Here is a 72,089-nt window from a genome sequence, read left to right as displayed (position 1 = left end):
TTCAGCCATCTCTCTTCAATGCTCCTCTGGCTGTGAGATGTCCATGAGTGAGTGCCAATGAGCCAGTCACTAGAACTCCACAGTGAAGTGTCAGCACATCGTCTGTGGTGTTTTGGGTGAGGTACCTGCCCATACAAACACTTACATAATGGAGAAATCACTTTCTGGTTGCCTACAGGCTGCCAGAGAGTGCATTAGAGCTCTTGTTCATACCTTAATGTTCTCATTGTGAATGCCAGAGTTGGAGATAGCCTGGAATCGCACGGCCTTGTAGCTGATTTCTGCAGTCAGCTGCTGGATGATTTTCTGCACCTCCTCCACTGCTTTGGAAACCAGGTAATGCCGCCTTTCCACCTGTCAGTTCCAGGAAAGACACTTCATGTTGCAGGTAATTGCAGTCTTTGTCTCCAGTGGGAAGCAGACAAATCAGCTTAAAGCATCCTGAAATTTGTGCTTGTGCTGCACTGAGAATAAAAATTGTTTCCCTGTGTATTGGAACCAATTTACCGTGAGACAGAGCTGTGAACTCCAAAGGGTCAATATTCAAGACTATTGAGCATTAATTGATATTTCCATGCCAACACCATTGGATGGAAGGAAAGGAGTTCATTACACAGATAAATTTGTTATCAACTACAGCTACAGTCTCAATCCTTTATCCATTTGATGCAGAATACCAGTTACTCCCCTGCATATGGTAACCATTCTCAAAGTGAGGATATGTTCCATTCCAAGAGCTGACAGGACATCAAGAGTTACAGATCTGTCCATTAGTCAGGTGGCAGACGTATGTGGCATCATTTAGATGCCTACCTTATGCACTGAAAGTATCCACACTGTCTTTATGGCTGAAGTACAGATGAGACTCTACTCCTAGATAGTGTGAAAGCATCTTTCCAAAGCTGGTCCCATTGGGAACTAGGTGTTTGTGTGGCTTAAAGGGCAATTCTTCAAGAAGTAGCAGCATAATGAATTATTGAAAATTATTTCAGTGAAATGTCTGAGTCTTGGGAGAACTGAGGTGAGGGGTGGGCAACTCTGAAAAATATAAGATAAACCTGAACCTTCACTTATGACTAAAATCGAAGGGAGCATAAGGGGACTATCACAATCTGAACAAGGAGATTCAACAGGAGGAACATGAAGGAACCATGTTAGTAAAGGGCATTTAATATTTCCCAAATATCCTTACACATGTACCAAAGTGAGGGAATTCAGCTACTGTTAATGAAGTTCATGAACATATTTGTAATTACTTATGCAACAAGAATTACTTATGCAGAGTGAAATATCAAGACTGTTTACTGCTCTTTTTTGGATCCTCTGCTTCATCTCATTTGGTTGCAGCTTTTGCTTTCTTCTTGATTCTTCTTTTTCCTCACCATATTCTACCAAACCTTATTGTTTGCAGGCAAGAAAAGAAAAATCAGAAACGGGGTTCATCACCTGACTGAAGTGAATGATAAAGCATAATTGCCAGTCAAACATAATTACTACAGTTATTTGTTATTATCAAAGACCAAAAGGAAGCAAAAGCATAAGTTAAAAATTCTGTACTGTGAGAGTGGTGAGGCCCTGGCATAGGCTGCCCAGAGAAGCTGTGGATGCCCCATCCCTGGAAGTGTTCAAGGCCAGGCTGGACAGGGCTTTGAGCCCTGGTCCAGTGGAAGGTGTCACAGTCCACAGCAGGGAAATTGCACTGTATGATCTTTAAAGGTGCCCTCCACCCCAAACCAACCTATGGCTTTCCAAAATTCCTGTGTCCTGTTCACTCAGCATTTTCTTCAGCACCTGAACAACTCTCTTTTCTCTTCTAAAAATATCACTGACAAGTACTTCTTTAAAAGTCCTTTTGGACACTTTTATGTCAAACGTTGAACTATCAGCCCAAAACACTCAAGTGTGTTGAAATGTGTCCCCAGGGCCTGGAAGAGGACAAAGAAATTCACTTCTTCACAAAAAGGGACCATTTAATGGACTAAAGCAGACTAGTGCTTGCCTCACATCCATTAACCATGAACAGCAATTGACTAATACTGAACTTGAAGATGAGCAGAGTTTGAATACCTTCCTCCCCCAGACAACAAATTAACAGTATTTTTACTAAGCTGAATAGCTTTTGGAAGCGGGAAATACATCAGACAACAGCACCATATTCCCTTGACTGGGCTCTCATCCACCCTTGACATCCTGCTTCTTTGCTATCTTAACACCATGTTGTCCTTTATATAATATCCTTTAATTTCCCTAGTAATTCACCCTCCCCCTCACTCCTCCTCATTCCAATTCATCCTTTTCTCTAAGAGCAGTTTTAGCTACTTACATGTACTTAAAAAAAAAAAAAACTGAAAGATTTTAGCCCATATTCATTTTCACCTCCTCATCTCAGCTTTCATTTATGGCACTTCTCCATCTGTATCTATACTGTATCTATTTTCTCCACCTTATTTTTGTTCATCCAGAACAACTCCTTAGAACAGTCCAATAAGCTTGACAAGATACCTAATGGTTTTTCCAGCAAGTGAATGGTGAGTGCCAGAGAAAGCTGTCTATTTCTAAGAGCTTTTAGACAAAAAATAGACTTTTTTTAAACTGAAGAGTATAAAAAGTATACAGTGGGTTAGCTAAAAAAGAGACCCAGAGTGCCCTCTGTATGCATTGCTCATGCTCTGTTCTCTCTAAGGGGCACCTGCTGGAAACATTTTTTGCCACCTCCAGTATCCAGGGACAATCCATCCATTCAACCCAGCCTGGCCTCATTTAATTCTGCCTTCATTACCTACTGGCTAGGCTACAGAAGTTGTCATGAATTCTTTATAAGAGTATACAATCAAAAAACCAGTTGAGGGAGTACCACTAAACTCCACTTTCAATGTGTACTCCCCATCACTGGAGCAGGGATAAAAGAACAATGGGCATATGACTGACAGAGGCTGCTCACTATAATTAGCTAACCATAATTAGCTCCCTAATCATCCTGTTGGAAAATATAACCTTCCTACAGAAGGGAGGGCAGAAAATCAGAAAACAGAACGTGAGTCTGAAGAGCCAAGGCATTTATCTCAGATACTTCAGGTACCAGCACAGACACACTGGGAGAAAACACATTGTTAGGGCTTTGCTGGACAGTCACTTCTGTGACCTACTGGTATTCTCCTTACCAGGTCTTAACTCAAGGAATTGTGCTAAAATGCACAAAACCTGAATAACAAGGTCAATTAAGGTTTTATTAAGGGGGAAGGAAGCAGGATTGGGATTTATTAGGAACTGTTAAGAACATTTGGGTTTTCTCCTATTTACCCAGCCACATCCACTCCATACACATTCGAATTGTTCCTTTGATGAGTGGCTTAAGGATGAAATCTCTGGTATTATAGAGATTCATTGCACCAGGTGGTTGACCTGTTTCCAAAAACAGGCAGCATTTGACAAGCTGAACTGCCTGAAGTTGGACAAGAGACTCAGGAGCAGGCAGAAACTAAGAATCCATCAGAGCTGGAGGGCTGCTAGAAAACAGACTTCCAGTATAACCTAAAATATTGGCAACTATGAGCCTCACTTAACTACAGTCTGCTTCTGTTCCTTGTACTTATGGCTGTCATATGAGCATTTTCCTGTGCATGGCTTCCCTCTGTTCCCTCCTTTGTAGCTCTTCTTTTTAAATCTTCAGAGAAGCATTCACTGTTATAGCTCACTGAACAGATTCTCATGGAATGATTTTCCTGTGCACAACACCCTATGCCTGAAGAAGGTATATTTCTGGGAGAACTTTCATACTTGCCACCAAAACATTTCCATAGAGAAAACAAACCTTTCTTACCAGCCCCTTCATTGTACCAGAATATGTGACCCTTTACAGAAAATAAAGCCTTACACTTTCTGATTGTGAAATTATTTGTCATTTTGGTATCTTGCATTTTGTTGGGGAAAGCAGACTATAAAACAGGATCTAGCTAAGTACTGCCATGAAACATGTCAGCTTTAAAAAATGTTATGGCTCACTTAGAGCTCTTATTAAACAGTATTGTTTCATGGAAGATTTTATTCTCTTTTATTTCGTTTCATAATGGGGGAAAAATTGAGTGCTGGAATATCTTATAAAATAGAAAATGAGATTCCAGTCTGCATGTGCTAATGAGACATGTTATTTTAATCATGGTATATAGAGAAGTATCCTAAGCTGAGGTGACAGACTGATGACTGAATTCTAACAATATTGGTCTGTCTCTGCAGTTCCTACATGAATCTTTCTTAGAGGCAACGCCTGGTGTTGGTCTTGTTTCAGTCAAGTCAAGACCATCAGACAGGGAGAGAGACAAGGACATGTCCTTAGATTTAAATGCTGGCAATTACAGCTAGTCTCACATCTGGAATTCCAGATCAGGAACAAAAATTCAGGATACCTAGAAGAAGAGGACAAGCACCTTGAAAAATTAGGCTACCAGCAGATAAGATTTCTGCAACAGAAACCTAGAAATCTCATTAGAAATACAGTTCTCATGAAACTTCACCCAGTCTTGTCTCAGAAATGAAGACAGCAGGCGAGCAACTAACTGTCAAATTTGGCACCCTTCAGAATCAACACCTAGTGTGGGAGACAGAAAATCTGGTCAGATAAAGTCTTACCTTGCTCTGGATGTAGATTTCTACATCTTCATCTGTGAATGGTTTCATGGCAAGATGGTCTTCGCTGCTCTTTAAAGTGTGAATTCACTCTTCATTTGTTCACCTGCCTCTGGAAGTAGAGGAACACTCAGAGAGAGCTGCTCAGAGCCTTCTTGCCCTGTGAAGCTCAAGTCACCTAATATCTCTGTGCTGTGGATGAGTAAAAGAGAGAAGCAAGGAAGCATGCCTATTTTTAATAATTTTCTTTTTCTGGTCTGAGCTACAATGGTGACATCCAGCTCATTCAGAAAACTATCTCCAAATATTCTCTAAGTTCAATTGTTATTATTCATCCTATTACTTTTAAATGGTGGATCTTGCATGCAGGCATACACAAAAATACCCCAGCAACTGCTCTGTCTCAGGGCAGATCTGGAAGAGCTTTTCAGATTCCAGTGCAGCGTCAGTACATTCATGCACAGCATTATTACTCTGCCTGCCACTAGTACATCCCTGCCTCACTAGACCTTCACTACACCCTTTCTTAAATGCTCTCAGTTATTCCTTGTTGACTAATCCACTCTCTTTCCATCTGAAAATGCATGGGTATTTTTACACTCAGATAATTCACTGGGGTTGCAGCCTGCAACCCCTGCTCCCCTCTCCTCCCCTCTCCTTATATCTCCTCTCTCTCTCTGCCTGTGTTGACAGTAAATATTGTGCAGCCTGTCCCCTCCTGTGGCTTGCTTCGTTTTCTTTATAGTAAACAGACAGAAAGCTGCCTCTTGTTTTCTGCCAGCAGCTCAGCTAACAACCCCATATGGATGATTCAGAGGCAAAAACAATTGATCAGGCCTCATTGATCCCATGAAGCTTGCTGGCTTTTAGAAAGAAGGGTACATCAGCCCATGGAAGAGAGTGACAGAGTATAGAGACGAGATTCCATGCTGCTAAGCATTCCTCATTAAGGAAGGCACACTCCACTTTTGGGTAAGATCACTATTTCCCCCTGGAAAATGAACTTTGACATCCCTTGATCAATTTACTGCCTCTGCAGCAGCTGGCAAAAGGCAGCACCTGGGTGGGAACTGGGTGCTACCTCAGGAGAGGCACTGTTGTGGCTAGTTATCCTTCATTATGTCCTTCATTAAGTCAAATATGAAGTACATTAATTTAAGTAATTAATTGGAGCACAAATATCTGCAGGACATCTGTTTCTCCAGCACGTACAAAGGAAACCCTTCTATGCCAGACAGCTGCCACTGTCTTTTTGCAGAGGGACTCGAGGACTCCTTCACAAAGACATGTAGGCATTTACCTCCCAAACCAGCTTCCACTAGAGTTGGGCACTGAAAAAGATTTTCTTGGCTCCCCAATGTTTAGTGACTCATACCACATTCTTGCTCACTTCAACACTTATTGGCTATCTTTCCTCTGAGGGGCCAGCAGTTTATGTGAGCTCTGCTAGGGAAACCAGATAAAAGGTAGGGTCTAAAAGAAGGTAAGTGAAAATAACAGGCTGGAACAGAACTTGCAGGAGCAGGTTGGATGGGATTATATCCAAGTAGATTGTACAAGAGAGGAGAATTAGCCTTTTAAATGGTCAGATTCAATTAAGCATGCCCTTAAATCATTAAGTCCCTTGTGCCCCCTCAGATAGTCAGCTGCACATAGAGCAGCAGACAACTTCCTAAACACTCTTGACACCACCACACATTAATACTCAGAACCTCAGATGAGTATTGTGAAGGAAGGAGAGATTCAAGGGTCTTTCTTTCTTGCACCTGTAAGGTCTCTCTTCATGACAGCTGTCCAGAGACATGGTGCTGGCAGAGAGATGAAGTGGTTTTGGTCATTTTATATAATAACATACTTTATGTTCATAATCATCATTATTATAATGCATCCATTATTTCCATCCTATAAGTAGCACATATTATGCTACTATTTGGCTGACAGTAAATACTACAACTGATAAAGGCCTTTACACCACCAGCAAAATACAGATTAGAGTGGTATGGGAGGCAGCAGCCAGTCTTGACCTCACAAGAACTTGTGTTTGTCACATGAGGACCAGATAGCACAGAATACAGCAGAAAAGTAGAGGCAGATGGCCATGTGTGAAGAGGGAATGTTACTGTGGGCAAAGCCTGCATCAGAAGGAAAGAGTAAAGAGTAAAGACAGAGCAGAAATCAGAACATCTGCATAGATAAAAGAGGATGTAGATACAAAGTGGGAAGAATCCAAGCTTCTTCAGTGAGGTCTACTGAGCTGATGTAGTGGTACTGCAGAGAAACCTCCATCAGATGTGTCCTTCTCAGGACCTTCTACCATGACAGTGCTTGTATAAAGTAAGACTAAGATGGAGAAAATCTGAGATGGATCCAAGCCCCAAAGGCTGATAAAGACAGTCTCCTGAGAAAATATTTCCTTTGGGCCTAAAACAACTTAATTCCCCAGGCACACCAGCAAGAGGGAGTGAAGAATGGCTATTTCTTATTCCTCAGTCTTTAAGGAGCACAGAAGGAAAAAAGGAGAGCATCAAGAAGATGAAGCCAGGCTCTTCTCTGTGGTTTCAAGCATCAGCACAAGAGACAATGGGTAGAAACTGATGCACAGGAAGTTCCACCGGAATATGAGAAAGAACTTCTTGAATGTGGGGCTGATTGAGCACTGGAGCAGGTTGCCCAGAGAGATTGTGGATTCTCCCTCACTGGAAATATTCCAGAACTGTCTGTATGCAACCTTATGCCATGTGCTCTGGGATGACCCTGCTTGAGCAGGGAGGTTGGACCAGATGACCCATTCTTTTGTGAAAAGCTCACAACAGCTTCATGGAGATAAAAAGCACTCTGCTGAAGCCAGGCAACCATGTGAAGACAAAACCACAAAAGGTCTCTTCAGTTCTAGTTAGCTCACAATCCATCAGATATCATGGACATGAACACTGTTGAGAGCTTTTGAACTTGATTAATTTGGCAAATTAAACTCCCAAGTATACTTGTTTCTAAGGAGATTCCCATCCACACTGAGAATGGCTATCTTTTTGACACCTCCAAATCCCTTTCTTTTCTAGTGATTGTTAGAAGTGTCTTAAGCCCCCGCTAGGGTCTGGGCATATTTTTGAGAGACAGTTTCTCTAGACAGATCTTGCTGAAGCACTGCGACCTTCCTTCCCTCTTTGGTGGTGTCTCTGAAGTTTTCAGCATCACATATCTAATTAGCCAACCACAGATACCCAAATTCTGCTTGATGACCATCCATTGATTTATACAGCTTCTCTCAAATATTTTCAAGCCGCACTTCAGTACTTTGGTTTTCTCAAGTCACAGTTCCCTGCCTGCTGATCTGTGTAAGATTACATGGAATGACTCTGCTATCACCCCATTTGTATTCTTTCAGTTCCCATTCCATAGTACCTTGTAGTGGAGTTCAGATGGTGGCTAATTTCCTTTCTACCTGCATCTTCATTTACTTAGCAGTACTCTTTTAAGAGGACTTAGAAATTTCCTAGTATCTGCAAAAACACTGAATCTGTGGTATATAATTTTTCATTCATGCTGTTGGCAATGTGCAGGACTGAATATGATTTTGGATCTGTGAAACCCTTGTGAAAGTATTCTGTGAATATATGCCTTGAATGGTATTAGATTGGCTCTTGTACGTTCTGAAGATGCCAATTACTGATGTTTTCCATGCTTGCTTGGCTTTCCTTTCTTCACTCTTCAGTTTCACAGATATGACAAAGACATTTCAAACCTACAATCAAAAGTAATATGAACTGTGAACTGCACAACAATAAAGAAATCACCAACATCTTGTAAATAAGAGCATCAGTATTAACTGCACAGGGTTGTCCAATGTTGTGCCTTTTTCTGTTGGGCAACTATTTAGAAAAACTATTCATACGGAACAGTGAGCATGTATTAAAAAGCCTCTGCTAAATCACACAAATGAGTCAGACCAATGTACCACTTGTGACTCACAGATGATCTGCAGTGGCAACAAGTAAGCCCTGTTGAAGATGCTGCCTTCTAGATGAAATACAGCCCTGAATTTCTAGTTGCTAATGATGACCCATCACTTCTTGCTCTAATTACCGGAGGCATTAAGTCTGTGGCATTAGCTGAAGCATGTACTTGGGTCAAGACAGACTACTAGACCAAATGATCCCAACAGATTTAATAATCTCTGACAGTTCTCTTGCCTTCTTAAACTGTTGTCCCATTTCTCCCCATTAGTGGATTAAGTGACTGTGCAAAATGAGTAATTGTAGCTTGAATCCCCTATACCATTTATGCTGTGACAGTTGTTAGAACTGTTCAGCCTCCATTCAGAGGATAGCAGCATAACATAATCAGGCTTTTTGGGGGCAAAAGTTCTGGGAATTTATTTGGGTTTTTTTCCACTTTGTCTTTTAACAAGTTGATATGAGCAAAGGGGATACTTCAATGACAAAAGCCTGGGATGGACTAGAGGGAAAAGAAAGTCCTGCTAATTCACTGTGACAGCACCAGAATCACATATGGGTGCCAAATTGAAATGCTTCTCCTCTCATTCCCTCCCATTACCAATCAATACTTGGCAGGCTCAAAAATGCTCCAAATGCTTATGCTGCTTGTTCTCACTGCCACACATTCTCACATTAGCCTTGGGTCTGCTCTTCATATCATGGCAAGTTAAGGTTTATATCCTTTCCAAACTAAGTACAGGATTGGATCAGGTCCAGTCATTTATAAAACCTGGTACCTTTTTTCCATTCGTGGTCATACCAGACACGTCAGAAAAAGGCAGACAGCTTTTGCTAGAAATGAGTTCTCTTCATCTGGGAAGAGATTTTAAACCCTAAATTGTTTACAACCTGAATGTTTTCAGGCTGCAGTCTAGTATTTCCAAAGAAAGTGATCACTCCAGGATCACCAGCTGAGGGTGTGGGGAATTCTGAAAAATGCTGAGATTATAATGCTGCTACTCACCACCAACCAGCCTCAACTAGGAAATTCATCAGAATCCAGTCCATTTTGCAGCTGCTGTTAAGCATCAAGCCACTGGGCAACAAATATAAATCACACAGCAGTGCTTCTAGTATTGCCAGCATCACTGGGACAAAGTATGGTGATGTGCCCAGGGTCTGGAAATTTCCAAGTTTAAAATGGTCAGCTCAGAAGATGGCAGGACAGACAGCAAGCTGGGAGTCCTGGGTGCATCAGCTCTGAGGCTTCCAGGAGAGTTTACTGAGATGTGGGACAGGCAAACTGGCATTTTGAGTTCTGAATCCATGTACTGTCCTCTGAAAGTTCACTGAAATAGTGTAATTTCAGTGCATCATAATCTAAACATAAAATATTCCACTAGACCATTTCTAAGGATATTTTTCCTCTGTGTTTTGTCCATCACTAAACTACAACTACTGTTCTACTGTTTCAATCAGGATGTTCCACCATCTTGAAAACCTACCTGCAGCCAACATCCACAAAAATGAGAAACTTCCAGCACTTTTATTTATATGCCTACATAAATAGCCTGCACGCCAAAAAGGAAATACTTGATACCACTGATTTAAACACATGGTTAGAAAAACAGCATCTGGAAAAAACATGTTTGGCAGAGCACAGTGCAACTGGGAAAACTTTTAGCACTGGAAGTCTTTTCAGGTGAGAAAAAGCTGCCTCACTTTTGATGTCAGCATAGGGTTGCTGGTTATTTTCAGGTGTCAAAAAAAGGATTTTAAATTTAGGGGCACAGTAACTTGGGACAGAGAGACCAAGTCCAAGATTTAAAAGAGCCAAACCAAGAAGCATGCTTGCAATGATGCTCTTTCAACAAGAGGGGCTGAATGAGACTGGATCACTGCATTTCCAGGAGCTGGTGATTTTTTTCATGACTGCTCTCAGAGCACAATGTTCACTTGCATTATTTTTACACTTTGCTGTTGTGTCCAAATTGACCTGATTCAGAACTTATTGCTTGAGTCCACAGCAGTTTGAAGTAAATTGAGTAAATTACCAGTGCTAAGTGAGAACAGTCACTCCAACACAAACTCACTTGGGAGAGAGAAGACTCAGACTGGCATCCCTGTTTATGTGCTTCATCCAGTCACTGACTAATAAAAAATGTCCAAGAGTTCACTGGAGCCAGAGCTAGAAACTAGGTCTCATATATCACAGACCAACAACAGCTCCACACCCATAAGATCTACTGCCTTCTCTTGATCAAAATACAATTACTGCAGAACAAACAGGTCAGCTTGAGCAAGGAAACTGAGGAGGGTCTCCAGGCCCAAAAAAGCCTGGTCCCCGGGAGCTATTTTAGAGTGCTGGAAGAAATACTTGTGTAGGAGGAGAGTGAGATTAAATAAAAAGCTAAACCAAACAAATAAAACAACAAAAAAACCCCCAACAACAATGAAGCAAACCCCTCCCATCCTCTCCCACCCAAAACAAACAAAAACCCACAAAAAGCCCCCAGCAGAGTGAAGACAGCTGACAATCACATTCTGTCTGAAGACAGCTGACAACCACATGAAAAGCAGATGTGTTTTTGTATGATCTTGGTTAGCAGTATTGCCAATCTCCTATAAAAGCTGTCTGATCAAACTCCTCAGTTGCCACCCTATACACAAGGTCAAAGATACCAAACTTCCCAGGTGATCCTTAGGATATGTCAACTTGGACATTGCGTTGTGTCCTGGGGCTAATGTGGCACTGTGGAGAGGACAGAAGGGAGAAGCTGAAGAAGCAGTCAGGATTAAAGGAAGAGTTTGCCAATATTCCTGTAGAAGTGTCTCAAGAAAAGCACAGGGGAAGGCCCAGACAACTACATGCTTTGTGTGGGAAGAAAGCAGAGGAGGAGTCACGGGGACTCTGCAATGCATGGGCCCAGAGGGTAACAATTGCCATGTGGGAACAATTACTGTACAATGAGAGCACCGGCAGAAGTGAGAAATAATTTGCCTTTTATTGGAAGTATGATGTATGTACCACAAAGCAGACCAAGATAATCAGCAACTAGTGAGAACAAGCCTTGTCAGAATCTCTACAGAGGCTTCAGTCAAGTATTTTCAGAGAATTTCTAGACAGATCAGATAATGACCTCCATAGCTACACACTCCAGCTTCAGTCACTGGAAGATGAGCTAACAGCCTCCAGTCCAAGCTATGTCTGGCTAATACATATGCTATTCTTCTAGACTATAACTTTGAAAATTTGTCATCTGAATAGCAGGTAGCAGGAGAAAGCAAGCAAGCAAGCAATTTAATTCTCAAGCAAACACTTCCTCCTTTATCTCAAGACCAATAAAACTATACAGCAACAAGCTAATTCCCATCAGCTGCCCAGCCCTTTCCCCTTTATTGGCTGTTTGTGCAGTCAAAGCCAAACTGCCAAAGGGAGAGAGTCAATCGTTTGTGCTGTATCTGCTCCAGGCAGTGACAGGCCACGGGACTGATATTCAGGGCTAGAACTAGTTAAATGCAGATTAAGGGCACTGAAAACGGGAGTGGGGGAGGAGAAACAATAGTGGAATAAAACCAGAGCAAGTTGCTTGGCCAGGCTAGTGCAGAAAGGAGCAAGCCATCTCTGCTCCTTGGGTTTTCATGGAGGGAAGGAAACAAGCAGATGTGCTTCAAATGGAAAATGGGGTGAATAATGCTACCAGTCATCTGGTGGGAGAGGGACAGTTTGGGGCAGGAGGGAAGAACAGCATTCACAGGAGCAGAGAGCTATTCAGTTTCTGCTACCAGGGACTCCATGCTCTTTAACAAAGCAAAGGCTGGCAGAGAAAACAATCAAATGGCAGTTTAGAACAGAGCACTGATCCCTATTCCCCGACAGTCACTTTTTCCACGTTCTGACAATATTTTCTTTGCTACTGGACAGGGGACAGGAAATGCAGTCAAGCTATTTATCACCTCATTGCCAGGTAATGAAGACAAATGTTCAAATTTTGCCATTCCCAGACGAGATGTTTTGGCAGGAGCACTGAGGACAGGGACCATGGCCTTGTGCATCTGCATCCACTTTAAGAAGGGGTGTTTAAGAGACAACTAGAGCTCATGGGAACCCCCCCCAGTACATGTTAGTAACACCACCACAGACATTTGGCTATGCTAAACCCCCCAAAGTATTTCCAGTCTTTCAACATCAATCAGCACAACCGAAGCCAGTAGTAAATTGATTCTCACATTCCACTGGTGCCAGTTTTTGTTAGAAATGATTTGTGATAGATATGGTGGAATATATTGATTAGTACTGACAGTCCCAGTTTCCCAGGCGCTTTGTAGCACTGCCTTTCCAAAATGACCTGCTTTCCACCTTGTCAATTTTCTTCTGCAGAGTCCATTAGAAATATCTATTCTATTCTGAGAGCTTCATGTCCCTCCAGAAAACAAAACAAAAGGGTCAGGCAAGTAAAAAAATCAGTACAATAAAATAGGTTTGTGTGTTGCAAAAGAACTTGTTTTTATTGAGACATTTTGTGTCAGGGAAAGAAAAGGCACAAAATAAGTTACAAAGACATTGGACGAACTGTATGAGTCAGAGGCAGTATCAGAGCTGTTACAAATCACCTAAAAGTTGGTTTACTAACATAGGTTAGCCTCTACAAAATTCTTAAAAGAAAATATGTATTTTTAATTATTGAAATAATTCAGAAATTAAAAGAGAAACTAAAGACAACCAACATTAACTTTTTGACTAAATTCACCTGGGCTTACCCATCATCACCCTCTCTTAGTAGACAAAGATCACTGGAAAATATTTAGTATTACAGAATTATATTAAAAACTCATTAACACATTGTAAATTAAGAACCTGGTATTGACTTTTCGTACCTCCAGTGAAGTACAATACATACAGGTAAGGCAGTATGCATAGGAAATACATTAAGAAAACAGAATAGATAAGTGCAATTATTCTGAATATTTCAACATTTGTTATGGCCCCTCACTATGGCAAAGAACATCTTAAAAAGATGGATCCAACAGCTGTTCACAGAACATATGAATATATCACCATAAAAGGTCTACTGTGGAAAAGCTTATGCTGTCTTCAGTTGCGACTTCTCAGATGAAGTATTCTACAAACAGACTTTCCAGCAGTACAGCTCTGAGTTAACAACAGCACATTAATACAGTTAGAGAAGAGAAAGTACTTCTGAAATGTATCAGTCCTCATTTTAACATGGGAATGCTCGTAACACTCAGTATTCCATTAATCCAAATGAAATATTTAACAGTACACACATCAACTATATACAACTTCATTTTTGAACTGAATCTGCTCCCCCTGCCCCCATTACCAATTTCCTGTTACTCAGCTCTCAACTGGCAAGGACTTTTGATTGTTAGTTCAAATTAAACAGGAATGAGAAAACAATGCAAAAGTATACAGCATACAGAGAATACAAAAAGATTTGTTTTCATGATGATGAAAGATGGAGCAGCAAAAAAAGTAATTTACCCCTCTGGTCAAGAAGAGGTCTAAGTTCTGTCTTCTGAAATCAGCAAGGATGTAAATGCACACAGACAGAGCTTGGCTATAAATGTCTGTTCATGTCCTTAGGAGTTACTTGACCCAAGACAACAGCAACACAGAAAGGCAAGACAGTACCAGCCACCTGTCAGCCTAGGCCAAGGACTTGATGTGCAAGAAAACCCTGTGGAGTGGTGTATGAGCACGGCTGTCAGGGCTTGGGCAGGGTGTCCTGTGAGGGAAGATGCCAGGGACTGCCTGTGCTAGTCCCAGACAGCTCAGCAGCAGCCAGCACAGGAATTACAGAATGGCTGAGGATGGAAGGCACCTCTGGAGGTGGCACCTCTGGCGGTGCCCTCCATCCTCAGAGGAAGGCAGGCACCTCCTCTGGAGGTCACCTAGCCCAACCTCCCTGCTCAAGCAGAGCCAAGTACTAAAGCAGACTGCCTAGGACCATGTCCCAGTGACTCCTGAGTATCTGCACACATGGAGACTCCACAACCTCTCCAGGCAACCTGTGCCAGTGCTCCATCTCCCTGACATTAAAAAGGTGCTTCCCTATGTTCAGATGGATCCTCCTGTGTTTCAGGTAGTGGCCACTGCCTCTCAGGCCCAGTGAGCACTGACCCACTGCACTCCTACACTGCCAGAAGAGCTGCTGGCACTTGGATAAAAGCATGTTTAAAACAGGGCTGTAAATGCCAAGAAAAAGAGATTACAGTGCTACAACAGCACAAGACAAACAGAGAGACAGCTGAGCAGGAGAAACACCAAAGGAAAATCAGCCTGAGCAGAGGCTGAGAGTAGACTCAAAAGGAGCTACAACTCTAAATGGACTGTGGCTGGTGTTGGAACCCACAAGAGAGCAGCAGAACAAGAAACACAGAGCGGTGAATAAACAGAAGCACAACAGACTGATCCCAGTCTCCTGCGCTGCCTGTTGCCTTGCTAAAGGGACTGAGCATGACAAGCAGCCAAGGAACTGGAGGATGGCATGGGTAGATAGAAGGAAGACCAGTGTCTGGAGAAAAGCAGCAGTATTTTGCTTAAGTGTTTCCATTATTTTTAATTCCAATACCAAAGCAGTAGCAAAAAAACCTCTAATTGGCAATAAATCAAATTGATTAAAGCCCCCCAACTCAAAACTTACTGTTCCTGAAAAGTCATGCCTTCAGCTGACATTAGTATAAAATTAAGGGCTTTCTGTCCCTTTAAAGGCAAACAACACATACAGAAAAGCCATATTCTAACTGTGTAATTATGAAGCTCCTCCGAGGTTTTAAGTCTTTTAACTAAATTTAAAAAGCCTTTGACAAAACCTTTAAAAGGGAAGGATGACTTGAGGACTCAGTCATGGATTCCCACACAAATAAAAAAAAGGAAAAATTTTGTTGTTTCCCCAAAATCAATTAAATACATAAGTGACAACAAAAAGCTCAACATAAAAGAGGTAGCCTAAAAAATCAAAATACTATTAGATTCAGGAAGCAAAGGTAGTGCAATAAAAGTATCCATATGAAAAACATACTTCCCATTTCCACATTCCTCAAATTTTAACAAGAATAAAATAAAATTTGGGGTGGATTTTGAGGAGCAAAAGGGATCAAATACTAGAAACCAGTATTTTAAAGGCATATTTGAAATCAAAACATACACAATTCTCACCACAAATTCCCTAGCAGTTTCTGCTCTGTAACAGTTTTCATCAGTATCTGCAAAACTGATTTTTCCTACAGACTAACATCAGAAATGCACATTTCCCAATCAGGCTTCCATAATTTAAAAGCATTTTGTTTGGAAACAGATGTACCAGATACCTCTCCCAGGAGATTTTTCAGTAAACACAACTTTCAATACTGGCAAAGGTTTTCTTACCACCAGAATTTTGCCTGGCTTCTGACAAAGTAGGTACAAAATGAGCACCTCAGATGTGTTGGTGGGAAGCAGAAGCATGCATGATAAAGACAGATTTCCTCTAGAAACCTTCAGTGAATGAGGGCAGGCAAGTATTTAAACACATTCCATCCTACAATCTTACTGTATACACCCCATGGTCCCCCTTTATTCTGTACACATAGCAGAGAATGGCTTGAAAGAGATAATCTTTCTTCTGGGCCTAATCAGCCCTTGCTGCAGAAAGTTTTATCCACCTGCTTTTTTGCTGTCAAACATGCAGCCATGACAAGGCTGACTTGCAGTGAATATTAGTTGTAGTAGGGATTTAATATCCATACATTATTATTTAGCAATGCCTCAAACAGAGTGTGCATTTTATAAAAACCTGCTAGATCCCATGAAGCTCCAGGCAAACTATTTACTAGCAATGCTAATTTGTAAGATAGATGAATGAACTAACAAATTCCAGTGTGCAGTTTTTAACCAGGTTTTATCAGTCTTAGAGAGTAAACTTTGACACTTGCAACTCAGAATCAAAAGAGGTTCTGTAGATTTCTCTGTAATGGCTACATGGTATAAACTCTGAATGTTCTACAAAAAGAACACTTTAATCCTTCATTTAATTTCTTTGGTTTCTCAGAAACAAAAGCTACTTAAGTGAACTAAGCAATGAAAGACAAACAAACAAAGGTAACTCTCTGTCCCTATAGTTTCAGGGATGCTTGTAAATACCAGTTCTGCAGACCAGCTCTGCATGGATGAAGTCTAAATAAAGGCAGCTAGAACTAGTTTTGGACTATTGCTCTCTAGCAAAAACTGTCTTTGGCACACATATAATCCAATTCTATGATGCTACTTTACACATAGTCCCATATAAAATTGACGGAGGAAATTAAAGACTACTTTCACAAAACAGGCACTTCAAATTAGAACAAAAAAATCTGTTCCCTATTAGGCAATACAGGAGCATTATTCAGAATGACAGAAACAGAGAATAGTACCAAAATTGGGATGAGAAAGTTCAGTAAATTCAGACTACCAGGGTAAAAGTTTTACCCAGCTCTACTAGCCTTAAATAACAGTAGCACCTGGATAATCTGAAGGCTACAACAGACTAGACAAAATTAACATACATTAAAATAAACAGCATGGAAAAATTATGTATAAATTTGTTCACCCTCCAATTCCACATTTAGATCTGACATAGAGGTTTTCTTATGTAGATGTCTTTCTACCACGTATCTTGCAGTAAGATACAAAAAATGAGACTCAAAATACAGCTATACCCTAAGTCTCCTGTTTGGTAAACAGCTGAATATAGACATTTCTGATACAAGCATTGTGTCAGGCCAGACTAACTTCCACCATCAAATGACAGCACTGCTCTTGGGCTTTTCTGACATCTTTACTGCAAGGCTCACAGTCTGCAGTCACAGATTCAGCTGTGTCAAAGAGCTGGACCAGAGAAGTGCTCATGGGGTGGGAAAAGGGATAAATAGCACACAACCTTCAGCTAAACCAAAATACTGCTCACCCAGTCTGCATTCAGTGATTATTATCTGCATTCAGAAGACTCAAGAACAAGAATTTTAGTTCTAATATTCCCTTTAACACACTCCAGGAAGATTTCCTCACTTTCCCCTTTTCCTGAGTACAAGAAAAACATTCTCTTGCAAACTGTTTTTACATGCTTAGGTGAAATACGCTGTAAAATGTATGGCTCAACTGCATTCCCCATGGCTCTGTAAATCATACCCTACTAACTTCAGAACATCCACACAGTTTGGAAAAGCTGGCATGGATTGCACACTTTGAGCTAATGAACACATGGCTCCCATCCTCAAAGCCTTGACTGTAACTGTGGTGGAAACAAGCTGCAACCTGCGCCATGTTAGTCGGGTGTTTCTGGAGGGGCTCCTTGCTCAGCATCCTGACCTGAACAGTGTCACCTCTGGCTCTCCTTGAACCCACAGCTTCCAAGTTTCTGGTATGTCAGGGGTCTCTGAACTTTCCCAATTCCTAATTAGAGAACACTATCTTTGTTTTCAGGAAAAATTTAAAATTGTATTGTATTAAAGGGTATTTCTACCCCACAGCTATTTTGTGTTTTCACTTACCCTTGCCTAAAGTGTTTCAGTTGATTCCTCCACTTTTTTTTCACTTCTTCCAGCTCATTCTCCTCCATGCTGCCTCACATGATCTGTCACTCTCCTTCACTCTTAGATCTATTCACTCATCACTTGTGAGCTCCCCAGGAAGGTGAGGTGTGTTTGGGATTCTGCTGAGACCTGACTAATCAGCACCATGGGAAAACCTCTCCTCTCTAGCATTATCCCAACTAAGTGAGCTACCTGAAAAAAAAAAAAAAAAAGAAAAGGAAAAAAAAATCACAGCCAAAGGAATCCAGAGAAGAAATTCCACCTTGGGAAAAGTGGTATCTTAGTGCCTGCACAACATGAAAATGGCTAACAGTACTGGTTACTCTAGCAAAAAACATGGCAGAAGATTATCATACTGCACTAAACTATAGCAAGAACCTTGGTCTCAGACTCCTAGCACTACAACATGTAGTAAACTGACGTACCCAGTGTTCTACTTTCCAGTAGCTCCTTATAGCAAACTCACTACCCAGACACTGAGATACAACTATCTCAATATTGTAAAGCATTACATATCATGGGTAAGAAGAAAAGTGATCCTATAGGTTTCTGTACCAGAAGGCCAGCTCATACTAAAAATGAACAGCCTCAGAAAAGAAACTTAATGCACCTAATGGATTTGAACTTCAGAACACAAAGCTGGAATACAAAGTTTGATGATACATTGCTGAGCTCCTCCTGCAGGGATTCTTTCGTCTAAACTTTCTGAATTAACTGATATGGGAAAGTAACAATGGAAGATTTATAATTCCTTTTTAAATATTCCCTTTAAAATGCCAAAGGTGAAAACAAGGGACAGATTTTAAAGTTAAAAAAGAGCAGCAATTCCTATGCAAAAAAAAATTGCTAATTTTGTCTTCACTCTTGTTTTTGCAATTTTACATATGTATACCAATAATATAAAAGTGCATGAGTGGAGAGGTACATTTAATTTTTAGTTGAAGACTCACAAAATCTAGCTCAGGTCCTGCAAAGAGTAATCTTCTCCACCTGAACCATTACAGCATCTTACTGTTAATGAAAATTCTGTTGAGGGTCTTGTGGCATTACACAGGGTTGCCAGGAGCAGATAATGGCACCTCCTGACTTATTCCACCCAACATCCAGAGAGGGACAGAGGCAACAAACACCTAAAAACAAACTTCTAAAAACACCTTGGCAACGTGTTATTACTGCCAGGCTTACTGCTGTTTGCCATCAGCAATAAAAAGTCATTTTCCCAGCTGTCCAGAAATTAAAGTGCGAGTAAAAAATTTAAAACTATTTGAATAGCTCCAACTTTTCCAACTATTTCTAAGTACCTTATTTGGTGAAATTTCCTTATATACAAAAGGGCCAAATAAGGCAGAAAGACTACCCACCTGGGTTAAAAAGTGCCACATCTACAACAACTACAGTCTGGGGGGGAAAAAAAAGTGAAGACCATGAGCGAGAATTTTTCCAGTGAAGAATAATACAGGCAAAAATCACAACAATACTAACAGACTGTTCATAGGGACTGAACTTCCCAATTTTGCTCACAGTCAACACCTGGATGAAGTTCACACCCAACTGGAATGCTGCATGTGTCAAACTGCAGACTCTGGGCTGCTCTCTGCACCAACCAGGGCAGTTGCACTTTGCTCAGCATTCCAGTTCCCAATGAGCAAAGTTCAAGCAGCTAGCTGCAAACTTCAGATGCTGGTTACTTTCACTTCCTTGCAGAGTAAAGGAACTTCCCTCTTTAACCAGGAAATATTCAGCAGACAGCTTTCTGATATTTTTAGACCCACCTTTTTTAATTCTAAGATGTGCAAAAATGACTCGTGAGCCTGAAAATATATTTACTGCCATTGTGTGCCACTTTGCTAGGAACTCAAAGTAGGAAGACTAACATTTTATGGAAACCAATCTTAACAAAGAGAAAGCCACAGGTTAGAGGATGAAGATGACAACGTCATAAAGAAAACTGAATCTCTGTAAGGCCCCATTTTTGTAGTTGGAACATTCCACATGTTTCACACTTTGGGATTCCATATCTCTCTAATGAAGCACTTACAGAAAGTTCAGTGAAACAGGAAAGTGAAGTTGTTTCCTTAACAAGGTCAAGTAACCAAGTGCTTGAGCAAGCATTGGTTAGAAAACATCAAGTAACCAAAAAGGTCCAAAGAGATTTGCTGTCTTTTTACATTAAAACCTTAGCTACACACGAGATTTTAAAATAAACACTAGCAGCTTCCTGATAACAGCACCCAAAATATAAAAGCACTCCACAGTTCCTCTTACCATTTCAGAGTTAAACCTGTTCCAGAAATAAAGACCCAGACAAGTCCACAGAAGTGAGCTATACATTCTATCACACCACACACATGGTATGTGATAAATGCCTCACCTTTGTTGCACCCAGGAAATGATATCCATCACAGAATTATTTCACTCCACAGAGAAGTTGCTGAGCTTCAATAGTTGTGGCAAAGCGAGGGCAAGGTAAAAGTAGGCAAAGCTATAAACAGCCATGCTGAGATGTGGGGAACATGTGGCAAACATATGCACAAGACCAAGAAAAAGCTTTGTGTATGAAAAGAAGGAAAAAAGTCAGTAACTTTCCTTATGTTGGCAGGCTTTGTGGCTGCTCTTTTGCGTAGTCCTTCCTCCCAACCCTCCATTATCACTCAGTTAAAGCCCAGCTCATGACTAAGCACCTGCACCTGTAACTCTGCACAGGTGTGCACACAGAAACCTTTTGTTCACAGCTGCCTCTTCTCTACTGAATATGCAAAAGCCATTTTAACATACAATTTCAGCAATTTGTTCCCATTGGAGTAGCACACAGCACATTCTCTGACCCACTTTCACTTCCATCTTATGGAAAATACAGTGGTTGTTTCCAAGTTTACCAATTTGTACTGAAATAAAATCCACCACCTTGAAAATAAAATACTAAACACGTGTACTGATGATCTGTCCAAATCTGTCTAAGCCTAGGGTATACCCTGGGCTTCTGAAATACATCATCTCACTCCTGCTGTCTCACCTGGCTTCAAATGCAGTCCGTGCACTGTATTCTGAACCATGAGAATTGGAATGGCTGCCTCGTATGGAGAGCATCAGTGATGTCATCAGTCTGAACAGTACTCAAATCCCTCTCCAAGCAAGGAAAAACACAGGCACTTGCCCAATGACATTGCCTGGCAAGCAATATTTGTCATACAGTACAAGTACTTGTCATACAGCTGGACTGACTGGGCAAGAAGAGGCATAAAATAGGCCAGTGTTTCTTCTTTTCATTACTTGATCATGTGAGTCTCTTCATCAGCATCATAGAATTCCTCATCTTCACTTCCACTCCCTGTAGAGCTGTCTTTGTCTCCAGACTAGAAGCAAAAAGGAAGTTGTTAGTTAGACTAAAGCCACTAGATCAGTCTCAACATAAAGAGCTTTTTCTATACTAGCATTCCACTTCTGTGGAATGGTAGTATAGAAAAAGTAAGAAAACACAGGTCGAACCACTGTATTAAAACTTTATAAAAGACATTATGTGAATTCAGATTCAAATCCTTGGTTCTTCAAAGTATCTTTAAAAGACATGGGGTTGTAGTGGATGAACTTTCTCTGCTCCACCAGTACACTAGAGAATATATGCAGGAGAAACTGGCTAGAGTGGTTCTGAAGGGGTAATCTACTAAGCTTTCTTAAATTTAGTCTAAAGGGCCTACTCTGTGGAGAGCTACTGGCAACATAGTAACTCACCACAGCTCAGAACACATATTACATATTACTTATTTAGGTAAAGCTTCTCCATCCCCAATTCATACTTTTCCTTGGCTAGCATGGACATTTTACTGTGCAAGTTGCATTAAAAAGATTCCCCTGCAATACTAAATGAAAGTGTTATGGAAAAGGGAAAATCATTACCATGCTGTATGTTCAGAAGGTAAAATTCCTATTATAGGCATACCTACTCCAGTCAGAGTCCTTTTCACAACATAATTTATACCACATACCCAAAATAAAGACAGCTATTATAGCTAATTGATTTTTATTTGGCCAGTATAGCATTTTTCCATGGAACTGACACAAACGATTCCAGTTAAAAAGGTTCTCCTGCTAGTATAAGCTCCGTCTCATTTGATTATTTAGGATTTTTTCCCCAATATGCTTGCATCCATCCTAAGATCTCTGCCTGCCTGTCATATGCTAAGAAGGGTGAGAGAGAGGGTGAAAAATAGAGAAATGGAAATAGTGCTCCTGACTGACAGTACCATGCAAGCAAAATCTGTAGCTTTAGATCTCTCTTCAGAGGAGCTTTGCTATAGCAGTGTGCGTTAACTGCAAAGGAATTTCAAACAGTTTGAGCACTACGACCTGTCAGAGGATGTAAAGGGAATCGTGTTAGGCTTTTTTTTTTCTAGACTTCGAAAACTATTTGAGGAAAGTGAGGCTATTACTGGATGCTGTCCAACTTGAATATCACATTCATGTATGTTAACAAGAACAAAACCTCCGTTCTGGGCAATCAGAACACATGTTATCTTGAAAATGGTACAAAAGGACAATGGATTCCACAGGGGGAATTCAGGGTATGCCAAATAAATTCTAAATCTTTCTCACAACAGCTTCATAAGACCTCTCATGGCCTTGTCAAATAGGGTTAATGTTTAACAGCTTCCCATTTTATCAGCACTTTCTTTGTGAGCTTTAAAATAAATGCCTAATGCATTCCAGATATAACTTCACTGAAGTTACAGGATTAGTTAAGGCCCGAACCAATGACATTTTCATTCAGATTCAGTAATTTTAATCCATCCTGGGCAAAATGTTCCTGAAAACCATTCAGAACAACGCCCCCTTTTCGTGGGTCCTGTTCAGGTTGGGATTTTTAAGACGCCTACAGAAGGACAAGCAAAGAAGATTTAAACTTGAGAGGACTGACTGACATAAGCTAACCAATTTGTGGGAATACTAACAGACAATACTTGTCACCTCAAAGGGTAACCAACTAAGGACTGCAGTTGGTTAAAGAAGAAATGAAAAATGGGACTTCCCACCTGTAAGCTGGAACACCTGCACTGCTTACAAAAATTGCTTTCGTTGGTAAACCATCTGCACAATTGAGATGTAATAATCATGTAATTACCAAAATAACAGCTGATGTCAACGTATATGATGGATTTGTGTAGTCAGCAAGAACGTGGTGCCATAACACATTATCCAGTATGGTTGAAAATGTTTATAAAATAAGCATGTAAAGTAGCTAAACTATAAAATTAATGGTTACAGGGCTGCCTTTTTCAGCCTTTCTTCAAGGGTGCTTTTGTCACTAAACTGTGCTGTCCTATCAAGAACTATTACCAAGATAAACCTGGTGAACAAGGCAACGCATTGAAGCTTCTGATAGGAAGCAAATGTCCCTATTCTAGAAGTATGTGACTTCTGTGAAAATAAAATTAGTAAAATGTGAAAATGAGTACCTATGAATGTCAGAGTGCTTGACCAACAACTATTCAAATGGAAGTAAAGGTGGTAAAATGATCCTGTCTCATCTCAGCCTAATGGGGCAACTAACATTGTTTGTTACGAGTTTCCCTTAAAGTCTTCTGACCACTTATTCTATTTCTCCCTCCATACTTCAAGTTATAGGACCAGGATTTAAGTAAGTACCTCCATACTTCAAGTTTTAGGACCAGGATTTAAACTTTAAAACTTTACCCAGATTGAAACATCCACTCCCAGCTCTCTAGCCCCTTCTCTCTAATCCCATGTCATTCACAGAGAATTAACCATGTCAAAAAACCTCCACGTGAGTGGAAGATACAGAGAGGTATCCAGGAAGACACCCAGAGAGGTGTCCAGGAGTTTAATGAAATAAAGTGATGTGAAAATCACAATTCAAGGAAACCTCATTGAAAAACATCCTGCTGCCACATTTATTTATGCTTATACCTGGAAGTTTTGTAGTTCCAGTGTTTTCAATGAATCTCATTTCCCAAAGTCAATAGTGGGAGAGATCTCAGAGGTTAGTCTGGCTTTAACCCATTCAGAGCCTGTCTAGTACAGACGTGCTAACTGGCACTGCAGAATAGCTGGGGCAGGTCAGAAGTAGTGTGCTGCCTTTGAGAGCAGCCCTTCACAAGCAGACTTCTGGTTTTGTTAACATCTAAGGCTTCTCAAGCTTCAGTGTCCAGCTTTGGCTGAAACACACTGTAGCAATCAGTCTTTGAGATTAGAGATGCACAGACATCACTTTATCCCAAAGGGAAATGTTGTAAGCTTGTGGCCTTGAAGGGATGAATTAATCCAGCTATATTTCAGCCTGCATTTCCAGAAAACATTTCAGATGTGATGGTAGGACTGCTACACTATCTTCTCCTTGGGGCCTAATCTCCACAGGCCAAGAATCACTACCCTAATCTATTTAGAGTGGCAGATTCAAGCTGACAGCTGAAATAAACACAACAGAAAAGTGCTAGGAAAAGAATTAGTATACCTGTGAGCCATCTAGGGCTTGCAGTGACATGGCTTCATCACCCAGCCTCCAATAGGAGCACACCTGCAGGTCTGAAATAGTTTCTAGCAAAGGGCTGTTTAAGGTCTCTGGCAACAACAAGCTTAAGAGCCCAGACAACAGACCAGTTGCTCCAAACACAATGTAAGGCAGAGACCACTGTACAGATTTCTGGAAAAAATAACAGAGTTAGGTTGAGATTGATTCCTTGTAGTTGCATATTAAAGGACCTAGCCTTTACAACCATTTCCCCTGGCAGTGTTTGTGTATCTATTTAGCACAAAAGTCATCAATCCTTCTGTCGTGGGTTTTTTTGTTTGTTTGTTTGGGTTTTTTACCAGTATTGCCAACTGTATCTTGTCAATACTATTAGAACCCCACAGATTTTGTAATGAACTTCAATAAAAGAAACACCTGCTGAATTTGAACTCAATTCTTGCCTCTAATGTATGTACTTTGTAACAAATGTAACATTGCTCTATAGAAGGGAATAGATACCCCAGAAACACAGACGTGCTGCTTGGAGATCTCTTGAGGTCATCTAGGCCAACCACCTACTCTAAGCACAATTACAGCCTCAATTAGATAAGGTCAATCACTGCTTCACATAATCAAATAGCAACCCCCCCCCCCCCCCCACCCGCAGTAGATTGTTCCAGGCTGCATTATGCCTCTCAAAAACATTATTTTCTAAATTACTTATATAACCCCCCAAGCCAAAATTTGTGATAAACATATGATAACAATGTGGGATAGCCTTACAAAAGCTTTCCCTGCTCTCCTCCCTTTCCTCATCCATATTGCCTTCCATGATGAAATAAATGGCTGACTATCAAATCAAGCTGGCTGAGAAGGAATTGTTCTTAATAAATCCATGTTCACTGATCCCAATTACCTTCCTTGCCTTCACATGCTTATAAACAGATTCTGGGAGGTCCTGTCTCAGTCCTCCCACAGACTGAGTTAGAGGTGCTCAGCCTGTCACACCTGGGTTCCACTTTCTGATATTGAAGACACACACAGGATGAGCCTTTTTCCTCCCACAGCTACCAGTGATCCTTCACTATAATACTGGTTTACCACAGATGATGAAAACACTTGCTCCACTATCACAACCATTCTTATGGAATCTTACCCCATGGAATGGAAAGCTTTCAGCTGTAAGTGTTCTTGAACCTACTACTCCTCCTACTGTTTGCTGGCCTTCTGCTTCCTCAGCTGTGCTGACAGGCAGAGTATTGGAGAGAAGCTTTGTCTCTCAAGACTGAAGCACAAGTACTTCAGCTTATTCCATGTCACCCACCAACGGGATGCCCCTCCCATTCATCCACAGGCATATTTTTCTTTAGCTGACAGAACCCCTATTTATGCTCCTGGCTAGTTTTAGCTTCAACTGAGCTTTGGCATTCCTGGCATCACCTGTAACAGCCCAAGCAATGTTTATACTTCTCTTCTGATGCCTGTCCCTGTTTTCACAGTAAAGAAGGCTCATTTTAAAACAGGGAAAGAGTTTAGCTGTTTGTTTCAAAAACTCACATCGTAGAGAGCAATTCTAAATTGATGCAAATAACAGGCTGTGATCAAATAAAAGACCAACATTTCATCTCTTATCTCAGCAGTTAACTTCTCCTATTTTTACTATTATGAGATCTCCAGGCAAAAGACACTGAAAATTCTTACAAATACTGGAAGAAATGGTGAAACACAAAAATTACTGATTGTTTTCTCAAATCAGGGTTCATTTGTTATGCAACCAGAGCTACTTTCATTTTCATGGAACCCCTTCACACATTATGATCCAAGATTTGTGTTTCATACAGTATCAAATGTCTGGCAGACACAACATAATGAATGCTCCAACTGCTACATAAAAGCTGCCTATTAAATCCACCTGGTAGACGGGCAGCACTCTTGGCTTTGCCTGTTGCTCCCCAGAGGTGCTCACGCTCTCACCTGCCCAGTGCTTCGTTCTGCAGATTAAAAGACTCTCTGTACTCACCTGCCCTTTTAACCTTCTGCCTTACATGTAAAATGGCAAATGGCAGAGAGGAATATTACCTGAGATGAAATCTGTCACATTAAAGGAATTGTCACAGGGCCTCAGCAAACAGCTGGGAAAAACTGGCACACTTTTTCCTGCATACACATAACACACTAAGCACAGGAAAGTAACGGTATCATTCCCATGTTTTGTTCTTTAGAATCTTTCTTTGCCTTGCCAGTGCATCAGATCTCCACATCACCTTCATTTACTGAAAGGCAAACTGCTTTGCTGATATTATAACCCATGGATATTTAATGAAGTGTACTGACATTAAAACAAACTTTTTCTTAAAAATATGAGTTATTGAGCCCATATGCTTAATTTGGATGCAGTAGTTCTTTTAACCACATGGGTGTTTTGTTATTGCTTGTGCAGGGTTTAAAATTTGGTATTACCATCTTGGTGATTTGAAATAATTATATTTTAAGGTCCACTAGATAGGTCCCAAAATTCCTACAGAGCTAAAATATCTTCTAAATTAAATAATGCTGAGGTTCTGTCTAATCACACAGAAGATTCTGCAATGCTTTTGGCCTACCATGATATTTTAAGATAGGCAATTTATGTATCTTAATTTATAAATGAAATTTATCCCCCACATTCCCATCTCTGGTGCACCAGAACCACAAAACAAGAATATATGTAAGAGAAGTTCAGACAAACCAATGAAGGGACAAAAGGTGCAATGATTCCACCAACACGGGAAAACATGGAGCAGGCACCCATTCCAACATTCCTATGAAAAAAACCAAAAAGAATTAATCTTTTGAAAAGTGTTACTGAGCAAGGAAAAAGACTCATCAGTCATGACCCTGAGCACATTAACTGGCAAAGAAAAGTCAAATGTAACTGAAAGCATCCCAAGACCGGAATGAAACGTGACTTTTGTGATTAAAATGAAGCAAAAATCCCCTTTAGATTCAGAATTTTTACATACACACATAGGCAAAACAAGTGTGATTTCAGTTCATACATCTTGCCCATGTCTGAAACTCTGGCTGAATTAATTTATTCAAATCCTACTTATCATCAGATTTACCCACTCATGAAAAACACCACAGTATGGTTTCACTGGTGGCTGACCACCACATGCATCTCTATGGCAGAAGCTCCTGTCTTCCCTGTCAGCAGAAGCAGGGGGTGCTTCTGACCCTACTGCTGCTCAGACACAGCCCATGAAGCATCAAGTTACTTCAACAAAGTTTACTGACCAGCCATCTTCAGTGTTCCTGGTTAAGTGTGTATGATGATAGAGTTGTCTGGTTTTATAAAGCACTCATTAAAAGAAATATCTGCAGTGCTATAGTTATCCTCATTAGTAGAAGGAGTTGTAAGCAGGCCAAGCAGCTAAGGGTCTATTTTACTGTTACATAAAAATACAGTCAGTCTGAACAGAACACTGCAAACTTGATGGAAGAGGGAGTGAGAAGATGATAAGGGAAGAAATTTCAGATGTAAAACTACATCTAACCCTTATATGTAACTGAAAAAATCAAATTAAAAAGTATTGTTAATAGAAAAAAAAAGAGAAATAAAAGATGATCATGTAAGAGAACCAGAAAAACGAAGACTTAAAATTAACTTGTGTTACCTTATGACTGTGGGATAAAGTTCTGATGTGTAGATGTAGACAATATTAAAAGCAGCACTGATTGTCAGTTTTCCCAGCAAAGACAGAGAGCGACTGTTCACCACTGCAAACACTCCAGTATCTGAGAGAGAAAATGTGACCCTTGTAAGGTTTTTGAGCACTCCAATACACCTCAAAGCATTTCAATCACACAATAGTATGGTGTGAAAAGGAATCTAGTGAAGAATCTAAAAGCTGAAGCTACAACTAAGTATTTTCAGTCTACCACTAATTAAATACTAAATGAGTTCTATCAGAAAGTTCAAGAGGAGTATAACAGATATCTCTTCCAAAAGTGAGTAATTTTTTTTTAAACAAGAGTCCTATTCATTGTCATTTCTATAGTATGACAATATTCTTCTAACATTATTACTTTGAAAGGAAGATGCTGTGAAGAATCACACTTAAATTTCCTATCCAGCTTAGTTTATCAGAACAGCCAGTGCTTATCTGCTTTTAATAGGCAAATCAGAGCTCATGCCCAGTGAAGACAGGTGCTTGCTTCTGGCCAGTGAGCCCTTTCACTTCCCCAAGCACTTCACCTTTGCCTGACTTGGGCAGTTCAGTACACAGATGATTTCCTGGGGGGGGTCTCATGGTTCTGTCCTCTCTTTTCACATCTTATGCTTGGAATGACATGAAAAAAATACTTGGTGACTGGTACCAGCCAAACCAGAATATTTCCAAGTGTCCATGCTCAAGGACCTGGAATAATTCTGAAAACTTGAGTTGCATCCCTTTAAAAAAGCTTTACCTATTAGACCTACTGCCATCTAGGGCAAATTCTGTATTCTGTCATAGATGTTTAATTTCTTGAATCACTCTTCAAGCATTTGAAACATTCTCTTACTTTATGAAAGGTAATATACATCCACAGATCTTACAAGCAAGGTGAATTTATCTATCTGGTTTTAAAAAGAAAAATTGCTACATAATCTGAAAATTAACATTAGTGCATCTTCACACAAAAGATGTTTAATTTCACATTTTTTAAAGACTCCCCAATTCAGAAGTTTATCAGAACGCTCTCCTGAGCTGTAAATTGTGTAGCCACATTACTATTACCGCAACCACACTACTTTTGAATATTACAGAGCAGTGTGGGAAAGATGGGAACTTGCTCCAGCACTCAGTTCTTCACATCTTCTAATACTGATCTTCCACTTGGAGAGTTATATCCAAGTTTTATGGGTACTACTTACACTAACCTGTCATCTAGCTACAGGAGATACCACAAGAATATAATTCATTGGGATTGTGTCAGAAACACTGGAAAGGAGTAACCAATGTGAACAGAAGTAAAGGGCAGAATCCAAAGGCAAAAATTCAAATCCAAACCTTACTAACAAGTTTTCTCTAAGGTCTTAGGGAGGTTAATGCTTATTGTTCTTCTTCTAATGAGTTGGCTCATTAGAAAAATGAGCTTCTCCAGCTTCAAAAATTGAGACTCACATATGGTATGAGCCTAATCTTCCAGCAGCCATCAAATTGTTATGCTGTAGGATGCTGCTTTTACCAGATCTTATCACATACTCCAGAAACAAAAAACTACTTACCTCTCTTCTTAGGCAGAAACATGACAATAAGACAGGCCAATCCTCCCAGGAACAGAAATGCACTCAACGTTCGCTTCCGACCAAACCTGATACACAAAGGTAACAAAGGTTTGTATTCTGCATTAGGTTTGTGGGTTACAGAGTAATGAATCCTCTGAATTCACACTGACTCTTTCTTTGCAGTTGGGAATTCTGAATTCCATCTTCCACCAACACCTCCTCTCACACCGTTTTTAAACAAGCTTCTGCTGCACACTTAACAAAACGAGCGCCAACTTTATACAGCGACTGACAATTTCTAGGATTTGGGGTTGCTTCCCGCTGTGTGTGACATTTGTAAACCTCCTCAGGAGACACAGAGCAGAGACTGGGAGGAAATTCTACAAAAACTGAGAGACATTGGACAATGGCTCTCAATGTATCGTGGTTCAGGAAAAGGCAGAATATCTGCTCTGCTCTCACAGTAGCTCAGAGAGGTACTGCTATTGCAGGAAACCACAGGACAGCCCGGGCTGAGTGGAGTAGGGATAGCTCTGTCCCAGTAGTGAGGATGGGATCACGGGGCAGCGGTGGGAAGGACGCTATCTAGTGTTAGCCTGCAGGCAGCGCAGCTTCCTCCGAGCTACATCAACCCCACCCAAGCCAGAAGGATGGCTCACCGTGAGGCGAGCGACTGAAAACAAGCTATAAACTGCTATTTGAAGTAGACATAATGGCACTTTCACATCGAAGTGGGAAGCCCCACACAACAGATACAAGCTAGGAGGTGTGATACACAAAAAACCTATCTTTGAGAAAAGTTATAAGGAAATCCTGAATGAGTTAATAAATTCCATACTTACCATTTTTGGTTAATCAAGTAAATACAGATTGGGTACGCTGGGATTTCTATCAAGCCTGACAGGGCTAAATTGGCATAAATATTTCCACCTAAGTCACCCACATTAAGGGTAAGACCGTAGTAAACCAAGCTGCACACAAACCTGCAAAAGACAGGAGAAAAAAAAAAGTGAAATCAGAGCTGACACTTTGCCTGCCAAATCAAAGCACTGGTCTGACACAATACACTATAAACTATATCTAGTGTTTCAGCAGATAGGTCTAAAATGTTCCTCTGTGAGTGTATGACACCTACTAGGGAAATAAACCATTTTGTCCCAGCAAAGACCCAATTCCTGACTTACAACTGAGTAAAACTTAAGTCTATACTTACAAACAACATGCATAAACCAGTATAAAGTTAAAATACAATCATGACTCTATTATTTGACTTCAAAAATGTCCTTGTCCCTTTTGTTTTTATCAGGTTACACTTTCATCCACACTTTTTCCAATTGTGTGTAAACCAAATTTCTCAAGCAGTTCAAACAACACTTCAACCTTCTTTTAATTTCTACACCCTGGTCCCATTTTATTCATTCATTCTCCAACTCTGTTTAACTTTTCTTTTGTAACCCTATTGTGATGTTAACCCCTATAAAAGGGAGTTGTCTTTACAGAGAGGAAAGAAACTGGTCACTAATTCATTCAGCAGCAAATCAGCAATTCTCATTTAAGGAACAGAATAATCAACTATTTATTCAGCAGTAAGTACTTTGAAAAGCAACATGAAAACACTCAGTGCTGTATGCTGACAAAGACATTTGATTTATTCTTAATTGATATATCTTTCCCAAATATATGCATTATAAAAGGAACTATATGAGCAGTCATGCCCAAGAACCTGCATACAATGTCACACATAAGGTTTTTTTAAAGAAGCAGCAAAAGACCTCAGAGCTACCAAGATATCTGAAAAAAACCAGGCACTTTTGGAGTTAAATTTCTACTAGTAACTGGAGGGAGCATCATGGGCTCCTGCTCCTCACTGCAGCAACAGCAAGCACTTTCTCTTAAGATCTGTTGCCTACAATGTCTACTCATTAGACAAGGTAGGCCCCCACCTGTTAATGGGCTCCTTACACACAAAACAAGAAATAATCCATGAGAAGAGATACTGACAGCTGTGGGCCTAAGAGGAGGATACCGTGACTAATCTCAGCAGCCTTGTGGGTCAGAACAGAAGGGGCAGTTCTCAACTATTTTGAGACTCAAAACACAAGATAGAAATGCAGAGATAAAACACCTCAGAACTGGACTGTAAAAACTGCTTTGTGCTAGCAATGTACTAAGGAAATACTCTAATAGATACTTAAATAATATAAAGGATTCTTTTTAGGTACAGTGTCCCTAACAATCTGTAGGATGAGGCAATTCTCAGCACCACATTCTCAAAGACTTAAAGAGGTCGCAGCAGCACAGCTGGGCCTACAAAGCATTTCCAGTACCAGGTGAACATCATGATCAAGGTGCGTCCCAGGAGAATCCTGTATCGGAACAGGTCCAGAAAACTGCCAGCCTCTCTGGAGCTCCTCTCTGCTGGGAGTTTTAATGAAAAAGTGCATTTCTGCTTGCGGTTCCTCTTTGCAATGAGGTAGAGGGCATCTTCCGCCTCGTTCAGACGGCCCTGGGAATAGAGCCAGCGGGGGGACTCGGGAATGAATCTGAAACACACACACACACACACAGACACCTTTAGGGGTTTTCTTCTCCATGAGGCTGGACTTGTCTAAAGGAATAAGACTGAAATGCACTTCAGTATAATAAAGAGTTTTCGAACAACCCTTCAGGTATAAAATTCATGTACTGAAACAGAAACAAAACATGTTGAAAGGAAACGTAAGGCGTACATAATTTAGATACCAAAAAATTACACTGAGCGCATACATATATACACACATAGAACGACATTACAAGTATGATTTTATACATATATATATATACACACACATATACAGGCAAGTATGATTAGGATCCTGTCTGTGGAGAATACATAATAAAGGAGGCACACATTACTACAAGTAACACAGGATATTTTTTTAAGAGCCACTAGTTCCATTTCTCATTTTCCACAAGACCAACTTCCACTTCCCAGTTTTCAGCTTTTTACCAAATTCTCTCCTATAGATAAGAAGGCAGAAATTGTGCAAATGTCATGCTCCTTGTGTGCACTCTTCACCTGACAGGTCTGTAACTCCAACAATATCTACTACACACATCTTTTATTATATTCAGGCTTCCAGACCTAATTTAAACTTCAGCCTTTGGCCGGAAGCTTTTTAAGATTTTTGTCTCAGACCAAAAATTTTATTTTTCCTCTAAGTTTAAAAGAATGTGATTCTGTGTTTTCACAAAAAAAAAAAAAGAGCTTAGAAAGGAACATACTTTCTTCCCCAGGATAAAAATCTGATAGTATTTTCTACATTGAGTAATTTTTAAGCAACGTGGCAGGGAGGCAGTGTGAAATTTGGAATTTAAAAAAATCCTTTTCTTACAGGAAAGACAGGTTTCTGAGCACAGCTCTGAAGTCATGAGCATAACTCACTTCAAAAAGTTGTACATACCAATCTGAAAGTTATTTTTTTTTTCCCAAGGGTGCCTATCACCACAAGGTTTTAAATATCCGAAGTGTCATCTCTGCCTTTCACCTCATGAACAGCCTCAAGGACCCTTCCCTGAGTTCTGATGCTTCCTTTGAAAGGGTTTGTGGATTTTTTGAGGAGCAAAAGTTTTATTCAAAGAGTTACTGGAGTGAAATAGACATTGGAAAGGAAAAGACCTCTAGTTTAAACAGCAGCTAAAGTAATTTCCCTCTTTTAGTTACTGAGATTTAGATGTCAGAAAGCAAGTAAGAAAAGAAGACCACACTGCATCACAGAGCTTTCAGTGCTGAAATTCACAAAGCTCCTACTATCACCAAAAAGATCACATTTGAAAAATTAAAGGGAGATGCTCATTTTTTCTTTTGCACGTCACTTTTAAGACTGGACAGGCAAGCAATTTTGATGCTGTTCCCTCTGTGTAAACACAGGAGAAGCATCATGTTATCACATAAATACGAGATCATTCCTGTATCTTTTATCATGCATTCAAAGTGCCTCGTAGCACACCAGTTTAGGTCATCTACAGCACACCAGCTAAAGAACAGGATGTGTTTCTCTTCCACCCTAGAGACTGTTCCCATCTACAGGAATACTGCACACACAGTACAGTGCAGACTTACAGGCTCAGATATTGCAGCACTACTATTTGAAGAAACCACATACCATATGGGGAGGAGGGGATGTGTACAAGTTGAGAGAAATACCTTATTTACATCATTTCATGCCATCCTAGAAAGGCAACTTGAACTTAATAGTTTGGGTACTCAATTTAATTTTTTTTTGACATCTTTCTTTATGAAACTTGGTTTGGACAACTTACAGAGAGAAGAGAAAGACGACTGCTCCTTCCAGATTAACCACAACAGCCAGAGTCCTCCAGGAACGAATGAAATACCCTAATAAAGCATATTGGGCAATTCCAACAGCAAAGAACAAGCCACCAATAGAACCTAACACACAATTAAAAACAAAAAACATCAGCACTTCTGTAAAAAACACTAGTAAATCTCAACAAATGGGATCAGACAAGAACTAACTCTTTACTAGCAAAAATTCACTCAGCAATTCAGGCAGAACAACAACTCTTTGAACAAAGAACACCCTGTCCTTCATTCATGCAGAGCAGAAGTATTACATCTAATTGCAAAGATCAATAAAAGCCCCTTCTACATCCTCCACACCCAACAAAGCCCTGTGAAAAATGAAGTCTTCTAATTCCAAATATAAGTATGTATGCAGCATAAGTATGCACCTTTCTATGTGTAAAAGTAAATACTAGAAAACATTGAAAAACTGGTAGTTTTAGGAATATGTAGTATTCATTTATAGCTTCCATGATTTTTAAGACATCCTATTTTAAAACAGGCTCAGCATATAGCACTTCTTGGGCTTTGTAAGTCAGGCCCTGGAGCTCTAGTGGTGCCTTAGGTTTTAGCTTTCATATTTTTCAGATTCTGTACTGCTTTAGTGTGTAGTTCTGAACTTCATATTAAGGGATGGTAAGCTCTCTTCACAGAATAGCTAGACAAAACAATTCCTTTTCTAGCTTGGGACCAAGGACCACTGATCCAAATTTCAGGCCCAAGAGCATAAACAACAGTGAACTGAAGAGAGAAAAACAAGAAAGATGGGACTTATAACCTAAAGCTACAGTTGGACAATTAACTCCAATATGCAAATGGATCAGAACTTATAAAAGTGAGAGACCCTGTGACTGGTCACACATTTTTGTGACCATTTTGGTTCATCTTGAGTGTAGCCCTGGCTGGGTTCTTTTACGGGCCCAAGGTGCATCCATTGAGGCCTTTTAATAAATACCTACTTTATTCTTTAACTCCATCTAGCCTCTCTGCTAGGTCAGCCTTCACAAGGCACCGGTAGCAGTAGAGGTTACACACATTTCTGAAGGACAGGTCCAACACCAGCAATCAAGACAGTTAAGGGGGTCTGTATCTTCTAAATTCTAAGGACAATTACTACATGGTACTTTTTTTAATAACATATAAGCAATAGTTTTCTCATCCTCCTATGATATAAAAACACTTCTGATTTCTTTTTAAGAACTGCCAGGAAGGAAAGAATTTATATTTAGTGTATGAACACTTGGCTGTGTTTAACAGAGTCCAACATTGTGATTAGTAGAGCTCAGTTGTGACAAACCTTGGATGAGTACTTAGCTAGTAACATTCATGAGAGAGGTTTCAGCTGGATCTTTGTCAACTTGAGTGATGCAGAGATCTGAATGGCCCCAAGTCATCTGCCCTACTTGTCCAAGGTTCATATTAAACAAGCAGAGTTCAAAGGCTGTGATCAGAGATATGCTCAAGCGGAGCTAAATTTGCAACTGCTTTGTGTGCCTCAAGTGGTGTGTGAGATTGAAATCTATGAATTCTGACAATAAAGGCAGTTTACCTGCTAATGCCCAGTAGGCTGTACCCACACACTCATTCAGTAGAACAAAGGCTACGAGGGACATCCCACCATTCATCATCCCTACCAAGAATCGGGAAACGGCAAAGAATTCATATGAGGGCGAGAATCCGTTTGCGATGGCAAACAAGATGTCAAGCGCAAAACCTGGAAAACAAAGCAAAAGGTTTAATTTTAGAAGGGTACCTAAAGAAACAGAAGCAGTTACTGGTATCTTTACTTGATGCCCAGTGGCATCTGTCGTAAGGCATCGTAGTAAACACTACCACCGCAGGTTTGGAAAGAAATTTAAATACCTAGAGTCAGTATCAAAAAGGAGGGGACACAGAAGGAGTGGTTTTCTGCTACATAGTTTTCAGTTTGAATCTTTAAATTCAGTTCATAGCAGGCTTTTTTTTATACAGTCAGAACCATTGTCTGACTCCTGTTAAAGATGGCTTTATATTTGTCCCTGATACAGAAGCCATAGGTTAAATATATGACCAAATATCCCTCCTCATTTTTAGAGAGCAGTGTCTAGAAACCAGAGAAGAGAAATATTGCCAAGGGACAATACATGGTGGGTTTGCATGCAGAGCAGACCCACCTTTTTGTGCTTTGAACGAGTGCTGTTTCTTCAAAGAAAAACAAAAAGCATAAAACATTTCTTTAAACTCTACATGCTCATGCATTGACACACAAATTTATACATACACAAAACATGCAGTTTCAAATGTTGTTTCATCCACGGACAGTTAGAAAGTTTATGAGCTTCAAAACAGTATGAGGATCACAAATACATAAAAATTAAATCATGCAGTCAGGGGATAAAACATGCAACAAATTCCTAACAGGTTATACAGGTAAGAATGCTGTTACAAAACTACTAAACATAACTAATTGCAACTTGCAGAGATCCCATGAGCACAATGTTGCACAAGTGAAAGCCTTTTACAGTGTGACTCACAAACCCAGAACACTTCACAGAAATCCAAATGGTGACTGAACAGTGAAATATTGATTTGTCGTCTCAACTTCTATGGCACAAGTATATTGGAATGCCAAAACAAACAAAATCACAGCACATGATTTACAGCTGCATATCAAGCTCTCAGCAGAAAGTGGGCTGTTGCCACTGATCTTCAGGGACACGACACCTTCGTGCCATTCATTCTGTCGAGGGGTTACCTGTGAGATAGACTTTCTTCCTCCCGAAGCGATCGGACAGCTGCCCAAAGGAGATGGCTCCAACAAACACACCACTGAAGTAGAAAGAACTGGCAGCACTGACTTTGTACGATGCATTGCCAATTAAAAACCACTGGATGGAGGGGGAAGAAAAACCAGAAACAACAAACCAGGAAAAAGGCAAATTAATCAGAATCCGAACAGTTCACCAACAGCTAATACCTGGAGGGGATGTTACAAATTTTAAAGAAGATCAAACTCTTCATAAATCTCCTAAGCATAATATTCAGTAAATCACCAGTCCCCACTGCTGTCTCCCAAACTCCTTGCAGGATACTAACAATTGCAGTTCTCCCAAATCAAATGCAGTCTTTGGTTCTGAAATCAAGAACAGATTCCTCACAATACTCTAACTTCTGCAGCTTTCTCCCGCTTTCCTTCTTTTGCCTTCTTTTACACAAAACTGTTTACTTAAACCGATTCAGCTCTACCTATTGACATGTGTCACTGCAGTGTGTAGAACACACACTGTGGAAAAAATAGAAGTGGTTTATGTACTCCTGCACATGCTCCTCTTTATGAACTGTCTTGTCCCTGAGCAATACTTTGGTAGCATTAGACAGGCTAGTCAGGTTTTCTGCACACACTCATCTTTTTTACAGTGTACTTCATCACTTCCAGTTCTCTTCAATTCCAATACAAATACATCTTGAAATGTTTGATTCTTACAGACTTAATGTCTCAAGTTGAACCTGACAAAATTCTTTGGCCCACAGAAGTGCAGATTGAAAATATATCATGCTCTCAATGTTCAAAAGTTATTTTCTTTTGTATTCTAAACACTCCACATCTTCTGTTCTTTTCTTTTACTATTCCTCTTGCACCTTGAGATAATGTTTCCTTTTAGTGACAACCAACTCTTCTTCCTGTGCTGGTAAGCTGGTGATTATGTCATTATCCCTGCAATAACTCTCTAATCTTCTCCTCATAATCTCCTCTTCCTCTACCAAAATCTCATTAAATATCCTCTCTAGCAAAGCTTATATTATTTCAAAGCTCAGTTATAAACTACCTCATCATGAGAACAGAGCCATGCAATTAAACCTCACAAAGATTAGGATGATAACAAAACATCATTCATAAGCTCCAAGAAAATAACTTGCTTACTTTCTGTATCTGCTTCATTTTGAATTGTTACTTTAACAGGAAGGTAGCTACTGATAATAGTAGGAAATGCATCCATAAAGTGCCAAGACTGACAAAATTCAACTGAAACCAACCATATGACCATAAATCAGCTTTTGAAGTTTCTGCAGACTTCAAAAACAATTGCCAGAAAAATGCATATGTAAAACAATTGCATATGAGATTAATTTTATCCTGGAATAACATGGTCAGTTTGTTTTATAACAGCTACAAGAATCATGCCCTAACTTTTGGTATAAAAATTTAAAAAGCTGCCAACATGAAAATTGTTGACATGAGATGCTTTCTGAATCATTCAGGGATTAAGGGATAATTTGGTTGTAAAGCAAAATTTCTTCTCAAGATTTATCTCAATGTCTAAGCCCTTTAGAGAGCTCAAGGCTTTTCTACATAAAAACATGCTACATATATGCTTATTCAGAAATCAAGCTTTTTACATCAGAATCTTTTTCAGTGTAAATTTGTAATGGTCATGCTATCAACGGTGCCACAAGGTTAAGCATTGACATGCCCTCTTTCAATGTAGGAAAAAACTTCTTTACAATCAATCATGAAATTAGATTAATAATGAATTAGTGGTGAAATATTCTCCAGCTATGTATGTTCTCTCTCAAAATGCTTGCACTTAGCACATAACCTCCAAATACACCAAATATTCAGCTAACAAATTCATAAAAATTGTACTTTAATAGGGGAAACAGAAGAGGTATGAAGATTTTATTCAAATGGGCCTCTACTGAAATATATGCTAAAGAATTAGAAAGCAGACTCTACACACGTTGCCTTGAGGTTGGGGTTTTTTGGGTTTTTTTTGGTGGGGGAGATTTTTAGGGTTTTTTCTTGCTCAAGCAGGCTTTGTTCTTTACCTGCATTTCTTATTTATGCAACCAAAATGTATAAAAGATCAGTATAAAATCTATGTCATATGCTAGCCTCTACAAGCATGTCTGACTTGTCAAGTTTAAGAGAGCAAAGGATTCTTTGGCAAGTTAAAAAAAAAAAAAAAAAAACAAAAAAGAAAAACCCCAGAGAAAATTTAAAAACCTTACTGAGTTTTAAATAATGCTTAAGAAATCCACCATCCATTAAAATTTTAATTTAAATGGTATCATAAGTACTCATATCCTCTTTACTGAGAGAATAAGTAGCAATGCCTTTTGTACACAAAGACTTGGTACTATTCCAAAGCTGGCCATTTTTATTAATATGCTCCTAACCAATAAACTGCTTTACAGGAGTAATCTGGATAGCATTAATACCTCAGGATAATAGCCACAAACAATCAAGTGGTACTACACTTGACTCCACAGTTCAGCTCTACATTCAGGCCTTGTAACCAATGCACTCAGGGCTCTTGTAAAGAGAAATTTGACATTAACAGATACTGACAGACCCAGGAAGGGCAGGTGTTGCACACAGCAATGCAGAGTCTGGAATCATTCCTGTAGGGACTGTGGCTAGACCATGAAAGAAATCACCTAAAAAACAGAGGTTGTGCCAACAAAGCCAAAGCTTGTCTTGGAATATAATGTGATGGAGCTGCTTTGTCCACCTGACTCCCCACTGCCCATGTTCTTGCATGTCGAGCTGCAAAACCTGCAGGAGCCACTTTCTCTTCAGTTCCTCCAGTGCTTTCTAACTGCATGATGGATGCACTACATGCACTGGACTCAGAAAGGGGATGGCCAGAAAGCAGCTCAGAGTCCATAAAGGATTTTGAGCAAATTAGTAAAATGAATGTCATGATTCCAGCTCAAATGTGGAACCAGGCTGCAGGATGCAATATGTAACCTCCAAACAGAAAAGGTGGGAGGTTTTGGAGCAGAACACTGATCAAGATCTGCACAGCAATATAAAGCTAGTTTTTGTTGCCAGTAAAGACATGAGCACATTACCTGGGCTCTAACTGGAGCTAGCATATTTAATTTGCTAATCAAAACATGCATTAGTATGCAAGAAAAAAGCAGTACAAAGAGACCCCCAAAACCATCTCAGTAAGATTTACTATTCACACACAAGGCTGCAAAACACATCTCAGACTCACCTCAGAGACTATGGATGTGAAGCTGCTGTCGAAGTGTACGTGCTTACGCACCTCGCTGCTATTGGCAGTCAGAAGCCATTCCCCAAAAGCTCCCTGCTCGCTCACTGAGTGGTTGCCATGGCTCTCATTAGCTGAGAGCCCTTGGAGATCCCACTGGTAGGGAGGAGTTGCACCCACCAATGCGATGAGGATGGCTTCAGTGGCCACATAGAGCTGGCATGAAAGACAAAAAACATCAGAGATGCTCAGCTTGAATCCAAGTAATGTCTCCTCCACAGCTGTGTGAAAAATGCCAATCACTTGGTTTAAAATTTTAAAATTTTAATAGTAATAAAGTGGTTATAAAAATAGTAATACAATTAGAGTAATAATAATTTGGGTAATTTGATTTAGGACAATATGAGACAATAGCAACAAAGAGTTACGGACGTCCGGGTACCTTTTTCTGAACAGCACAAGCCCGAAAAAGGGCACCTGCTAACAGAGGATTAATCCTTAAAAACAATAGCCTGTTGCATATTCATACACCTCATACATGATGCATAAATTCCATTCAAACACAGGATTCTGTCTGGTCATCAGCAACTTCTTCCTCATAATCCTAACGGCCTCATCCTGCCCGAGTGAGGCAGGAAGATGTTAATTTCTCCTGACAATGGAGCAATAAATTCTTTTTCTCTGAAAGATTTAGGTGTCCTGTGACTGCTATCTCAGTGCGAGTCCTTTCTTTAGAAAAAAAGTATCCTACATAGCACAGTTTCTATTTTAACATTTTGTTATAACCTAAAATTATATTTAACACACTACTTAAGAGAATACAGCATTACTTTCTAACACGACACATATAATATTCATTTTAATATTTGTGAAAAGCCAATAATAAAATATGCATTTTTCACAGCCAGATCGAATCAGTATTAAAAACATTCCTACTTTTGTATTTGTCTTCTACCACTATGAGATGTCATGTATAGCCCTTATCTACCAAACAGCACACACTGAAGAACCACAGCTCTAACAAAGTGGTTCTTGCACTTTTTATGTGTGGGATATTTGAGAGAAGTTTCCCTCCTGACACCTTTTTCCTCAGTCAGACAGCCCCAAACTCCCACTCACAGCAGGTTCAGATCATGGATGAAGGAAAAGCTATTTGATGTAGCGTCTCCTCAAGCCAGGTCTCATAAGCTCTTGGAGATTTATATCACACCAAGATAGCTCAGCCACCTCAGGTGGCATAAAATCAGCAGGATGGCTTCTGTGGAGGTGCTGGAAACAGAAAAGTTTTAATAAAAGGCAAAATAACAAAGCTCTTTAGCTCTTTACAAAGAAAAACCAAGCCAGGGCAAGAGGTTCTTGCTCCTGGTAAAACACCTCACAAAAGCGATTAGTTCCTTTGTTCTTTTCTTTTTCTAGTAAATTGCTTAGGTGGGACTTTCTGGCTTCTGTCCAATTGGCTGTCCTTGAGTTTGAGGTGAAGTCCCCAAGGACCTATGGGGTGTCTTTTTACCCAACTGAGGACACAAACTTCCGGGCTTTTTTCCTTTTTTAGGAGACAAAGGATAGTTTTCTCACTCTGTCAACAGGGGGCACATTCCTACAGCTATTAGATGTGCCAAGGAGGAGAAAACCCCTATTCTTGAATGCAATATATTACTCTTCTATCCTCTCCTTCCACCTGTGTTGTTCACTACTCTAATTTGGTATTTGGGCTAGATCTCCTCCTCATGTTTTAATATCTAATCCTTCCCAGTTCTGACAAAATGAATTCCTTGCTGGCTTTCTGACTTCTGTGGACCTGTTTTACTTTTAGAAGAGACAGGAACAACACACATGCTTTTTTAATATACCTAAATAATAACAGATATATACAAGGTCTAAATAGTGATCAAGTCACTTTTATTTAGGAAAGAATAAAGAGAACTGCTGGAAACCCACACATTTCAAGTCTGATCCAGAGCTGGGCTGCTGCTGCTTGCTGAGAAGAATATTCATAGGTCACATTATAACTACAGCTCAAAACCCCATGGTTTGAGACCTGTTTGAACATAGAAATGGCACAAATTTCCAAGAGAAGATGGGATCATAAAGTCTTCAGGGAGACAAAAGGCATTGTTAGTAACAGCCCCACACTCTCCAAATAAAACTGCTTCATCTCAAGCCCTCATTGAGGAACTATACTCGGCACAGTGGTTCCTGATAAAACAAATAAACAAACCCCTTCCTCCAAAAAACCCTCATTCATGCCTCTCCATCCTTCAAACCCTGCTTAGGTGCCTCCTGAACAGTCCTTGCTCTGCTCCCAGCATCTCCTCCCCACGTTCCTGGGGAGAACATACCCACAGGAAGTGCGTTCTCTCAGAAGGCTGCTTCACAAATAATTCACTAAACTGGGAGAACCATGGGTACAAAAAAAGCAGCCTGAGGACCTCGGAATCCTGATGCAAGCAACATCAGATAATATTGCTCTGAGCAGCTGAGCAGCTGGAGTTACACCCAAATCTAAATGAGAATTATTACTAAACTAAAACAGAGCCCCGAGTTAGTTTCTGAAAGCAATTTTTACCATTAGCTCCTCTTTGTATTCTACTTGATAAACTGCTACTTTAGTGGCAGGAGGTAGATAAATATTTTTTTAAATAATTCTCTTTCAATTTTCCATTTTCAGAAGAAATTTGGAAAAAAAACCAGTTAACTGTTATTATTTAAGAACAACTTCTAGATCGACAACAATGAAAAGCAAAAGAACTCATCTGGGAAAGAAGGCAATGACTAAGATCACTTGGGAAAAGAGGTTTTAAAAAGCTGAGTGAACATGTTGCTAGGGATGTGTGGATACAGTACTCTCAAGAACAGCTTGAAATTACTGAGAAATGAGAATTACAGGTCATGATGTGTGGTGCATCCCCCTACACTGACTCACTCAGACAATTATGTGCCAGGGCTAAGTGATAACATCCTTGCTTTTGTCCTGAAATAATAAGCATATTTTTGAAGTAGGTCAAGAAGCTAAATCCTCAAGGCATTTGGTTTCAAGAAGGAAAACACAGCATTTTTCATTTTTGCATGAGGTGAAACCAGCTACAGAAAACTGAATAGAAAAATAAGTGATTGCAGGCACATGCAGAAACACTACAGGGCTTTTTCAATATAAAACCACCAACAATCAGCCTTTGACATCATGGTGGGTGCAGCAACTAAGGATATCACAAAGATAGAAACACTTTCAATTGATTTGTGCACTCAGCAAACCACATGAAGACAGAGATGTGTTTTGATATTATCAAATAGTATTGTTCTATACTCAAGTTCACTGAATCACTGCTGACACAAAACTCTCTTTCCTATTGGGCACCTGCCTTGTATTCTGGATAAGAGGTACAGTAAACCTTATTAATGTCATAGTGGAAACAAAACAAAGCCCACAAAACACCCCCCAAAACTCATTGACAATTCTTAAGGTCAGAAGCATTTTCTAGAAGTGATTTTAAAAAATTGACGAAGGAAACTCTAGACTTAATTACAAAATAAAGCTTTCATTTAAGTAAGAGTTGTGTTAATGAATCTGAAGATTTCTCCCTTAAGTACTCTAAATGCTCGCATTTAGTATTAGTAACATACTTGTGCGGACTGGTGAACAACACAAAACAGTAACAAATCAAATAGAAATGTTATATAACAATTGTGTAAAATATAAATGACTACATTATATGCATTGTGGCAAACAAAGCCCTTGATTTTCATTTGTTCTATAACCCAAATCAAGTCAAATATATGTCATTTAAGTGTATAGTTCCTGTTCATAAAATGTTTTAATTGGCTCTATATGGATATTAACAGTTCCCTACCAAATTCCCTGCACTGATCTGTATTAATCAGGATGAATACCAAGTACAGGGGGAAAGGCACCAGCTCCCAATCATTAATGATGAGATGCTTAGAGTTCCATTAGTTGAAGTTTCTCCTATTTGTCAATATTCTATTTAGGTTAAAATTTTATAGTCTGCCTAAATTAGAAGACTGTGGTGTAAAGGAATTTATTAAAAGGCAATGCCCTAATAACCTGTAAACTTTCATGTTCCCTGCTAAGTAGAAGGGATTTTAGTTAGCCAGTTAAAGCTATTTCACTAACAGATTTTGAAATTAACTTAATATTAATAGAAGTGACCAGCTTACCAGATGTTTGCTTTCATTATAAATTACATCCAAGAAAGATGCAGAACATCGAATAAGACTAGCAAGGAAGGGGGAGAATGAATTTAAAGTTTCATTTGTGTATAGTGAAATGAGCACAAAAATAATTTAAGAAACTCTTTCAGACCTCATAATTTACCCATTATGAAGCACAAATGAAAAAACAAAAGTGAGACTTCGATTCTAGGAAGGGGAGCTTTCTAGTCTTTAGTCAGTTTTTTAGTCAGCTCATCAGCAATTCTCAACTAGCCTGGTCATTCTAGACAAGTATCAGTGGAAGCATTCATTGCTGAACAAAATAATGAGCAAGACAGTAACTTTCGACCTTTCCAATACAGAAACATTAAAACTGCACCCTGAGGAAGGACAGAAATTAAGGAAGAACAATGAACGACCTTGCTCTGGCAGAAGCTTTTGATAAAGAGATTGTTCTAGTTCAGGATTAGAGTAATTTCTTCTAAACCCATGGCAAGCAGCTGAAAAGCTGGAGGGCAACCTAATTTTTGAAAATCTGATGATCTCATCTGCTCCAAATCATCTCCAAAGGGTGATTTGGCTTTAAATCCACATTATTTTTTCTCCTCAATAACTCCTATGTAGAAAAGCCCTACAACGTCTTCTTGCCGCAAAATTATTCTTTGCTGCTGACAACACATTGCTCCATGAAAGTCTCCTTCCCTTCCTGGTGGCATGGTAAGAGGGAGAACACTGTAAGACAGGAAAAGCTGTGGTAGTTAAAGCGAAGAATCACCATGTGCAGAAGAACATGACATCTCAAGTCCTTACCAAGGCCAGACCCACTTTGACAGGAAGTATTTCCCATGCAGAATGTAACCATTGTTGGTTGTTATAACCTGTGACTTACCAATGACAGAGTGGACACATATTTTGAAAGAACTTAGGGTTTTTGCAGACAAATGGAGAAAACCTACACAGTTTAGAGTTTTTAAGCCTGAAACTGCTGGCCTCCAGAATCCACAGCAAGAAGTCCAAAGTCTGTCCAAAACCTTAAAGGACTTCACCCTAGAAATTCTTTAACATCCACAATGGAGACAAACACTGCACAGCAGACCATAACTCTTAGAGCCTCACCTCCTACTGGTTTGTGGAAAATGTCCCTCTAGCTTCCCCCTCCTGTTCCAAATATCCAAACACACCCCTCAGCTCTGTTTCGTTCTTAGTGTTATTTTGGTGGGCAGTGGCAGCAGCAGGGGTTTGCTGCTCCTGCTCAGCCTGGGTGCCCATGAGCCAGGCGACTGCTGCCATACACAGACAAGAGCTGCTTTACTTTCCACAGGCAAACACTGGTGTCTGAAGAGCAAATACCTTCACTGTACAAGCTTTCTGCAACATATCCTGTGTACACACCTTTGTCTGACAGGGCCACGGGAACACAGCACCCTCACTCACATCACAGGTTGACACATCTCTGAACATGAATAATGAAGTTATTTTTCTGCCTTTAGAAACACAAGGCAAAAAGAAAGCTCACGGACTGGTAAGTTAAAGAACCAAGGCAATACACATGAACCAAAATTACAACAAGAACTATCAATACTACCTCTGCTTCAATAGGAATATTCAAGGAAGGCAAACTGCATTAATGTGCAATCAAGTGCCACAACTCCTCAGTCAAGTACCAGCTACATAGTTTCACCAATATCACATCAAAAGTGCCACTCCACTCTTCTTATGAGGAAAAGGACTTAGAAAAGAATAAAGCAAAGAAATGCTGTAAGTTCCTATTCCAGTTTACGAATACAATGCAAAGCCCAGGAGTGGACCATCCCAATGGTATTATAGGGTAACATGAAAAAAAGTCAGCAACTGCTGGCAAAAAAAAAGCAGGAACTGTGGGCTGACAAGTATCAGGCAGGGTTTAGTGCTGCTTCCACAAGCACGATTATTGTTTTGTCTGCATTTCATGTTTGCCCCTCTCTCTCTGTGTTGGCTATATATTTATCTGAGTCACAGGCAGTATTTTAAGAGATCAAAGTCCTCATCTTTGCATGACAATTTGGGACACTGCCAAGGAATATTGGATGAGCATCCTGGTCTCAGAGAGGCAGTTCTGCTAGGACTATAACAAAAGCATACTCTTGGCTAAAGCATTTAACTTGCTAACTTAGTGATTACTTCCAAAGTTTTTCTTTAAGTATCCAGACTAAAAGACAATGCTGACATTTGTATAAGCTACTTTCATTTATTTATTCATTTTAAGGACCTGTCTGAGGGCAAGCAATTAGATCTACTTGTGTTTTATGGGCTTTTTTAAACTGAAAAATGTCTTCTGTTTACTACTATTTCAGAGCATGAAATAGTAGTATGATGCTCCAGAACTGAAAAAATATGTTTTTCCAGTTTCATTGTGGAACTTGCCAAACCATTGATTTTCAGCTTACAGCCTACAGGCCTCAGAATTCCCTGAATTACTTCTTAAAAGTGCTCAGAAAAATAATTAGGAATTACAAAACTGCTTCAGCACTCTTAAATTTACTGTAAAAAGGCATAACCTCTTCAGGAAGAAGTCTGTCAAGGGTTTATAAATGGAAAGATATTAAAGGGCCCTGGTCTTTATACATTTTTAAGACACCAGTAACTAAACATCACACCACAAAGTTTTGTAAGCTATACACACAACTCGCTCCATCTTTCCTTATATGAGGATCTCAAAACCTTCATCGAGCCTTCCAAGGCAAATTCTTAACACCCTTTCACCCTGAGCCCACCATGATTGGGAAAATGACCAGGTAAACACTACGTTTAACCAGGTTAAACTGCAAACTTAGTCAGAGATCATACTGTAAACAGACAAGACCTAGAAAACAGATGTTATTGCTCCAGAGGGACTCCAGTCCCACTGGGCTAATACTTGAAAAAAGCAAACAGGTTTTGCTTAATGTAAACAATACACAAGAAGCACTGTGTTAAAGAAGTAGTTATATTAACTACTCCAGTTAAAATAAGAAAGACACTTGAGAACACAAAACTTTATCAAAAATAAAGAGCAACTATCTCATGCAAGTGGCAAACAACTATTCTGAGTTCAATTACACACCTACTAATTCTCTCACCCAAGAGGAAAGGAATTTAGAGCCACTAAAATGGAGACGTGTCAGTGAGGAGTGCCTTGATATTGCTAGTGGAAAAACACAGGTAATTTATTGCCTACAAAACATATCAAGTTAGAGACTGTGTGTACACAGGGGCAGAAAAGAAGGAAGAGGAGATAATGTGTCATAATACAAATATTTTTAACTCATAGTGTTTGCTACCCAGTAGAATTATGCCTGTTAACTCCCAGGCTGCTCTTCCAAGGGTGCTTAGAGGACAGACTGGCTAGATGGATTGTAGTTTGCCACACTGAAAGGCAAACAGCAGAAGATGGGATTGCTTCAGCAAGTCCAAATATGATCCCATAGCACCAAATATTCTACATAATAACAACTTCACTATTAATAATTTGAAAACATCTCCCCATATGTACCCACAGCCCATACAAAGATGACAATCACTATTGACACTGTGCCTGCAGGCACCTTCCATCCCCATTGTTAAAAAGACTTTGCAAAAATCAAGGCATTCAGCCATGGCTCCAGTAAAGAGCCCCAGAGCAAGTTCCTTCTGACAACTTCACTCTACACACCATGCAGCCACCTTTCTTCCTTTTTAAAAAAAGAAAGCTGGATTCTGGTTTGCTGTTAGGGTTGCTTTTTTGTTGGTTTTTTTTTTTTTTAAACAGGCAAAATACTCTACTACATTCCCTCTGTAGGTAAGCCTTCAGAATGTCTGCTCTGTGCCTCTCCCAAAACTCATGCTTCTTGCTACGCCCATCAGCAGTAGTTCTGTTAAGTCTTCACAACAGCACACTGAACAGGCATCTTCTTGGACTGAACTGCACAGAAGCTGAAGTCAGCCTTGTATGTTAAACTGCAGAAGCTCAGCAGAGGTGTTTATACAGATAGACATGCACAGAATGTCTGGTTTAGTGTCAGAGTGAATGTTGTAATCATTACAAGAGCAAGAACATCCAGCAACTGGCACTTAAAAACACCTACATATGAGCTCAATTGCATGTGCTTTGCAGTTCAGATACAGCTAAAGAAGGGAAGGTCTTGAAGTTACAGCTCACATTTCTTCTCTCCTCAAGCTTGCTCTGACCATACTCTTGCAGATAAATGTAAAGCAGATAAATGTGTGTGAATGATGCACTAGTTTGATTAAGACACAACATAACTTTAAGGGAAGATGAAGGCGTAGGTAGCTGATGACATATTCCTAACTTCCCTCCACTAGGGATTCTTTTTTAAAAAAACAAACAGAAGCAAGTTAGCTTTTTAAAATTAATCAGTAAGGAGGCAACTGTTAGCATCCAGACTTCTGCACTCTATCTGAGAGTTAAGGACCCCACTGCTAATAAGGCATGTCACAGCCCAGAATTATTATTTCATGTTTTCTGCAGAAAATACTACAATGTCTGCATCAGCTGCATTCATATTTTTAAGGTTATAAATATAATAACATTAAAGGCAGGTGATCGTCTCTCTTAAGGAAATTAGTTATGGATCTGAAAGAAGGACAGAGACCAAGGATTGTTGGTTAGCACCACTGAAATCAAATGTCACGTGTGAACCAAGAACTACCTTTTTTCCTGAAAGACTGGCCCCACCCAATTGAAGTAAATGGTAGGATCTGTCTTCACTTAGCAGTTCCATCAACTTTCAGATGGAAATATTCTTAGCTAAATGAGTAGCAGCACATCTTTATGCATCAATAGCTTACATACTCACACCCACCTCATTTACTTGTCCTCCAAAACAGGAGTATGCTATACCAGAACAAGGATTTATATTCAGTGATGCAAGTACTCTAAAAGCCTTCATCACATTTACATGGAAAGCAACACCATCCTTCAGCATAAGCACGTTTTGAGTAGGATACAATGCACAAAGAGATGTGAGAATACAAAGCTTTCCTCAAAAAACATTTGGGTCCCTACATCTTATGTTTGTATTCATGCCACATTTGAAATCTTTCCTCCACGGAAGTGGCTGCACATGTCTGACACACATTCTGCAACTGCTTAATTGAGAATCAGACAGACTTAAAACTCAGACTTCTCCCACATACAGAAAACAAAACAAACATTGAGGAAATCAAACTCAAAAAAGATTACACGGAAATTCTGAAAATTCTTTTTATATCTGCCACCTTGCTCACTTACCTTACAGACACTTGTACTTGAATTGTGTCTAAGTTACAGTGCAAGGAACTTTGGGGAAACACTGTACCTGTCATGATGCCCCTGGAACAACTGCAGCATGCTATAGAGAGCTGTAATGCAATTTGTGAAATACCCCTCTCCTTTCTTAATTTTAAATTTTTCATTACATTTCCAATTTGTTTTGCTCTTCCTATTCAGATAAAGTCCAAATAGCATACATCATCAAGGACTGGGAATAAGCTCTTCAGTGTACAATCAATTCTGGCTGGTTCAAAGAAAAGTTTAAAAGATTCAAGCAAATGTAAGTATTAAAAGAAGATTCACTGACCAAGTATTTCATTACTGTCATTGCAACTACAGAGTGATGTCTCATGCCATTAAAAGAGGCAGAGTATGTACAGGGCATAAATAAGAAATGTCAAGAAACAGTTAAGCAAGGCTACATAGGGGATCACATCTGCATCCTGTCTGAAGACAGACACTATTTCTTCTGAATTATTTCTAGAGATTTGGAATGTACTTAAGCCACATGCCCCAGAATGCGCTTTCCCTCAAAACATTTGTGCAGATGGGATGATTAAAGACCATCTTTCTGCACTGGGATATTGTAATGACATAAGTCATACATGATATTGTTGTCAACAGTAAAGGGACGTTAGCAACACCACTCATTACAGCTGCACTGCATCACAAACAGTTTAAGGCACAGGTATCATTCAAGCAACTTGATGTAACTATCTTAACTCTTTTTACATCCTCCCCTCAGTTAGTAAGGAGTTCCCAAGATGGATGGGAACAACCACCCTTGGTAATTATCCATATTACTGTGCAAAGACTTTTCCAGCTGTGCAAACAAGAACTCCCTTCTGAATTTTAACATGTTTTTTAAAGCCCTTTAGTAGAGACACAGTAAGAGCACATCTCCATTCTGTTTGGGCTTGGGCAATCCTGTCGCGCCGATTCACTGGCACAGGCCAGACTCGTTCAAGCAGATATGTTGAACCACAAGAGACAAAGAAACTTTTTATTTTCAAATATGTTTCTGTGCTCTCAAGCATCTGATCATGGTGTGGGATTTTGTCTCACATTGCTACACACACTAAATACCGAAAGACTGTTCTTTAATAATACTTCAGTATAATTTCTTCAAAACATTGCGACAACCTTTCCAGTAATCAACAGGTATCAAGTATTTACTTTAAGCTCAAAATAAAGTCCTAAGTATTTTAAGAGTTATCAGATCCCTTTGTTTCTTCCTCACTTTCTTAAAGACATACTACCAATGCAAGACTAATCCAGCCTTAATTTCACATCATTAGTCAGTCTTCACATTCTTCAGTTAAGCCTGGTGTTTCTGTAATTCCATGTCATTTGAAAAACATTTCTCTGTTGTCAGCTGTTGTCAGTCCATTATAAAGTCAGCAACTATTGCTACAGAATACGCCAAAAAATCTTCCAAATTCCTATTAACTTGGTAGTGAATAAGCCAGACATACCTTGATATAATAACAGCTCAGCAGGTTAATGAGTAACAGCAGCAGGTAGCAGAGGATAATAGAAATCAGGGAAGATGAAAGAAGGAGCACACAAGACTCACACTTAATCTAGTTTTACACTGATAACATAGAAAAATATTTTTCTAATTAGAAGCAACCTGGAGATTTTTGCCAGAATGTCAGTAAGCTCATTCCACATAACAAGTACCAGTTCACTCAAGCTCACCTGAAATTCACTCATGTGTAAGTCTCACCCCTGCAGACAAAAGTGTTTGGTAGAGCCTGACTCAAAGAAGTTCTGTGAACTAAACTATGTCTGTAATTAGAATTCAGAGACCAGATACACTGGTATATCACTAAGGCTACTTGGTGGTAGTAGCTTACTGTAGAAATTTATATCAAAAAACCCACTAAAATGAAGGAAAATACTTATACAGTATGAAACTCGAAGAGATTAATAACATGCAGAGATGAAAAAGCATAAAAGCCTACAAGAAAAGCAAGTGCACCTGCTGGGAATCTCACTGGGAAGGGAAAGCAGTCTAAGCTCTGGATATTGGCTACAAAGATGAAGGGACTTGACACAGCGGACAAATATTTTCACACATTGGGTGTTCTTACCTTTAAGAATGTAGAAATATTTTTTATACCAACAGGCCAACAAAAAAAATGTAGGCCAGCTGAGGGAGCACATGGAAAGGGACAGGGAAACTAGCAACAAAATGGAATAATCATGGCACAGCCAGTGATATAGACTACCAGGAATTCTCATTCTGCTGCCATATGCTGCATCTAATCCACTACAGGAGTCCATGATTAGCTAGATCAACATTCTACATCACACACACAAGATACATTACTTACCTTTGGGTCCATCTTCCAAAGGCTGATGATAAACCAGACAAAAGATTAGCACCAGTCGTGGAACCTGCCTTCAGTCTTGCTCCCGTACTTCCCAGTGACTTCCCAAGTTACATTATGTAACTTGGCACCAATAAAGGAACACAAAGAGCAATCAACCACCCAAACAGGAACCAGATGAATAAGTCCAAATCTACTCATGAACTGAAAGACACCATGCTTCACATCTAAACTCCTTACAGACTCCTGTGCCTGCATGATCTGAAGTAAAGAAAGCCTACGAATCAGAGGATGATACTCATTGGTATAGTTCAAGAATAAAATATAACATGAGGAGAAAAAAAGCAGACCTGCAAACCTGCTATCCTCCTTTATTTATTCTGAATTAGTTCCAGAATTTGCAAAGATTCTTCTATTTACTTTTCCTGTGAGAAATGCAAGTTAATCCACTAAAACCAAAACAAAATAACACAAACATTACCGAACAGATGACCCATACTAAAAATTCTGGAAACACAGAGCACTTGTCATGATTTGCAGTTCATTCCAGAACATGATCAGCACTGGAAAAAGAAGTAACTATTGCTTCCTTAATGCTTAATCTTCAGTGAACATATACATTTTCTAGCCTGCTGGCCAGCAGAATAAGCAATGTCTAATTTTAATGAATTAATCAGCTAAATCAGTATAAATGAAAGAAAGAAGAAAAAAAAAAAGAATACAGTACAATGAAATAGAAACCTACAAAGCTTTTGCTGTTTATCACCAAAACTTTTCAACCAAGTATAGAGCTCCCATCCAACAGGACTGGGCATCTTAGTCTTCTTCGGTCATCTCATAAAGCTTCTTAGTATTTTGGTCAGTCTAGGGGAAGTAGGGGGTGCCATGAAAAGACCTCTTCAGTCTCACAGCTCATGACTGAAGTTCTTGATTAGTACAAAACGGGTCAGCAGAGGAGGGAGGACATTTACGTTCCCCTCTTTCTTCCTGCAACTATTAAATTGCAACAGAGGAAGTAACCCAGCACCTCCCAGCCTAGCTGAATTCATGACAACGAAGTTTTTGATGCTAACATGGGGTAAACCAGACTTCTGTCAGATTCAAACCATACTTCAGTCCTATGCTTGACTGTGACAGTTCACATGATATTCTTGTCTTCCTTTCCTGTCCTCACAGGAAAATGCACGAGATGAAATGAAATTGAAAGGTGACAAACATGGTGGCAGAGCACATCACTTGTGCATGCAGGCTCTGAAACTCTCTCTCCAGAGAGCCTGTCTCTTCTAGAGCACTAGAAGAGTGTTCTCTTCTAGCACTCTACTGTTATTTTGGACTCCACTTTTATCATAAAACTTAAGAGAGTTCCAGCTTTGTATCTCACAAACCTGACCACCCAAAATGCAGGGCCTCATCCAGTACCTAATGGAGTGACACTGCCCCTGTACTCTAAGAGCTAAGTCGAGGCAAATCAAAACACCATAAGCAATCACAACCTGTCAGCTGGTTACACAAGAGCTTCTGCACACAGAGGTATCAGTGGCCACCTGTCACTTTATCAGTGACAATCAAGCCACATGCAACCTAGAAATTCCCAGCCTAGCCCATTAACTCCAGGTTGCGCAGGATTCCCAGCAGAGCCTCTTAGAGAACTCCACGTCTTCCAGTCTAGGTCACGGAAACCTCAGTTCAACCTCAGCCAGCCCTTCCCCTGACCAGCTCCTAAAGTGCTCCAGAGTGGCACAAGGCGTAACCGCCCAGGAAATGCGGCGCAGAGAGCATCAGCTGCCTTCCCCAAATTCACTCCGCACAACTGAGCGCTGCCTTTGGGCAGAGGTCACCTGCGTCCCAGGAGCGCAGCACGCTGCTGCAGGACAGACCCAGAGGGGAGGACGTGTTAGTGCCACAGCAGCCCTCAGCAGAAGCCCTCCCACACCAGCCTTCGCACCGGGCAGCACTCCCCGCAGGGACATCCAGCCAACACTCTGGGAACAGCTGTCCACCGCAGCCAGAGCATCCCCCTCCCGGCACTGCTTCCCCCTCGGGACAGGAGCGGGCGGGAAGGGCGGCCTCTCACCTGGAGGAGCACGGCCAGCAGGACGCACAGGTACACCTGGTAAGGGCCCATCTGCCCCACCAGCGGGAACGCCTCCTCCACCTCCATCCCGCTCCTCGCCCGCCGCGCAGCTCCTTCGAGCGGCCGCCGAGCAGCGCATTCCCGGGGCGGGGCGGGGCGCGGAGCGGCGGCCGGGCCCTCGCGGAGCTGGAGCAGAAGGAGAGGGAGGAGGAGGAGGGAAAGGAGGGAAGGGCGGGAGGCGCGATGCGGCGCTCATGCGCAGGCTCCGGGGAGAGCAGCCGGGATGCCGCCGCCTCCCTCCTTCCCGGGCGCCCGGCGGGGAAGCGGAAACGCGCGCGGCCTCAGCGCAGGCGCGCGGGCCGGGATTCAGCGGTTTGGGATGGGGCGTGAGGGGGCAGCGCCGTGAGGGGCCTCGGGCCGGCCCTCACAGGGAGCTCGGCACTGGGGGGATGTGTCTCCTGCGGTCACACCTGGGCACAGCTCTTGGCAAGGGGAAAGGGCACAGAGGTGTTGCCTCTGCACCCTTGGTTAGACCAGGGTAGCCCTGCGGGCTGGGCGAGAAGGCTGCCCTGGGTCCCTGCTGGCGAGGTGTTCCCCGGTCATGGCACTGTCCACGCAGCAGCTGCGCTCCCGCCGTCCAGGTTCATCCAGCAAGGCACAGCGGAGTCACAGTGTGCGCTCAGCGGGTTTGCACCGTGGGAAGCTGTACCCACAGGGTTAAGTTCTGTCAGTTCACAGCGGACCCCAAAATATTCTGTAATGATGCTTCATAGCCTACCTGCCGATAGTTGGGAAAAAAAAAAAAAAAAAGCCGAATCTGACATTCTGACATAAGGCTATTGTGTAGGTGCCACTAGAGGTCAGTTCGGCACCCACACAAATCTTACTCTTTTTGATTTAATGCCTGGTGAGGACGTGCCTCTCTCCATTACACCAGTTTCCACAAAACTATAGTTGTAGTGTATTTTATGGAAAAAAATTTTGAGAGCCCTCATGGGGTAGAAGTTCTCACTTAGAAGTAATGGGACTGGTTTGGGAAGGAGCATGAACTCTACTGCATAGAAGAGGGAAGGGAGATAAATACAAGTGAAATAGGCATCTTGCAAAATGGTAATGATCTTTTCATGGTCCATTTTCATTACACCTTTACAATAAAGCTCCAGGAACATGAAAAAACTTACATTGTTGAGACTTTTTTAACGTAGCGGTACAGAGAAGCAGCAGCAACATCTTTATGCTTGTAGCTTTTATTGTATGAACAATAGAAAGGAAGAGAGTTGTCATGAGCTGTGACCTTTAGGACCATGCCAGGAGCCTGGGAAATAATACCATTTCTGTGCTGAAAAAATCTTGGCAAATCGACAATCATCAAAGCAATTTACTCTTAAAATGAAATTCACCTTTGCCCTAAGCACTTCTTTTCATATTTGAGGCTTAGTACAGATTGATTAAAGGCAAAACAGCAAAGGATTTCTGAAATGTCAGGACCTTTCTGCTGTTCACCCAACTGCACTTGTCTCATTTTATTGCTCAGCTAAAATGTGGAGGACATGTTCTTGTGTTTGGGAGCTCTGCACTCTTCTCCCTTGCATCCTTCCCACCCTCGCCAGCTCAGCCACACTTTGTGGCAACCACAGCTTTATTCCAGCTTGTCCAGTAACAGGGAGCTTTACCATCAACACCCAGCTCCTCCCTGGCTCGAGCCAAGGTGAACAGACCCTAGGGAAGGAGGTGGTACATGTCTCCCTGTCAGGATTGTACTGCCCCCCAAATTGCTGAGTGCACCCTGCATTCCCCAGGCACTTCTCATCTCTGTCTCCCTTGGGACCTCCAGCACTCCTGCCTGGGGGTTTTCCTCCCTATGCTCCCTGCTTGCTTACAGCCACCCAAGCTCCAGGCTCTGCCTGCTATAGGGGCAGCAATTAAGAACTGCCAGCTTCCTGTATTCCCCTCCATGGGGTGCTGCCTTCCAGCAGATGCCTCTGCTCTGCTCCTGTCACGCCTCTGCTCAGATAACACCTCTGATTCAGCTTCCAGTCCCATAGTGAAGTTACAGCATTGGCCTTAGCGGTATCAACACCGTGCAACAATGCCCTGTGCCTGGGGAAAACAGCTGTCAGGGAGCTGTCTCCTCTTGTGCTGCTGCTTCCCAAACTGAGTCCAGCAGAGAGCCATGAAGGGGGATTAAGGGACTGGAGCATCTGTCATGAGAAGAAAGGCCAAGAGCTGGGACTGTCTAGCCTAAACCTAAGAAGGCTCAAGGAAGAACTTCACAATGTGTGTAAATAACTGATGGAAAGGAATGAAGAGGAGGAGCCCAGGCTCTTCTCAGTGCTGCCTTCCAACAGGACAAGAGCCAATGGGGACAAGTTAAAAAAAACTCACTGGCAATGAAAGGCCAGTGTCCCATAAGGCCAGTGGTTTTGGAGAGGATTGGATGCAATATTTAGAGGTTTCAGTCAACAATAGTACTGCACTCCACTTAGCCAATGATCTGCCCTTGCTGGAGCCCTCAGATCTTCCCAGAGAATTATTGTCTGTGAAGTTCATTAATGTACAATTTGCTCCCTCCTCCTCCTCATTAATAACCATGTCAAATAAGAATACTCTTAATAATCCTGTCTGTGGGGAATTTTTCTTTTAATGAGAGCAAATCAGGCTTCTTACTCAGCCATAAATGTGGTGCCCTCTAGGTTTTTCCACATTGCTCCCAACCCTCTCTCTGTTACTACTGCTTCATGGGTTTGTTCCATTAGAGGCTTACACATCAAATTCATCTGGGCAACCCAAAACTGAGACAGCTGCATGGCTTCTTTTTCAGCATTTCTGAAATAATTGTTCCAGATATGTTCTGCCCTTTTCTGTCTGTATGTAATGATGACCCAGAGCATTCAAAGTAGTAGATATATGTAAATGCAAAGGGATAACCCTAAGCTATTCTCCTCTCTGGGAAACAAACAAACAAAAATTTAAAATAATAGTAAAAAAAAAAGTAAAATCAGCGTTTTAGAGCTAAAAACTCATTCTAGTTCACTGATATGTTTCCAGATTTGCTATATTCATTTGTAGTAGATTCTGATAATGGCCAGTAATTTTTCTTTGGAAACACAAGCAGTAGTAGTTTTAAAAAAGACCTTAAAAGAACTTCTGATGTTCCTACCTTCTGGCTGGGGATTGCTTACCCATTCAAAGGTGTCCACACAAATTGTTCATTCAGCATTTGGCACAGATGAGATCTAAAGAAGTTCTGTTCCTGATGGAGGAAGTTTCAGGTCATCCATGAGTGGATAGTCTGAGTTAGATACAAAACTCTGTAGCCAGGCTGCTGTAGATGACAGAAGATAAGTGGGTTCAAGTGAAGGATCAACAAGTACTAAACAGTACAGAATTCCTCTGAGGTTTATCTAGAAAAGGAAACATCTCTGACTCTGAAAAGTCCTCAGGAGACAAACTGTTCAAAGCAGATATCTGAAGGAAATATTTACCTTCTCTTGTGATACTCCTGTGTAAGCATTAGCTTTTGCCATAGCAAGAGACAGCATTTTGGCCAGAAAGGACATTTGCAGTCCTGTTGCCATTTTTGCAATCTTGCTCTTCATCGGGTTCCCATCTCCTCATGGCCTCCCCCCCCCACCTCACAGGAGGTTTCCACCACATCAGCTGTGCTGATGGTGAACACTGAAAGGGCAAAAGACTGAGCTCTGACTGCAGCTGTGGGAAGAGTGGAAATCTCTTCCACAAGAATATTAAAGGGTTGTGGTTCATAAAACCTGTTACTATTAAACAAGTCCAGAGCTAAGAAGGTATCCCTCCTTTAGGATGAAAATAAAGCAGAGGTTCTCTTGATCTCTTAACTTCATCTGGTCCACAGCACGATGACAGGAGCAGTCAGAGGGTTGACAGTATCTGCCAGAATGCTTGCCTTTGCTGGCCCCTTGTTACAGAAAATGAAGATTTTTTCCAACCAGACTAATCAGCTGCTCGTTGCAGCTGGCTTACCCCATAATACTATGCAAAGCTAGCATATGGCTCATTACAATATACCCTGACTAAGTGTGCAGCCAAACAATCCACCAAGGCATTTTTGCTTCTCTGATGTGTTGTTTGCACTTTTTGCAAACAAAGCAACAAACAATTCCTTTGGAGGCACTTTTCAATTTTAGATGAGGCTTGGGGATACTGAATTTCTGTCTGAACTGCGAATGATGTTAAAAGCTGATTCCCTGTCCCTTCCTAGATGGACAGTTGTCTGTTGCAAAACAGATGCAGTTCAGGTTCCTGAGAAATCTGAGCTTGCTCACATATCATGTATCTCTGGCAGGGGATAGTTGCTCTTAGGATGTCTCCCCTGGTCATGCCCCAAAGTGCACATCTGTGACCAACACCTTCTTGGCCCAAAGCTGCTGTAACTCTCAATCCTGCTCAGTTTCCCATCACTTAGACATTGCCCAGTGTCCGTCCTGGGGTAGGAGCTCTGCTTTCATCACAAAAGGGGGTTTCAGGTTTGAGAGGGGTTTCAGGTTGAGCAAAGGCTTTTATGAAGCCCACCTCTGTGCTTAAACATAGTAAAATCTTAGACATTAAAAAAAAAAAAATAGCAGGGTAGTCTTAAGAAGCAGGATTGGCCTCTGTGGCCTTCCAGCACTGACTGGGACAGAGATGGCAATGCTGAACATAAAGGTGAATGCTTGTACCTCTAAATGCCTCTCTTGAACACTTGAGCCACACTGTCTTTGGGAGAACCCATGTGTTCTCTGTAGGTTCTTTTATTTCCAAGCAGTCATCATTTGGCTGCAGTACTGCTTATAATCTTGACATTTACACCATTCATTCTCTGCCATATCACCAGCATGCAAAAGACTTGTTTGGACCATGCCTCGCTCTGGAGATTGATGAAGATCCCAGAGAAGCAAGCAGAAGCACTTACAGGTGGTTTGTCTGGCAGAGGCAACAGCACTCCGGATTTGGAGGCAGAGAGGGCATTCGGCAAGTGATAGCTTTTTCACAATTCCCTCAAAATGCAAAAAGTAAGGATAACCTCATGGATTTCAGCAGCTATTTCTATCCCAGGTGTGCCATGTAGTGCAGTACTGGTATTCTGCTCAGTATGTTTTACCCCCCCCATTAAATTTCTTAATCGTCTCTGCTGCAGGTTATCACAGGAGTAATTTACTTTCAACAGCAACTCCAAACTGAAAAAATTTTGTTCCTGTCCTGCTCTTACAAAAGAAGTGTGATAATTTAGGAGCACTCCTCAAAAAGGAAGGTATAAAGACAGCCAGACACCAGGCAAGTGTTGCTGAGTATAAGGTAGAAGCTCATAGTCAAAATTATCAGAAGTTTGGAGACCTAGGAGCACTGTAACAGCACCATGGAAAGTCTGATGAGGACCTGCTTGTTGAACCTGATGGGCAGGCACAGACTGTGTTATATGGACTGCCAGGCTTTGGCTGGCACTAGCTCAGGGCTATCCAAAGTATGATCTAAGGAACCATGTAGATGTACCTTAGGCTTCTGCACAAAACAGGGGAAGCATGCATGGATGATGGGATTCTGTATATTTAGCTCTAGACATGGGAGGTGGGGGATACTCATTATGTGAATAAACAGAATTCCACAAAGAGGTTTTTTATAGGTAGTGGTAGGGCGTTTCTCCAGCAAACAGATTTGCACCTTGGGAGAGTTCCAAAATCACAAAAGTCTTGTGGAATTTGTTTCTCCAAAGAACTGTAGTTCTGAAAGTGATGTTGTAGAGCATCTAAAAAAGATGTCGGCAAGAGAAGACCCTCACTCAATAATACCAGGAAGGGACAGTAACACAATCTGGGTTTTGCAGCAAAGAACTCTTTTGAAATTTATGCATCTAGGCAGTGGAAGAAGATGATCCCAGGTGCTTCCCTTGCTACCCAAGGAAAAAGGAGGTTTCAAGTCATCCTTGTATTCTGACATCGCAGTTCATTTATGGGTTAAAAAAAGACACACAGGGCACAGTTTCATAGCATCATATAATTGTTAAGGTTGGAAAAGACCTCTGAGATCATTGATTCCAACCATTAGCGCAGCACCGCCATCTTCACCACAAGACCATGTCCCCAAGTGCCACTTCTGGATGCTTTTGAACATTTCCAGGTCCCTGCACAGTCAGTTGCAATGCCTGACCACCCTTCCAGCAAAGAAATTTGTCCTAATATCCAATCTAAACCTACCCTGGTGCCACGTTTCTCATGTTTCTGCTCGGCACCCTCAGCAATTGGCTCTTAGGGTAAAAGAGCAGGGTGGGAAGGAGGCAAAAAGCGAGCCCCTCTGTGGTCAGAGACTCCCTCCCAGCCCCCATCTCTGACCCGACGCGGGTGGAACAAACGGGAGGGCGGAACCCTTCCACCCAACAGAAGGCAGGAGCCGAGGAAGATGCCTAAATCTCTTTTAAGTTCGGGACAAAACCCATCAATAAATGACCAGCTGGCGGAGGTTCCCTGCGCGCCGCGAACAAAGAGCGGCTGCGGCGCCGGCGGGGGCCCGCAGGGGGCGGCCGAGCGCTGCCGCGCCGGGCGGAGCCGCGGAGGGGCCGCGGAGCGCTGCGCGGGGCTCTGCAGCGCCGCTAATTAGTGCCCTGCAAGCCGCTTATGCAGGGCGGCACTCGAGCATCAGCCCTCTTGGCGTGTCTCCTGAAGCATAGGGCATGACAGCAACTTGCACATCTTGCTGCTTAAATGTGCTATTTAAATAAGGCACGGCTGAAATCTGGGCTTGGATGCTGTACCCTGGATTAATCTTTGACAGAATATGAAAGCGGTCTCGTCGGATGTTTCTGGCAAAAGATATGCAAATTTGCCATTCAGACTTGTAAAGATCTAGTTCTTAATTGCTATGACTATTAGTCACTGTGCCCATCACTACATCACGCTATTCCAGCATGGAGCTGTGATATACAACAAAAACCAAAGAACATTTTTCTACCAGAGGTGAGAGCAGCAGCTGCTCTGCAAAGGGTTGACTTCCACAACGTGGCAATGATAAGTACCAGTCTTACCAGTATATTGTCTCTTGGCCATGATGGTCATGTTTTCCAGACTGCTAGGGTGTTTTAAATTGTCGTAACAGGTACAGAGTAGCTGCAAAATTTGTTTATGTTGGCAAAACCTAGGAGAAGGGCAGAATGAGGCCCTTCCCAACTCTAAATCACATAGCTGAATTCCTGAAGGTAAATGCATTTGGCAGTTTTATACATTTTTAAGTCTCTGGGCTACTGCACAGAAGCAATTTTATCTTGAGTTAGTGTAGGCTGAATGGGAGAAATCCTTTTAGAAAACTGAAATGGTAGAATCCAAGTCTTATGCAGCAAACTCAAAGACTTTTTAGAAAATCTGGATGATGCTAAAATCTGAGAATCATTCTTGTCCTCCAAATAAAGAAGGATTTCTCCACATTAAAAATACAATATCTTCTGAATCAACATGTTCTAGAGGAATTCAAAATACATTCAGAAAGAGGCAACCACAGTTCTGGTCTTTCTGGATTTGTATGATAAAGGAAAGGGAGATCTTATTTCCGCTGGTATTTCTATTGTGTAAAATTGTGGGTGATTTCCTGAACAAACATGGTGACTCTGCTGCATTAATTCCAGGACAGTTTCTGTAGTGTGTAGCTCTGCTGGAAATGTGAATGGCTCTCCAAAACATCATGTTGCTGTTCTGGGTGGATTTCAGTAAAAGTTGTTACACAGCTCTGTAGGGGTGGGTTTGGATGTCTTCCTCAATCCAGAGTCAAAGGCCACTTCAGTTCCTGTGTCTTATGGCCAGAGGGAAAAGCCCACTCCACCTATGCTGGCCAGGGCGGGCTGTCTGACTTGGAAATGAGCTCCTTCAAAGATCCAATGAATCCCATTGACCCTTGCCAGTGTCATTAGTATGCACCTCATATAGAAGTAGCTGTAGAGTGTCTCAACAACAATCAGTCCTGTCTCTACCACTGACAAGTTGCAGATCCCAAGGGAAGACTATAGGAAAGGTGGAAAGTTTACCACAACATTTCCCAGGCCCCTTTCCCAGTCTTCTTGCAATGTGTGTCTGGTTCAACCACAGCTGATGCCTTCAGGCCTAGTAGGTCTGGATAGGTTCTCTTCCATTGTCCAGTCCCCTTTGGATGTCCTGCCCACTCTTTTGTTCAGTGTGTCTTGTAGCAAGGATTTCCACCATGTCACTGCATATTCTTTGAAAGAGGACTTCCTGTTGCTATCCTGACACCCGCCACCTGCCAATGCCATGTTCTTCATTTGGTGAAATTGGAGGAGATTTTGCATCTTCCATGCCACTTAGAGTTCTGTAAACTTTCCCAGAATTATAGAATGGTTTGGGTTGAAAAGGACCTTAGAGACTACCTAGTTCCAAACCCCCTCACCATGGTCTTCCACTACACCAGGGTGCTCAGAGCTTCACCCAACCTGGCCTTGAAAACTTCCAGGGATGCGGCATCCACGGCTTCTCTGGGCAAGCTGTTCCTGTGCCTCACCATCCTGAGAGTAAAGAATTTCTTCCTAATATCCAATCTAAATCTCCTTTCTTTCAGTCTAAAGCTATTCTCCCTTGGCTTTTCACTACATGCCCTTGTGAAAAGTCCCTCTCCAGCTCTCTTTTAGGCCCCCTTCATCAGGTACTAGAAGTGCTCTAAGGTCTCCCCAAGGTGTTTTCCTCTCCAGGCTGAACAGCCCCAGCTCTCTGAGATTGTCTACTTTGTTACATCTGCTATTGTTTTGGGACAGTGCACAGAGAAAGGATTACCTGGGAAAGCTCCTCAGCTGGAAGTGCAGGGGAGAAGTGCATAAAAGGTTCTCAGATGTGTGATTTTCTGTAACGAGCTCCCAAAGTTCTTCTTTCAGTCCAGAGCTGACCATTTGGAGCAATCTGATTTAGGGCTGTTGGTATAAATGAAGTAAAAGCACTTTATATGAGTAAAAGTGAAGGAGAGCACTTTTGCTGTCAAAAGTGGTGATGAATTCAAGCTATGCAAGCTTTTGTATCTACAGACTTCTAGAAGAGGTTGCAGACAATGTTCCTGCTTGATTTCCTCCTTCTGTGGGAGCTCTGGACTCTGAGAATAATCCATCCAGCTGAGTTTGGTCTCCCAGTCTAATTCTTTCTGGTAGTAACAAGCATGCATTTCTTCTCCCCAAAATCTGGTTAGCCACAAGCTGTACTTATCAGTTGGCCTCAGAGCCTGCAATTCTTGATGGGATTGCTCTGCTGATCCACCCTCAGACTGATCTCCAGGAGACCTGTGTGGAGCCAAGGAAAGAAGTTTCCTGAGCAGGGGACAGTTCACACAAGCAACTATATTAGATTCTGGTGACAAACAGCCATCAGTAGGAACTGACATCAACTCCAAGCTCCAGTAGGGAGCAGCAATAGAGAACTTCCCTTCTTCAGTTTCCCCTGCTGGCATTCAGGGCCTGAGGCCTCCTCTTGGAGACTGGGTTCATTCTCCATCACTTAGCTCCTCATTGACTCAAACTGCCAAGGAGGACATCTGGTAGCAAAGGGAGGTGGTGCTTTTTCTGAGATGGAAATACAGTGTCTTTATTAGCTGCTGCATTTAGACTTCTAACTAATTTCATCTAGGCCACTGAACAGTTGGAGAATGACAGCAACTCCACTGAGTTTTGAGGGTACAAGTGTAGCTAAAGGCTTCAGCTGTATTAACATGTTTGGCTACTGTGTGACAGATCTGCCGTGGGGTATGAATTCAGGGATGGCATTCTAAGAGGAGCTGGCATTTTTGATCGGTTCGTTGGTCATGACACCTGAGGCAGGAGTTTGCATAAGTCCCAAACCCTATTTCCAACGCCTTTAATGATTGCAGTCACTGAAGTGCTTTGTGTCGAGGGGGCAAAGGCTCCAGTTGGAGGGATAAAGGAAGCACAAGTGTGAACAGCTGCGTTACTCTTCAGTGAGGCTGGGATATCCATCCTAACCCCAGGGTGGGCAAGAGAAAGGGCTCCGAGCTTCACAGCAGAGATAAACTTCCTCACTGCCTCCCAGTTTATTTTTCAAATCCTCACGTGTGAGTATGGGGAACTGAATTCCACCCTAAAATACCAAATGTCCTAGGGGCTAGGGTGGAGCAAGAATTCAAAAGTCAGTTTTAAGAGTCTTAGGGAGATGGAGGCCATAAGCAAAGCTGATTTTTGTAAGCTCTGTGAGATGCACAGAGAGTCAGCAACAGTGCTGGAAGATGTTATGAGATCTTTTTTCAGATCTTTTGCCAGTTGTGAAGTGGACTGCTACCATCCCAGGTCTTTTTGCAAAGACTGGGCTGGCAACCTTCCTGCAAGGAGGGGACCAAAGGTAGAAAACTCACAGGATAGACACATTGGGACAACAGATATCTAGGAGGATAAAATAAAGTCCCTGTTGGGATTTTGATTTTAAATAATTTGTGAGATGCACAGGGAGCCAGATGGGTTTTAAACAAAGATTGTAGGGACAAGCTCACTTCTCAGTCAAAGAGTAACCTGATCCTGTTGATGCTTCAGATGTGTGCCACATTTTTTATACCAAGTGGAAAAAGAAACCCAACTTCTTAGACTTGACTTGCTTTGCCTCCTGTGAAATATGTTTCTAAGGATCAGTTTGTGGAGCTGAAAGAGATGCATGGGACATGAATGGAACATGGTGCAGTGAAGCTAACACACCATAACATTTCCAGTACTCTGAATCGAGTTTCTCTGCATGGCACAGTGTGGACCTGGCAGTTCATTCAAAGCCAGCTTACGACTCTTAGACTTGATATGCACTTGCATACCAGACTCAGCCATTCTGGCCTTGCTAAGCAGGACTTTGACTGTTGTTTCTTCACTGAACATGTTTTTCTCAGTCAAAAACTTAATGTCAGTTCAGCCCTGTTCCATTCAAGTTACAGTGTTGAGAGAGGGAAAGCTACCAATGTTTGCTTTCTGTACTGAGAACAATAATGTTGGAAGCACTAATGAAGAGAAGGAAGGGTGTTTTCATAGAAAACATGTTGCCTACGTTCCATCTGAGAATGCGAAAAAACTGTGGCTGCCAGCTCTAAACTTGACAGGTTGCTGCCAAAACAGAAGCATTGCCAATAAAAGCAAGGAGAGATTTGCTAAGAATACAGGCAGAGCTGATTTTGCTCTTCGTGAGTGGAGAACAGTTGGAAAGTGATTAGTCCACAGTGCCACTTGAAACAACTTTATCATATGTGCCATATGGACTTCAATACAAACTTCTCTATAGTTTAATACTTGCTAATAAAGAAATCAACAGAAAGAAGCTAAGTGAGAAAAGTTACATCTATGTCTATGTAGACTGAAAGAGAAAAAGCGAAAATGGAAATTCAGAAGGCTTTTTTTGGCAGAGATGCACTGCTAAACATACAAGCAAATAGTCAAGAGGTGAGAACCACAGATCTGCCCATGGGGAGGACAGGAAAACTAACAATCAGCCAGCATGGATGAAACACCTCCCAGGAAAGGGAAGGCAACACTTGAGGTAAAATGCAACACCCCCTTCCTCAAAATGTGCTGTAACTTTAGTCATCTGACCAGAGTTCTGTGTTCTCCTCTGTCATTTTCTGGCCCATCATGCCCACTTAAATTACATTACCAGTTACATTATATATGATCAGTTAAGTTATATTTCTAATACCAAAAGAAGGAACCACACTCCATAACTGAAACAAGGATCCATATTTTCAGTTATTTTAAAGTCAATAAAGACTTGTCAATTGAATCAATTGAGTGCTGTGATCAGAGGCAGGTCAATCTTCTACAAAACACTTGAGCAAGTCTGTTCCTTGATTTTAGGTCTGGGGATTTACTTTTTCTCTAGACCAGGAAAATCTGGGGTCAGATCTAGATAATCTAAGATATTTTCATCCCACAAGTCAGAACGTAGCTTTTGCCGCCCATTCCGTCCATCCATCCATCCATCCATCCATCCATCCATCCATCCATCCATCCATCCATCCATCATTAATGCCTCTAAGCAAGATTATTTTAAATACACTCATAAATTACTGATTTCTTTAGAGTTCCAGTTAGGATTATTTATGTTCCATTTCCAGTTATCTGTAAATAAAGTGTAACAGCTACAAAGACAGCAAAGGAGGGGAAAGGTAGAAATGGAAGAGAGAATAGTCAAGAGAGCTTTTTAGTTTCAATTAAAAGAAGTTTTTCCTTAATTCATGCTATATCAAATCCACATGAGACTTCAGGATTTTTTTAGATTGAAAAGTTTCTTGAAGCAATTTGAATTTTCATTTTGAAGTTTATCCCTTTTCACATCAACTAAACACCCTCATGCCAAGCTCAGTACTTAAAAGATCTATGCATTTATCTAGTGTCAGTCTCAGATTATCCAAGCAGCAGCAGACAAGCCATTTCACCTCTGTGCCTCCATTCCTCCTCTTACCCTTCAAAAGGAACCAGAGTATTCTTCTTGCCTACATGCTAGGATTTTCCAGAACCCGCATATTTCCTTATTTTGTCACTGATCCAAAAGCTACTTAAGGTCAATGCAGAGATTTCAACTGATTTTTGAGCTTTACCTTAGTTTATAAATATACTCACTCTGAAGGCTTTGGACAAACAGAACTGTAAAAATGCACTGTTGGTGCTGCTGCATCTTACACTGTCTCCCGTCCTTTCTTTAGCTGGCTATAGTCCCACAGAAGACAGACTGAGTGAAAGCCAGGTGTCAAGCTCCAGATTTCACCCATTGTCTTCTAAAACAACTGAGTTGTAATGCAAATTGTTCTGCTTTGTTAGGAATGAAGTGCAGCAACTCAACAGAAGTGTTTATTCTCAGGGATATTTCTTGATAGACAAGCTGCATTGCACCCAGGCAGGGAGGTTTAGCTTTTTGTTACATCCTAGACGGTGCAAGCCGAAAGGGAGCTTCCTTAGTGAGCAGAAGTATCCATATTTCCTAAGCAGGGAAGGCAATGACACTTTAAAGCCAAACTCCCGTCAGACAACAGGAAAACTCCTGTTAGCCTCAGAAATGCCCAGATTTATCTAATGAATCGGCAGCATAGGCAGGGAACTGACCCAGAGCTCACATGAGCAAGAATAGCTCTGCAGATTGGCCCCATGACTCTGCTCCTTCTTTTAGCATTGTCTAAACTCCTTGCATTCATTTAGCCATGTTGATGAATGGCTGTCGACTTTCGCCATTCATCAGTGCTGAGGCTGGGAAACGGCATGGAGGCGCTTCTGGCCTTTTCGGTCCTATTTGGTTTAACACTCATCTGCTGAGGTCTCTGTTTAGTGCTTAAGGCCCTGACAGGAATCTTTCTGTGGTGAAGATCCAGCACTAGTTAATACTGGAAAGGAATCCCGCCAGACAGAAAAACCCTGCAATGCTTCCTCGTTGTCTCCCAGGCTAGAAGGGTTTACCTCTTAACAAGATCGCCGAGATGAACAGATGTGCCCTGACCCAAAAATTCTCAGCGTTTTGATCAGTGTATTAACACACAACACTTGAATTGTCAAAATCATTTACACCTCCAAACACATTCCTTTTGCCAGGCAGTTGGAAGAAGTGTGTTGAATGTTTAAACAAAGGCACTGACCTGTGTGTGAGACTCAGCAAGCTCTTTGGATCGCTCACCCTGTAATATTGCTTGTCAAAGCGAGACAGAGGTAGGAGTTCCCAAGTCTGAATTGCCACTCTGGAGTCACACAATACAAAACAGACTTTTCTTTCTGGCCTAGAAATGGTGTCATGTGCAGAGAATCCTCTGTAAGCTCGTGCAAGTGCACCATGTCAGGTGGATAAGCCGGGAAGGTCAATCATGCCACTCCTCGAGGTGTTTCCCAGGGCTGGGCAAGAGGGGCAGCATTTATAGTCAGATAAAGGCCAGAAATCAATAGGGTTTAGGGCACATTTCTGTGATCTGTTAATAAGCAAGATCATCTTCAGATCCTTTTACAATAGTGTGTTACATCATTCTTCATTGAGGGTGGAAGGGCAGAGGTTGAAGATTTTAGTTTCTGTAGCCTGGGATATTTTGTAGAAGCTGCCAATATCTTATTTCTGTCTATCAAGGGATCTACCAAAGCCATTGGTTCATCTTGGAGAGTATCCAGGGAATAAGAAAGAAATGGGTAACAATAACTCATTATTAAACCTGGGTTGTTGACTCCTTCCACCAGTGAGTAGTTTAGATATCAGGGATCAAAGGCATTGCTTCCAGCAGGAGGCATTTGCACACACATCTGTTTGGCACTAATAAAATAGCTGCTAGACAAAGTGGAGACTCCAGCCTTTGAAACCTATCCATCTGTTGTTTGGGGCTGAGGGCTCACAGTTCCTTGGGCAGCATTTGGAGTGATTTTGAGGATCCAGCAAAAGACATCTTTTCTGATGTAGCAGTCTGTGTCAAAGTGGGAAGGAAATATTGGAGGAACTGCTAAGTCAGTTTGCGCATGTATTTTAATGTTATTTGTAAAAAGACGTCTTCATCCCTAAGGAGACTTCTTCTCTTTTATAGCTGGAACCTTTCTGGTTCTTACCCAGTGAGCATGTGGCAATATAGAAGAGGATGACTGCCTGCAGTCCTGTGAGATCTACAGCAAGAATGAGACTATATGGAAAGAAAGCAGCTTGCAGAAATGGTGCAGGGGTAGTCTGCTTCAAGTCTCAAAATTATGTGCCCTAGCCTGCAAGGAAGTGTTCCTGCTTTGATTTTTTTATCATCATTGGTTATGGAGTACATGGACACAGAAGTCAAAGCTATCCCTTTCACATCTCACTGTAGTAAAAGATTAAGTAGTGAGTGAGATACTCTTGTTGTAAACAAGAATAACACACTCATACCCCCATGATATAGGGAAGCCTGCAATATATTTGGTGAGTACAGTAGCCCCAGTGCAATAAGAACTGAGAGAGCTGCTTTTAGGGAAGTTACGATGTATGGGTGCTTATACAAACATACCACCCAGAATAAACATAGGCAGAGGAAGAAACATCAACAACAAAACTCTCAGTGAGCCTCACTAAAGATCCTGCAAGTGATCCTACCTGTGAACTGAGAGAACTCCAGCTTGCCCAAAGACACAAAGTCAGAGACAATTTAGAGAAAGCATAGCATGGGCTGGTGAACGGAACAAAGAGCAGCATCGAAACCATGGCTGATGTAGAAGAACATGTGTATTTTCCAGAGCTAACAGTTTTCATTAAGCAGGAAAGCCAAATAATGAATCATAATCCAGGACACATCCCACAGAAACAATTCAAGAGATAAGGTGGATAACATACAGGTCATGAGCAGGTGTGGAAGAAGCTGGAGAGACAGCACCATTTCACTTCCCATTGGGATCTCTTCTGCAGAAGGAAAGCACAGCTGTATAATGGATGGTAAGGTACATGACACAGACTTCCAGTGCAAAGGATTTCTGTAGTGTGACAGCAGAGCCACGGAGATTCACATATGCAAAGCACATCTCTGAAGGCTGCCATTCATCTACCATTGTAGTAACTCTGCTCTAAGATCAATGACCAACGTGATTTCTGCTGGACTGCTGACCCAGCTGCCATGCAATACTAAGAAAAATGATAAGCAGGAAAATGAGCTTGGAGAAATACATCCGTGTGCTGATTATGCATTGGCCAGTGGAAGGTAAATGCAATTCATAGTAGAAAATGCATTATTCTGTACAAGAAACAGCAAACTATTGTGTACTGGAAACAGCTAAATATCCTGATCTCAGGAAAGATTCAAAGAAAGCAACATGCTTTAGAAGAGTCAAGCAGACCCGCAATAGCATGCAGAATTTCAGTATTGATGTGCGCAGTGTACCAAAGCAAGGTTACCTGGGTGCCAACATCTCCCTGAAGGTTATAGGCATAATGACTTAATTGTCTCTCTAGATCTACCACAACAACGTTTGGCCATTTCTCCTGATAAGCTGGCTCCTTCCATTCTCCTGGAAAGCTGGCTGCTTTTTATTGCTATGGAGTTGACCAAACAGGATGTGCCTGACAGCACCAACACAATACCTGTCCATGAGCAGCATGATAAGGGCTGCTCTGCTAAGGAGGACAGGCAGGAAGCTGAGGGTGACCTCAGCATAGGCTGAACAGCACTTTCACCCACATGGTCTCACAGTTCTGGAGCAGGACAGAGCAATGAGAGTCCACTGACTGTCCTAGACAAGATGAAGAGGTCAGAGAGCTCAATCAGAAGCTGCAGGAGATGGGGTCAGAGCTAGGGCAAAGCTGGTTACAACACAGGTCTGGAAAACCAGCCAGTAAGGCAGGATAAGGCAGAGGTACAGCTCAGTCTAGATCTGGGCATCTGTGCCCTGAGCTTACCTTGGGTCTGTGGCAGACAGCCTAACAAAGGCTTTGTGAGATGCTGGTACTCAGTTTATTGTATGGGATCATGGGGGAATGCCAGAACGTCCTTGTCATACGTGAGGATGAAGAGGTTATTGTAGGTCTTATCCAGCTCTGTACCAAAATACTTCAAGAAGGTGCAAACCCTTCAACACTAAGATAAAGTTAGATAGTAACCCCTTTGTGCCATCTGTGAGACTAATGAAGCTGAGAGTTTTGCTGGCCTTGACTACAAAGCCAGAAAACAATGAAGAACATCTACAGATGTTTTCTGACAACGTGAAGAGAAAAAGACAGTGGCAAGAAGATTCCTGGCTCTATGACAAAAATGAAGTATGCAGTCTGTTAATTCATGTTCATATACAGCATTAAAATTATAATTTCTGCAAATGGCTGGGCTCTTAGAAACTGAGATATGTTAAGGATGTGATGGAAATCAAGGACCTTATGAGAAGATGCAAGAATCAGGCCTCACTCTATGTTTCACGTGCAAATCTGGGTATATAATTAAATCAAACATACTTCATGTCATCAGTACCGACCTAAGTCTGCCTTCACTGTGGGCAATGGGAGACACAGTTTCCAGCCTGAGGCTGCCACCATGATTCACATGTACCATCACAGTGACACTGCATGAACAGTGTTGGGCAGAAGAGACCTCTGTTTGATCCTCACAGTGCCACATACCACAAGGGCTCTGGTAATTGTGATCAGAGAAATCATAGGCTGGTGATGGACATGGAGCAGGGTGAAAGGAATGCACCACTTTGCAAAACCTTTCCGTTTTTTTTCTCAATTCCCAAAACAAGAAACACTATCAAAGGCAATGCAAGAGAACCAGCAGACAGCACACCCAGAGAGACAAGAGCCATGTCCAGAAATGGGTGCACTTGTAAGTAGCCTCTGCCATCAGCTTACTTGATGGGGAGTTAGGAAGAAAAAGCTGTGGGAACAGCAAGAAGAATCAGCTGAATGGATGCAGCAAGAGGAAGGAAAACATCCATCTGAAAACAGGAACAGTGCAAACAATGAGTAGGAGAGGGATCCAAAGTCTGGCAGATTTGAAAGGCAGCAATAAATGTTCTTCTAGATGGGTCTGTGTGTTGGTAACTGCAGGTTTGGCAAGGCAGCAAACATTCAAACAAAACAGACCAACAAAAGCAGCTAAAAAGCAAGAAACAGCAAGTTGTGTGGGCCATGGAGCTGTGAGTGCAGGCATGGAGCAGCCTGGGCTTTGAAGAATGCACTAGGAAGTCTGTCCAGCCACATGCAGACACAATGGCTGCTGTTGCTGCAATGCCTCTAAAACAGCTGGTGTTGGTGAAGCACAGGTTTACTCTTAAAAACATTGCACTTTTCTTTGCTGTGGGTCCTACTAAGCAGTGCATGAAGCCATATCTAAAGCTACAGTCCAAGCTGAACACACTGGCAGTGCCCCCAGAGACATTTAAGGCTCTTTTCTTGTCTTATACTCCATCAGCTCCAGAACAGTGCATGTGTCTAGAAGAACCCCAGGTCCAAACCATACCAGGATCCCTGACTTTCCAATTGTTTTGATGTTTAGGCTGCTGAGAGTGAGCAAAGTTTGTGATAAGACACACTGGAACATCTGACATGAAGCCTGTCTCCAATTCTTTCAAAACAAATAGCATGCAAAAAAGGAGCAGGTTTTAACCAGCCTTGGTCTGCAGCCAACATGGGCACATGG

The 72,089-nt window shown here is 41.3% G+C and overlaps 2 protein-coding genes across 2 annotated transcripts in view; both read right to left on the bottom strand.

Annotated features, from left to right (window-relative positions):
- Nucleotides 1-4,674, bottom strand: part of MAB21L3 (mab-21 like 3) — a 15,995-nt gene extending 11,321 nt beyond the window's left edge. Inside the window, exons 1-2 of the mRNA XM_066569344.1 lie at nucleotides 4,627-4,674; nucleotides 214-354 (exon numbers count right to left, since the gene is read on the bottom strand). Of these exons, the coding sequence (XP_066425441.1) occupies nucleotides 214-354; nucleotides 4,627-4,674 (189 nt within the window). The remainder of the gene's footprint in view (nucleotides 1-213; nucleotides 355-4,626) is intronic.
- Nucleotides 4,675-19,949: 15,275 nt separating this feature from the next.
- Nucleotides 19,950-54,157, bottom strand: SLC22A15 (solute carrier family 22 member 15). The gene is made up of 12 exons (XM_066572117.1): nucleotides 54,021-54,157; nucleotides 40,175-40,387; nucleotides 36,925-37,057; nucleotides 35,740-35,904; nucleotides 34,148-34,277; nucleotides 32,173-32,388; nucleotides 30,688-30,828; nucleotides 29,846-29,931; nucleotides 28,251-28,371; nucleotides 27,323-27,395; nucleotides 24,598-24,786; nucleotides 19,950-21,484 (listed from the first exon to the last, which is right to left on the bottom strand). The coding sequence occupies exons 1-12, from the start codon at nucleotides 54,105-54,107 to the stop codon at nucleotides 21,398-21,400; spliced, it is 1,641 nt and encodes a 546-aa protein (XP_066428214.1). The 5' UTR covers nucleotides 54,108-54,157; the 3' UTR covers nucleotides 19,950-21,397.
- Nucleotides 54,158-72,089: the final 17,932 nt, after the last annotated feature.

This window comes from Molothrus aeneus, chromosome 2 (genome assembly GCF_037042795.1).
Source record: "Molothrus aeneus isolate 106 chromosome 2, BPBGC_Maene_1.0, whole genome shotgun sequence".
In the NCBI taxonomy this organism is placed as follows: Eukaryota; Metazoa; Chordata; class Aves; order Passeriformes; family Icteridae; genus Molothrus; species Molothrus aeneus.
Note: the sequence above shows the minus strand (reverse complement) of the source record. Positions and strands in the feature narration are given on the sequence as shown.

What these genes read in the sequence shown, in the direction of transcription:
- SLC22A15 (XM_066572117.1), bottom strand. Translation starts at nt 54,107, where the DNA reads ATGGAGGTGGAGGAGGCGTTCCCGCTGGTGGGGCAGATGGGCCCTTAC. An exon ending in AGCCTACTGGGCATTAGCAG is followed by an intron (nt 34,278 to 35,739) that starts GTAAACTGCCTT and finishes ATTGTGTGTTAG; the next exon opens with GTTCTATTGGTGGCTTGTTC. An exon ending in TACTTGATTAACCAAAAATG is followed by an intron (nt 29,932 to 30,687) that starts GTAAGTATGGAA and finishes TTTGTGTATCAG; the next exon opens with GTTTGGTCGGAAGCGAACGT.